Source organism: Lepisosteus platostomus, chromosome 3 (genome assembly GCF_059453375.1).
Source record: "Lepisosteus platostomus isolate fLepPlt1 chromosome 3, fLepPlt1.hap1, whole genome shotgun sequence".
Classification (NCBI taxonomy): domain Eukaryota; kingdom Metazoa; phylum Chordata; class Actinopteri; order Semionotiformes; family Lepisosteidae; genus Lepisosteus; species Lepisosteus platostomus.
Genome location: NC_142613.1, coordinates 6,590,306 through 6,662,394, shown reverse-complemented (window position 1 = coordinate 6,662,394; position 72,089 = coordinate 6,590,306). Strand labels below are relative to the sequence as shown.

At 38.8% G+C, this 72,089-nt stretch overlaps 3 protein-coding genes across 4 annotated transcripts; 2 read left to right on the top strand and 1 right to left on the bottom strand.

Moving 5' to 3' along the window:
- The first annotated feature begins 8,235 nt into the window (after positions 1–8,235).
- On the top strand, positions 8,236–10,937 carry nkx2.7 (NK2 transcription factor related 7). Its single transcript, XM_088624139.1, has 2 exons — positions 8,236–8,842; positions 9,747–10,937. Exons 1-2 carry the CDS (start codon positions 8,530–8,532, stop codon positions 10,346–10,348), a joined length of 915 nt encoding a protein of 304 aa, XP_088480265.1. The 5' UTR covers positions 8,236–8,529; the 3' UTR covers positions 10,349–10,937.
- A 16,411-nt stretch (positions 10,938–27,348) lies between these two features.
- nkx3-1 (NK3 homeobox 1) lies at positions 27,349–29,527 on the top strand. Its single transcript, XM_088624138.1, has 2 exons — positions 27,349–27,757; positions 28,350–29,527. The coding sequence occupies exons 1-2, from the start codon at positions 27,466–27,468 to the stop codon at positions 28,781–28,783; spliced, it is 726 nt and encodes a 241-aa protein (XP_088480264.1). The 5' UTR covers positions 27,349–27,465; the 3' UTR covers positions 28,784–29,527.
- Positions 29,528–48,187: 18,660 nt separating this feature from the next.
- slc25a37 (solute carrier family 25 member 37) lies at positions 48,188–70,065 on the bottom strand. Of its 2 annotated transcripts, XM_088624137.1 has the most exons (5): positions 69,616–69,756; positions 65,132–65,292; positions 57,483–57,711; positions 56,148–56,204; positions 48,188–54,748 (listed from the first exon to the last, which is right to left on the bottom strand). In XM_088624137.1, exons 3-5 carry the CDS (start codon positions 57,703–57,705, stop codon positions 54,216–54,218), a joined length of 813 nt encoding a protein of 270 aa, XP_088480263.1. In that variant the 5' UTR covers positions 57,706–57,711; positions 65,132–65,292; positions 69,616–69,756; the 3' UTR covers positions 48,188–54,215. The 2 variants fall into 2 exon arrangements, with proteins under 2 accessions (XP_088480263.1, XP_088480262.1); XM_088624136.1 differs by lacking the exon at positions 65,132–65,292 and having other exon boundaries at positions 69,616–70,065.
- Positions 70,066–72,089: the final 2,024 nt, after the last annotated feature.

The following is a 72,089-nucleotide window of genomic DNA, read 5'->3' as shown; positions in this document are numbered from 1 at the left end:
CGTACAAAATTAACGTTGACAGGTTTACTAGTGCCTTCTATAAAAACCAAGGCTAATTGTACAAATAAATCCAAGGTGATAGGGTCGTTTAGACTAATCCGACTTTATAACCGACAAACCGAGTAAACAATTCGCCTTATATTTAAAACAAGCGCAGCTGGACAATATTTTTTTTAATTAAAAAGCGAATTCGTTGTGGTACATTACGTATAAGACATATAGACAAAACTGTAATGAATAGGATCGTCTTGGAACTCTGAATATTTAAATAATACGCAGTCATTTGGAACCTATAATGAACAACAGACGTCTTACTATACATACGCACTGCATTATCAGACGGCTATTTAATATATTAAATATTTTATATATAACACATTGGAAGTTCGCCCCTTATGGCTGGTTATCATATTATTAAGTTTAGCCAGATCAGATACAAATTATTATATCAGTAAGCAAACCATACTTAAATAAATAGTTGCATAACTGTAAGATAATATTTTTAAAATAAATAATATAACCAAGGACTACAACGGTAACCTTTACTTATAATTACATATGGAAAATTAAAAACAAAACTCACCACTGATTTCTTCAAATAAATTAAACCTATAACAATGCAGGACCGATAAACTGATTTAAGTTCGTCTGATTTTTGAGGAATTTCACACTCAAAAAGTAAATATTGACATTATTCACTATAAGATGCTCGTATTTATTTTTATTCCCCGTAATTATATTTCATACATTATTAATTTTCGTAGTATGATACTTACAAAGTATTTGTTTGTTAACGCATATTCCCATATTGAACATAAGGTGGTTTGTTGGTTTACTCTTTTATAGTAGCTCTTCGGTATTATTCAATCTGTTTTGAGAAGTTCTTGTTTAAATTGCAAATTACATTTGCAGATGTCTCCAGTTAAAGCTATGATGTTTCAATAATTTCGAATATCTTTCTGTGCCCTGCACTTAGCCTGAGATTCCCTATTATTAATGTGCAACGCCACGAACTTGAAGACATGAACGAATGCGCGGGTGTATCATTTGTGTTGAGATGTCATTCAAATGTATTTTTTAAAATATACTTCACTGTTTGTATTGACGTAAATAAAAGATTCTCCAGGTTTACGTATAAACAAAATGTGTTAATAGATGATATTTTATATTGAAGTAGATTTTCGGTTTGTTTTACTAATGAAAATGCAAGTCATTGGCCACCATCAGAAAATATGTGAACAATTCAATTTTAAGAAAAACCGTACGTTTTTTTATTTATAAATTCAGGACCGAAAAGCGTTATTGCACTGCAAGCCCAAACCTCACTTAGGCCTTTCGTAGATCCGACTTACTTCATACGCCGTAGTTCAGGAGGAAATCTGAAAGCCTCAGAAGACCAGCATTAAGGACTGTATTAAAAACCTCAGACCATCAGTGAGTTAAAGCTCCGGTGTTACAGCCGTGTCTATAGCGTGCTGGAAACAACGCGTTTAACGAAGAACTCCTAAAAAAAAAAACGAAAAACAGAAATCGTCTGGGCGCGGTTCTCCATTTGTGGATGATTCATTCGTGCAAGTATGCCAATTACATTAATTTAGGCATTTTAACTACTAATAATTAAGCTTCAGCGGATTGTCGGCAGTGGTTAGGATAAAACGATTTTCTTCCTGTGGGTTATAACAAGAAACCCTCGACGTCTCGACAGTTGCTTGTACTATAAGCTCATATCTAGAAGTACAGCTTGTATTTTATGCATTACACCGGGCACCTTTTTTTTTTAGTTCAAACTGGAACATTTTTTTCTTCTAAGAGACGTTTATAGCAAGAGTTTTATTTAAGCAAAATCCGTCGTACCATGAATATTTGTTCCGGTCCAGCTGGTCACACGGCCTAAAATCTTCAGGCTTCACAGACCTTTATAGTAGGAAAACTGTATTGGAACCTCAGGCAGGAGGTGAACAGAAGGGGAGCAGTGCTCTCAGTTTATCGCACACTTCAGTCCACATCATTAAAGCATGTGATAAGGTAACCACCGAGCTGTGAATTCATATCAAATGAGACTCCACTGCTGTGAGCCAGTATTGAAAATCTGGTATTGACCATTCCCGATCATGATAGAATTGGGTCTACACTGTATATAAAAGAAAATGCAATAGTACTGTTTTATTTGTATTTTTTGTAGATATGTTGCAAATAAAAATGTTTAATTTGGTGTGTGATCATTGGTGTAATAAATTATTCTTAACTATGGGTCTGTTCTACTCGGATAAGCATAAAACAATATCACCAACAAAAAAAGGAATATTAAATGAGTTATCATAAAGCTTAATATATATGCAGAAAACAATGTAGCCAAAGTTTTCATTTAGGACTCTACTCCATCTCTGCCTGCCTTTCAGTATTTCCTTGGGATCCACCTGTTCAGTCTACAGATTGTATGAATTATTTTCCTTAAAATTGCTGTATCTTATCCAAATAATGGCCTAATGGTTTTGCATCAGTGTGCCACGAAGGGCTTTATAGATTTCTGTAGCAATTTATCACATTATTAATTGGTAATATGTAATCTTGTTGATATCTAGCTCTTTGTTTCACCAGTTTTAGCATAGTACTATTGCACTATGATCACTTTAACAGTTAAAAGTAATAATTCTGATTCAAGCCACATTAAATACTGCCATCAGTTACATTTATTATTATATGTATTTCTAACAATACTTCTAATTACTATGAGTGCTTTAAAACTCTATTCGCATTAATCAAAAATGGCAGGTATCACACAGACAGAGCTATCATGAATAATCTATATTATTGTAATCTACCAAATATGAGAAAAAACACTTACAATTGTTATAATTCTGACAATCTGATACAAGAATCCAAGAAAATTCCCAGTTGGCTGATACTGACTCATTTTTAATATGTAAAAATACATTGCAAGTACATGTACATAAGAAAGAATGACCCGTGCACAAGATTACATTCTAGTACGATTCACAGATCACATCAATGTAGTACGCAGAGGCTCTAGAGAGAAAATCTCTAGGTAACATATACAGTAGAAACACGGTTTTAATTTGACCAGTCCCACCCTGTTTCCACACTCTTACCGTACATTTAGTCAGGAGTCCAATCACTCCTGTATTAAAAATTAAAAATCCACCAACATATTTGATCTCGCTTTCAAATTTTTCCGGCTTCAGCACCCTCTGTTTGATTTCCTTCCTTTACCTGGAAGAACACCCGTTTCGTTTGTTGGAGTGCAGTTTTAAGCTTTTGAGTTTAAGATTCCCCTTACAGGAGATGTGAAGGGACAAGAGCTCTCACCGCCAAAGTACTCCTCTGCCCTCTCCACCCCCCCCCCCCAAAGACACAGGGGAGCCCTGGGCCAGCTGATCTGGCCGCAGCTAAAGGGACAGCAGGTTTGTCCACCCCAGAGGAGCCTTTCTAATCCTGCCGAGATAGAGCTCATTAGGAGAAGATAAAGACTCTTCCTGCTCGTCTCGGCCTCAGCCAAGCATTGCGGCCTGGCGCCGCTGCCTCTTGACTTCCACAGCGTCGGGTGTAATGTTACTGTTTGTTGTCAGTGTGTACACTAATAGTCCATTGAAATCAGCATCAGCCTTAACCTGCGCAACACACACCTTGCGTCTCGGGGTTAGCCAACCACAGGTATATTACACACAGTACACTCACGCACACACATTCTAAATGAGCATACAATCCAAACAAACAAGGGAGAGCAGCCTGCAACTATATTTCAATTACGTAACCTTGTTTTATGTTAAATCTTGTGGTTCATTGGTTCTAGGCCCTCTGTTTTCCCATTGTCATCTCATTTATTATCTTTAAACTTTTGATCACTGCAGGCATGCAGCCTGGCCTTTTTTTCTTTCTGCACGGCTAAGTTCCAGTCAGATTTTGGTCCTTCATCTGCTAAACAGATTGCAAAGGATACATGAATCCAAGACAATTTGATACAAGATATCCCATATAAAATGCTTCTATAAGCAGTATTTCTTTCATACTGCTTCAAAAAAGGAATATTATCCATAAGGTTGGACGACCAATGACTTCCCTCCTATACAGTTCAGCAGGTTGCCAGCACAAATACTGGAGGACCACAATGGCATTTGGCCATCATTCTGCGAGTCAAACAATGCCATTCCCTGGTTGCCTACAGAATATTTTTAATCCTACAAAATCCTGACCACATATTTTTAATAACCACGGTTAGGACAAGTTTCACAAAAAATCGCTTACTACCACGCAGACTGGAAAGACTTCACAAAGACCCCCCCCAGGGGCAATTTCAGAGGGAGGTAAGCCCTCAGAAGTCCTATATCTTAATCTGCTTACCTTGAAGACGTCACCTGCAGTAAGAAATCTCTGGTTCAGAAAGAGATCTAATAAAAAATGGAGACAATACAATAGCAGTGGTATGCCACACTCGTGCTCGCTTACATTTTTCAAAAGGGGAAAAGTGTGAGATTTTAAATGTAAAAATTCTGGATTTCTGAAACTGAATAGGTACAGTACCCTTCAAATATCATCTTCCATGAAACAACCTGTCTGCAATTGTATTTAACATTCGAGTTCTCATTCGTGTCACCTCTGCAACATTTAAATCTGTATGGGTCTACAGCCCATTCTAAATGTCCAATTGCAAATGTCAGACTGGCCAGCCCTGTTCTCCAGCCTTGTTTTGGTTCTGCCACGTACAACTGTTGTGGAGTGATACTGGTGTAGCTCTACAGCAGGAAGGGTCTTGTCTAATCTTCGTCTCATCCTCAGTTCTTTCTGCATCCGAACAGATTCCCTGAATGATTATTATCAAAAGAGATTGCAGTGAACGGTGAACAAAGGTAACATCAGGCAGAGCCTTCGGTGCTTAAAGCACCAGTTAATTGGGAATATGATGGCTCCATTGGCGCTGTCCTTGTTCCCAATTTATCTTTGAATGCTAATAATAAGAACCCCTGTTTTTACAATAGTTTATATACATTGCAATTGTGAATTGCTTACATGAATTGATCTTTGTTTTTGTTACTAATAGCCATCCATTTTGTGACCAATACGATGTCACGGTGGAACCGGAGCCTATCCCAGCAAGCAATGGGCCCAAGGCAGAACGCCAGTCCATCGCTGGGCAGGCACACACACACAGACACACCCGGGCCAGTTTTCCCAGAAGCTGATTACCCACCAGTATGTCTTTGGACTGTGGGAGGAAACAGGAGCACCCAGAGGAAACCCACTCAAACCTGGGAAGAACATACAAACTCCACACAGGTAACACCCTAAGAGCAGAACACCACCAATACAAAGCATCAGTTGCTAACCACTGTGCTGTCCATTTAATAATGTAGTTCAGGTGGGTAGCTGCGTCAGCATGCATAGGCTGCAAGGGATGATCCACACCAGGCACTTTCCCTTGCAACAGAGCTCACTGTATCACCTGCAAGTACACAGCCACCACCACACTCATTCAAGGCCCCTCAGGACAATTCCGGATCACCCAGACAGCATCTTGTACCTCCAGCAACCTTATTTACTGTATCTCTTGCAGTAAATGTCCAGCCATCTACATTGGGGAAACAGGAAGGAGACTCGGAGACCGCTTCAGAGAACACGTCAGGGCTGTGAAGATTAAAGATCTCTCCAAGCCCATTGTTTCTCATTTCACCTCTGACGGCCACAACCACTCTAATCTCTCCGTCTGTGTTCTCAAAGACGGTTTTCCGAATTTATACATCAGAAAGACCACCGAAACTAAAATTATTCTGCAGCTAGGATCACACATTCTCCCTTCCCTTAACGACAGACTACTGTTCTTTTAAATTTTCTCCATTTATTGGAAGTTTCATTTCACACCTCTCTGCACCCATTCTGACTTCACACCTCTTGATTGGCCTCTCTTTCTGTCCCCTGCTCCCGCCTCTCACTCCTCCTCCCTCCCAACCTTTGTTCTCCCGCTACTTTACCTTTGCCTACTGCCCTGTCTCACTCACACCTGAAGAAGGCTCCACGGCCGAAACGTTGTGTTCTCTTTCTTCTTTTTTTTCAGCATGGAATAAACCTATTACTTGTTCATTTAATAATGTTATTAATAATATAATAATATCACTAATATTATTACTACAGAACCTTGCCTTATTGTTCTTTAAGTACATTTCTGTCTTGTATTCTTACCATAATGACAAAAATAAACTCACAGCAAACAGTTGTTTTATACTGCTAAGGGACAAAGTTTCCATCCTAAGTGACGATAATAAAAGTGAGATGTAATTTACAATTCCTGTTAATAGATGTATAACAAGGAATATACAACCAATTAAATAACGATTGGATTTAGTAACAGAACATTACATTAAGGACAAATTCAAGTTAATTCTATTAAATTAAAATAATATTTCTACACAGCAATGTATAAGAGCAGAATGAATATAAAATTACAATTTCACAATCGTGAAATTACTGGTCAATGAGAGCATCAACAATATTAGATGTCAAAGTTAATTTGAACCTTTTTAGGGAAAAAAAACTCCACAGTGACACGACATTCTGTAGCTTGCTTTCTAACGTTAAAAGCAAAAGGGAACTCAGGCTTATAGGCCTGTAAGAATTACTATTAGTTGGCTAGGACATTTCTTTCCTTATGTGAAGTGGCATTTCCTTGTAGGAAATGATCTTATCAGACATTGCACCTAATCTCAACTAATAATTGTTTACACCTTTTGACGGGCAGTTGATGAAGTATCCCTCAATGCATCTTTTAAACTATTAACATTATTACATTTAAATTGGGTCATTTAAATCCATGCCACATTGGCTTATTATAAATGCATAGCTAATACAGTTATATGGTAATAAACCACTTAACAATAAATTAATATATTATTATGTTTAAAAGCGCCAATTCGGTAATCGGTGTCCCTGCGGGTCACGTCACCTCTCAGTAAGGGTTTGGTTAGTACCTGATCCCGATTACTCGACTTCATCGCGGAATTTTTACTTTATGGACGCCTCAGGAAAAAAAAAAGGACGGATACAGTTCCAGCGCTTAATTGCGGCAGCCTCTCTTTTTTGAACAACCAATTTCAAAAGAGTTGTACTTTTAAAACATGGGCTGTGCACCTTCGTAATGTATTTTACAGAGACTTGCCTTAGTAAAGTCAGCCTTTAACTCGCAGATAATATAACGCGGTATTTTTACACATATAGTCGACTGGAATTACAACCCCAGAAAGACAGAGCAAGACGAAAACAAAACGGATAATACAGCTTCTAATTAGTTTAATGGTAGGGCGTGAATCGAAATATGACATTTAAATTAATTATCTCAAAATGCTGTATTCTGACGCCCATGGTTGTGGGTCTGGATAAATTCATGCATTATGGGCTAGATGTTAAAAGACGCAATTAGGTGAAGGCACTTGGCTTCCACTTGGACTTATGGGGTGGTCTAAATCCTCTCAGCTCTGGGACTTATCAGCCTTATCAATAAGACCAAGTATGGACATTAATGTGATAATAATGGAGGTTACATCACCGAGTTGATGAGACGTGGTTTCTTTCTCCAAATCTGTCTGTTTCTGCTCTGTTGTTGTGCTCGACCAAAAACAGTCTGGCTCCTTCCCTATCTGACGGTGCTGTCAGATATAAGAGCCATCGATAAGCAAAACAAACATTGATCAAACGAGGCCTGAAGAAACTCTGTAGAGGCTAATACTGCCTAAGGAGATGGCCGTCGGAAGTAGCGCTCCAAGGTAATTGTTTGAAGCGCTTTGGATAATATCCAGAGGTTTGGGTGGGGGGAAGCCAACTTGACAAGAACAGAAGGGTTTGGACAACATTTTGTGTAACAAAACAAACGAAAATACAGCCTACTAAAAATGTGTGAGAAAAAAATAGTTTAGGCAAATTTAACTTTATTAATACTTCTGTGTTGTATCCTTTCTTGTAGTTTACATTAAGGAAACAGATTAATGTGCAGGAAATATTGAAAACGTGCATATGCCTAATAATTTGCAGATGCATTGAACCACCCCGGTAAATTCAGAAACCCTTTTGTGAGGGATGTACACGCAAAGGGACATGCTGCTATTGAATTTCATATTTGGACAAGAGCGATCACACAGATCTGATCTTGGACGCGACACAGCAGAAAGTCACAGATTTCAGTGGGTGTGGCCACGAGAGGAGGTTTTGTGTGGGTGTACAGTTCTTAGCTAATGACCGCTGGAGGAAGCGATTCCAGAGCGCTGAAAGGGAACTCCGCGATGCCATTAAGGAGCCATTATAGACAGGTTATCCAATGGTGTAGTCAGGCATCAGGGGCTCTTTCGGCACCCCCATCTTTTGTCTATTAGAGGGAACAAGCACTCCAGCAGGGCACTTGGCACATGCAGTCGAGTACAGGGGGATTTGAAATCTCTGTGGCGTCCGCGTTTTGCTCGTCGACACACACCCACCCAAGTCCCCGACTGCGTTTTCTCTTCTGTGTCGCGTTTTCAGTTTCCAGCGACAATGCTTTCGAGTCCCGTGACCTCGACCCCTTTCTCTGTCAAGGACATCCTTAAACTGGAGCAGCAGCAGCACATCCCCGGCGTTTTCCATCAGCAAGGCTTTGTAATGCCAGAACCGGACGTGTCTTCCACGCCGTCGCCACAGTACCTGCACGCCGTCCTGAAGAGCTCCGAAGTGTTGTACAGCGCGGAGAAGCCGTTCTGCGCCGGGGAAGGGCCACTGAAGTCTCACCTGAGCTCGGGGGACTTTGACATGCTGAGGGGCTGCTGCGGCTCTCACACAGAGGAGGAAATGGACGCCATCGAAGAGTCAGGTGAGCTTGGAGCTGGACCCGATTAACAGATCAAGGCGAATCTCTTCATGCTTATTGACAGCCAGTCTCATTCATAACCACAGCGTCGTGACAAATTGCCAATAACGAACAACAACAAACATAGAGAGATCCGTCCTCACAGCTATTTTTATTTATTATACTAAGAAGTAATGACAGTAAGAGTAATCGTCAGGTACCGCATATACTTTGCGGAGACGTGCCGTCTGATTTTCCCCACCAACAAAAACTTTTTAAAGAAGTCAGAAAGCCTATATGGAATCTCCTCCACAATTCATAAGATAACGCGAATAACCGACACCGTGTTGTAGCCATGATTGAGGTTGCAAATAAGTGCAATAATGATCGTCACAAGTTGCATTGTAATGTACCGTCGGAATGAATTAAAACCAAATCGTACTGTACCTCCCATTTAATCTGACCAACTAAATCAGCTTTATAGCCTAGCCTATCTAATTGTTGGGATTATTGACAGCATAAACGAAATAATAATAAACGTCCTACTGCATTAATAAATCATTTTAAGATCTGCATTTCGTCAATTAAATAGACGAACTGCACTTGCAAATCTTTGCAAGCAGAAACAATAGAAAGTGACTACTGTGCGCTTAATATTTCAAAGCAAAATAACCCCCATCAACACTGGTGTGTTTTTATAGTACCTTAAAAGAAAGTGTTTTCTACATTTATTTACATTATATTTGTATTCCTTTTAAAAAAAATAATCTGTTATGTGGAATTATGTTGAAAATGTTCAATGTTCCCTATTTTTTCCAAGTTGTGCAATAAGAGCAGAGTATCCCACATGCAAACGAACGTCGGTTCAGCTCCAAAGCTTCCTCGATTGCGTACGTCTAATTAAGAGGTTTTCGTCTTCACATTCTAGGCAGCTGTGGTGCCGAAGATTCCCCGGGCGGTAATGGAAAAAAGGAAGATTTTTACCCCGAGAGACCGAAGCAGAGGCAGAGGAGAAAGCCGCGGGTCCTGTTCTCTCAGGCGCAGGTGTTCGAACTGGAGAGGCGGTTCAAACAGCAGCGCTACCTGTCAGCGCCAGAACGCGAGCACCTGGCCAGCATGCTGAAGCTCACCTCCACCCAGGTGAAAATCTGGTTTCAGAATCGGAGGTACAAGTGCAAGCGACAGAGGCAGGACAAATCGCTGGAGTTAGCCGGCCACCCGCCGCCGCCGCGAAGGGTAGCGGTACCGGTACTGGTTCGAGACGGCAAGCCATGTCTTGGAGAATCCCAGACCTACACGGCCCCGTATAACGTAACTGTTAGCCCTTATCACTACAACACGTATTACGGCGGCTACAGCAGCAGCCCGTACAGTTGCAGTTACACGGGGATGCCCTCGATGCCAAGCGTAAACCAGCCTCCAAGTCAGATTGTGAACATGAATTTCAGCATGGGCAGTGCGGTACAGCCGAGCGCCTTGAATCAACAGGGCCCCCTGCAGGCCAAGCTCCAAGGAATCCGGGCCTGGTGAGACGAGCAAACACTCCATGTTACTGTAAATAATCGCCTTATTTCATATGTAAAATGGACTCTTAACGGAGAGAAACAGCAGATGTGATTTGGAGAAAAAAAAAACGTGAACATGTAAACGCCTTCCTACCACTGTGAAACGGTGCGTTCACAATCTGAAAATGTTCACGGAGAAGATTTTTACACCCATTTATTCGAACATATAATTTTGTAAAAGGTACTGATGTTGCTTTGTTTTGGCTTCACATGTGTGTGCTGTAATAGTATCTCGACCATTCCTTCAGAAATGAAAGCGGTGAAATAAAATGATGATGGGTCAGAAAAGAAAGTGCTTCGTTTAAATTCTTAAAAGGAGACGACAATTACAGTATTTACAGATTTTGAAAGATAAACGGGACGTATCTAGATTTTTTTGTCTGCCCCGTGGGTTTTTCGTGGAGTTTTCGGTCCTTTCAGATTCATGTCAAAACTGAATTTAACTTGAACTAAACAGTGCAGATGCGAACTTCGTTTAAATGGCTTAGATTAAAATAATCTTCTGTCAAGACAGAACAAAGACATACGCTGAAGAGAAATCACCGGTCATAAGAAAATAATACAGAATATAATAAAGTATAGGTTCAACATAAATATCGAAAAGTCATATTTAGGTTTTCAAATCTTTAATACCTGTGGTTGTCATATATTGATTGAAAATTGATTGGTTAATTCTGAGCACACTATGAAGGTCCACTCGCCATCGCCGTTACAGCACCTGTAAATAATTTAGATGGGACAGAATTTTAAATCCTCCTTAATTAAGATACACATAACAATAATCGCAAACAACAACACGTCGTTCTCGCTGTAAAGTCTTTACAAAAAGTGAAAACAATTTCAATATGATCGTTTTCACTCACATAAATACGTAAATTTAATTTAAGAGATTATACACTATGCGATAATCTGAGTATATATAGTAAATGCAAGCAAATTAGTGTTAATTCCACCATTTTGGTTACATCAGTTGGGAATGATAGAACGCAGGCCGTTGGAATCTGTTCGTTTAAACTGAAGGACATATCGCAATATTCTTCTCAATGAAAAACGTAAACGAAAAAGCTTTATAATAATCGGATTCATCGATTTAAATTAATAAATGACAAACAGGTCAACAGAAAAAAAAGGAGAATGAATTTATGGTTCTGCCAGCGATACTCCTGAATGAAGAGCTGAACGCAAAATTGGTTTTCTTTTCTCATTGAGGAGTTTATCGCTTTTTCGGATGCGATGAATTTCTCTCTTACAATGAATTCGCGATGACACCCAGAATAAAAAAAAACATTTCTTGATAATTTTCTTAAACCAACTTTTATAGCATTAAATATTAAATGTAATATTTAATGAATGAGCAAGCATTATTTGGCAGGCCTACTATGAAGACATCGGTAATGACTTTAAGATAATTTTGTGAGCAGAAAATACGAACACCTTTAATTGTATTAATTTGTGTGTCCATCATTGCTCAGACGGGTACTATTGGTTGACAGAGCCAAGCCACTACACCTGGGCAGTGTTGACGCGCTAGGCGGGTAAAATACAGTAATTCACCCGAATCTCACCCAGGATTCTCAAGACCTCACACTGTGCGCACAACTGTACCACACATTAGCATCGCAGTAATCAGAGAAGTTAATGGAAGTCATGAAGCCACAACAGTAATATGCAATATAAGATAACATGTAGTGTATCATTGGATGTATCGTATGTGTTATAAGCAAATGTTACGCTTACAAAACGTCAGAGCATTTTAATAATAAGGGAGGAGATTATCATAAATCCCGTAAATTTCATACTGACATAAATCCATTTGAATCTCTAAAAAAATCTCATCCGACCTTCGGATGAGACGTAAAACCGAGGTCCTGACTCCCTGTGGTCATTAAAAATCCCAGGGCGTTTCTCGTAAAGAGTAGGGGTGTAACCCCCGCGTCCTGGCCAATTTCCCCTCTATGAATTGGCTTCATTACTCTGCTCTCCTCCCCACTGATAGCTGATGTGTGGTGAGCGTTCTGGCGCACTATGGCTGCCGTCGCATCATCCAGGTGGGGCTGCACATTGGTGGTGGTGGAGGGGAGTCGCCATTACCTGTAAAAGCGCTTTTCTGGACACTCCACTCAAAGCGCATATAAGTGTAAGCAATTAGTATTATTAATAATTATTATTATTAAAAGAGTGATGTAAAACAAAACGAACAGGTGTAAAAATCTGCCTGGTTCTTCAGAGATTTTAGGTTCTAATCGAAGAATCGTGCTTGTGGTAGAAAGAGCTTCAGTGTGACTGTAACCTAAAGGATATTACAAAAGAATAAACTACAACCACATGCATTTAATCGAATTGGTTTATTCTAATGATCAAATATTTGTTTCTAAATTACAAATATATCTACACAAAAGTTATTTTTCTGGGTGCTCAAGCGGTCGTTTTACAGTTCATGTCACAGAAAGTAATACCTGAAATCAAAGAACCTCTGACCACAAAGGAGATTCAAATATTAAGCAACACACTCACGAATTACCTACAGAACGGGTGTTTTAAACAAATCAGTATTGTTTTATCATCTTTTATACTTTTTAAAATTATTTGTTTAATCAGTCTTCGTTGCTTCCCCGTGTTTTCGTAAAATCACAAATTATTTTGCTGGTCCATTCTTTTATAAACTGGGCGTATGTTATATCAGTTATTTTTGTATTTAAAATCGAATGGGGGGGGGGGGGACTTATGAATAGGCTTATGCGTATATTAAACATTAATTACAAAATAGGCTACGAAGACTGAAATATTTGAGAATGATAATCGCCAGTTAAAAAAAACTACTGGATTTATCTTAATTATGTTAGTCCCATTGTTATAGTCTAAATTCGTAATCTACCTTTTGTTTGTAATGACCAAACTAATTGGAAGGCGGTCGTTTTTGGATACATTTTTAGAAGGATCAATTTTGAAAACATCCACTTGATATTCACGTAGATTAGGGTGTTTCATGTTTTTTTTTAATTACTATTAAAGCATTGGCCATCCCGCCACTGGGATTTATTCAGTGTTATTAACGGGAGCCCACTGTCACTCAGAACAGCATTAGCCCGGAGTGTCCTCTCACACCAAGAACCTGTGCGTGGAGATAAACATCGCTGGCGACTACCTGGCTCGGCTCCGTCTTGTCCCTCTCGGTCAAGCCAGGAAACTCCAGCTCCGTCCATCTCCTCTCTATCGACAGACTTCAGGCTCGGTCGCTCAAAAAGGCCAGAAAAGATCACCGATGTAAACGAACGGTTTTTGCTCAATACGAATTTGTAGGGCAAATTTTAGAGTTTGTTACAAAAAGGGATACTGTACCGTATTTAAAAAAAAAAAGTTCAGCCTTGGCAAATAGCAAATGAAGAACAGTCGCAAAAAACACTACTCTGAACCCTGCAACCAGACCTATTGTTTCATTTACAACAAACCCTTTGAGACTGCATGACCAGCGTCTTTATACACGCATAATCACACGTTTATTACGAGGGATGTTACTTGAAAATAAAAAACCTGCAGTGATCAATTTATTCAGGGTTAAAATAAAAATCAAACCTTGCCGATTTCATTTAAACACCGGTAGCCTGGATGTAACATTCCAATTTATATTTAAGAAAATCTATTTTTTTATGTTTTTACTAAAACTGAAATCAATGATTACATTCCAGCGTCTTATTTCCCTTTACAAATGTTTTTTATAAAAAAAATACTTCTAAATTTACTGTATCGTGAAGCAATCGCTTTATTTAACTTTTTTATTTTAAAACAAATTAAATCGGAACGATATTTTCAATATGGCGATGCTCATACCTCACGTTAACACTTTCTGAAGCCTTTCACGCGAAATGCACCGATTTAAAATAGGCAAATGGTTGTAAGATAACCGTTTTCGATATTTCAGTATTAAAAAAAATTGTAGATCGGCAAATTCTTAAGGGAATTAAACGTTATTTGGCAAAATATGTAAAAGAGAAACCAGATAGTGTTCCTTTGATGGTCGGTAAGTGGTAGTTTTACTGAACAGCGTAAGTCTTTGAAGGGGTCTCTAAGATTTTACGTTAAAGGGAATCAAAAACACGTTTACATTTTATTAAATCGAACTGGAGCACATCGATCAGTCTAATATATAACTTTGACGTACTTTGAAAAAGCATTTGAATTGATTTCATATAAATCCATTCTTAATTTTTAAATAATTAATTAATCCACCACAATAACGGTGAAATGAAGTAAAAACTTAATTTCAGTTATGTAAGAAGAAATCTGGTTTCCTTAGCCAATGTGTAGCGATAACACACTCCTTCGGCCCTTAAGGAATTAAAGATTTAAAAGGTGTGTATATTAGGGATGAACATTAAGTGCTCCATGCACATTTCCTTTATTATTAAGTACAGAGAACTTTCTACTCAAACCGTCTGCCACTTATAGAAAGAGTTTTTAGGCTTTGAGAGTGATTAAAACATTAGGCTTAAGCCCTAATTAAAGACTTGCAGGAGCTGGAAGCACTGTTTCACCATTATGGAGTTGACACTACTAAGGGTAAAATATGAATGGACACTGGTCCAGATGGAATTACTTAATTATTTTTTAATTAACAACATTAATGATCCTATTGACCAGTTAAACCTAGAAATCCAGTCACATTATTAAATACTTACAGAAAACAAAATGTGTGGACAATTAAAAATAGATGTACTGTCCATGTTTATACATGATAAATAAAGATGTGTACAATTATTGGAGAAACTTATTTGAACACATCAAACACACTCATTATATAGGTAATATGGGTGCAGGAGGTCAGCTACTTAGGTGTGTCTCTCACTTTCTGCTGGTGAAAAATGGGCTCACCAGTTGCTGTTGCCTTCTTCTGATGTAAGCCAGGACAAAGCCTGTGACCAGCAGAGATGTCCACAGGGGGAACCACAACAGGATCAGGAGATAAGGGGATGGCATTTCTCCGAGCAGCTCTAGGAGCAGACACAGTGGAGACCCAGCCACTTGAGGAGATCAGATAAAGCCATCAGGCTGGCAAGCTCTCTCGCGCAAGATCGCTGTAACATGCCATGTCACCGCTGTGCAACACACTGAGTCACACTGGCACAAACTACTGTAATACAAGACTGAGGTGAACCCTGAAAGGAACCAGCTTTGTGAGGGCTTTTCCAAGCCTCTCAATGGGTGTGTATTGTATAACGAATACGCCCCTGCGTACAACAGGGATCTCAGCCGCCCGGGGTGAGGGAGGTCTCCTTTAGCTCAGCCGTTAAGTTCCCTGTTGCGTGAGGCCGGAGACCCGGGTTCGCACTCAGGTAGTGAGGGACGAACTGGCAGGGCAGGAGAGGCAAGGGCAGAAACTCAAAGAACTGTTACACTAGCAATTACCAACAGACGCCAACTGCTGTTACAGAAGCGTGGAAAGACGGCCCACACTGGCATCATCCAATATATATATATACACACACTGTATATGGTGTAGTCTAGACACAATGAGAGTTTGGTAGAGAAAATACGAAAGATAAAACCCATATCATAATGATTAATTAAATGCACATGAGCTTCAGAAGGCACAAAGAGGTATGATAAAAGTAATCCAAAATATTTTACAGAGGATCAGTTACAAATAAAAAAAAAAAGTTTAATAATTCCCAGTGTCCTATCAATATATGACGGTTTAGAAAAACAATGATTAACCTTAAATATAAGTTTGGAATAAACAATGACTACTGATGGTAAACACGATCTACTTTTAATTTCTGGGAAAAGAACAAGAGTACAGTATTTGCTGTTATCAGATGGTTGGCACACAGACCTAACACCAAACTCTTACAGTAGGTCTTATGGTTCCTTCAATCATTCCTGTAAAGTAAGTCTTTTCTGGTTTCTGTTTCAACTGAGCCCTGAAAGACTTAATTGGACCAAGTGACTGCTTAATTGGGAGGAATTAATTTCCATAACTCTGTATTATTAACTATTTCAGGCTACATAGAGAAACCTGCAGGACTGTTGGCATCCAGGACCACAGCTGTAGCTCCAGCTTGATTATAAAGACACTATCTTACTTTACTTCCACACAGCTAATGTAACACTCTGGGCTTTATATTTAAAAACGTAGACTTTGCATGAATGTTCTCGCAGATTTGTTCCCCAGACGAAAATACAGACACATAAGGTTAGAAAATAAGTTAAAACATTTAAATGTTGACGTATTGCTTTTTTATAAGGAGAAACCGGGTGTTAATTCAGCAAACAGCAAACAGCAAACAGCAAACATTTTAGGAATGCCATCATATTTGAATACATTCTAAACATTATTCTGCTAAAGTATAGTTATAGATGCAATTATAGCAGTTACATTAAAGTGAATATCTAGTTCATTCAATATAAATTCAAACTCAATATAAAGCGGATTGGCTGTAAATATTGAATGCTTCCAATAAACTATTGAATAGGATTGTTTATACCATTCAGATTGCTAGCTTTATCTAAATCTACACATTACTACTTTTTATTTCAAATATACATCACAAAAATATATAATAGTAAAATGCAATCCATATATTTTCCCATAATACTGATGACAGTGGCAGAGCTCTTAAAAGACTCACCTGCACTATGAAATCTCGCCTTAAATTATATAGATACCCAACTTTTCTGTGAAAAACATACTCTGACAATTCTCTTTAAAGAAAAAGATCTGCAATGATCCTTCACTTCTGCCAAAACAAGTACGCGAAACAGGGAAACATCAGATGTACCATGACCTGTCGTTCATTCGTGCTCAGAAACCTGTCAGAAGTTCCCTAAAGCTATAGCTTTGGAGTCTGTTTCAGTACTGTGTAAAAGCGCTCTCTTTGTGTTCAACCAACAGCAAGGAGTTTTGCCTAGAAAGACATTCTCTGACTTGTGAGATGACATCTTATATAATTCTGTGTTTGACATTTGGAAGATTATCAGCTATTCATCTTTACCGCCTGAATCTTTCACCTGGGAATTAAGTCAGAGTTTATGTTTTCTTTGTAAGACAATAAGTTAAGTCATTTAAAATCTCGAGGGTATTTTTCAATGATGTTTCTGTAAACACTAAAGCAATTCTAGTTCTTCCGAGAGGTAAAACTAGGCTTTGGGACACTTTCAGAAATGGAAAAAAAAAATCAGTTATTCTGAGCAACAGTGTGATGTGTATTCATACTGAATTAAGAGCAGACCTTTTGAACTATACGTATTTTTACACAGTGGATTTAGCTATCAATGATCTTTTTGCCAATCCACTGTTCCAAAAACTATATACCCTCATAACCTGCCTTTTTTCCCACCCATACACCGGTGTCATATCAACTATACTGTATGTATGGATGGGACATTCTTTGACCATAATGTAACGATTCCCAAACCGTAACATTTTTTCATGTTCTCACTAAACTGACACTTGACACTTCGGATATTTTATTAGATATTAATTGTGGTAACTGTAGTAGAGCCTGGCATGTGAAATGACCTGTTTTTTTGTACAAATTAACTCTCAGCTCCACAGTATTGAAAATGTCATTTTCATTTGTGAATGTCACTTCAATATTCATTGGAACATGTTTTCTGAGGAAAGTCTATTGAAAATACCTTCTCTCTTTTTTGATTATTTATTGTGAAAATATTGCAAGTTGGTTCCAAAACATATCTGGTCAGATCAACCTTCCGAATAGCCCAATTTACTGAAAATGCTCCTAAGAAGTAGTTATCTGTGAGATATCAATGCTGTATTTTCATTTGTATAACGGCGAGGGTTGTGGATTTACACACGAGAGCAGCTTTTTTACTCAATATTTTGTAGACTCATCTTTTCAAATTAAAGATCATTTCTTTTGATTCAGGAGCTTTGGTTCATTCAAAGACCTTTAGCGGTAAGCTGTGCGTGTCAGGAAAGAGAGACTATACAACATTTTACGCTTTTCTCCTACATTAAATCAAAATCAAAATAAAAAAGTGAATTAAAGCTCTGGATTTCTGACCTTTTGTATTTGTTTAGGTCATGTACTGCCTTTCACATGTCCTGTACCTGCTGAAAAATCAAATTTTCTCCAGAAAAGGGATCATTTAAATGATGTCTGAGATACAATAAGCAAAAGAAGACATTTTACACCTCATGCACTAAAACAAAAGTGATATCAATTGAACTCATGAGAGAAGAAGTTGACAGAGATCTGCAAAAATTATAGTCAATGCATGTTCTCTTATCTTGATGTACAGTTTTATGCATAAATATGCCGGGGTTAAAAGACAGATGAAAGACAGACGACAACCTGACTGATACTGGATTATATACTTTGAGTTTATTTCTCACTTCGTCTCTTTAAAGCCCCCTCAGACTGCTGCAGGCTCACTTAAGAAAGGTCCTCTTATATGTTTTTTACACAGATTTAGTAGGATATTCATACAGATCAAAATCAAGAGCCTTTATGCCGGTCACACCATTTTAAGACGTTCACATCTGTCTGCAGTTAAAGAGCATCACTCAGCTGGGAGATGGTTGAGCACTCTGTCTGCCGTCTATAAACAAGCCCTTGTCCTTTCGGCAAGAATGAATTATAGCTCAGTGGCATTCTGGGAAAACAGCATTTTTCTGTAACTTAAACACTGCATAGTCGTTTTTATGCTGTTGAACTTTTCTTCACATGACTTTGTGTGTGTTTATGAAAGGTTTATTATACAGTTATTCAACATAAAATATAGCTCGGCAAACAAAACTGAAATGAACACATTTTCCTTCCTTCAGCCCTCAGAAAGGGTACTTATGGGTATATTTTAAGATATAGCAACAACATTAAGCAAACAGCAAAATTCATTTCTGAAACCACTTTGTTTAAAAAAAAGCCAAAAAAATCCCCTCTTCCAAGACAGAGTGATAAACCTTTCATTTGAAACCTTCAGGACCAGTGAATGAGGAGTAGACCTTCAAAGTGTGGTTGTTCTATGTTGTTCTATGACATAAAGTACTACTCCTATGTCTTTGCATTATTTAACAGCAAGATACTCATTGTATGTTCACTCAATAATCAATGAGTGTGTGAAAGAATTGTTTATGACTAAAAAACGTGTAGGTGACACTGTTTAGGAACATATTTCTTATCTTACAGCAGGTCATAATTAAGAGGTTGAGAAAGGAATATGAAGAGTCAGATAAATAGATACGGATTATTTTAATAAATTGTATAAATTAGAAGAGGAAATACACTCCCTAAGGTGTCATTCATCTTTTCAGCACTCAAGGTTTCCACCACACAGCTTCTCAAGACTTCTTGAACCTCACAAATTCTGATCTCTACACCCCTTTCCCTTGGTCTTAATGCACCTTTTCAGGAAAAGTGAAGATGGAGTTAAACCGACTCCCACGAGTTTTAAATACAAATACAATAGCTGTAGATACCACCATTCAAGCACAGATGTTAGAGGACCAGTGAGAATTTTCTATGATCAGGTTACAAGAGATTTATTGCACTTCCGTGATTTTTAAGAACACCATCAAAGACTTTACATGATACAAGATCTGCGAGACTACTTGACATTCAATATACCACTTATACAGGACGTTTCAGCGTTTCAGTTGATTCTGATTGGTTTAACGCATATTCCTTGACCGACTTATGTTTACTTTAGAAAATGTAACATAATACCCGAGTTTTCTTAAAAATACTAAATATCAGAAATACACCTTGATTATCCTGATCGGTTCAATAAATATTGAAGACTAATCTATGACGCCCTCTCTGTTTCTGTTTTCACAAACTTATTCAAAGAAAATGTAAGAAAAGGCAAACGTTGATATTGATACTGAAACTCTTGGAGCCTCGAACTTGAGTAACACCTGGAAGAAATGAGAGGAGTTCCTTTTGTACCATACCCAGCAATGTACGACGAAGGCTTTAAAGATCACGTTATTCGCAACAAAAAAGGAAAACGTGTTTGTCGCCCTCTGGTGGATACACATAATATTGTACAGAACAAGAGCCACCCCTCGGTACGCAGCTCATGCAAACCGTAACAGATGAAGAAAACATTTAGTGATTGTGTGCACTTCATTAAAAAGATATTTGTCATTCAGAAATTTTTAATTAATAGCTCCTTCGATGCTAAGTTATGTTATGTTTTATGTGTTCGTGAGAATCGCATACCTAATATGAATTGGTACTGCAAATGGCCATTTTGACTTGACCGCAAAAGCACCAACCTTCACTAGATGGTGCTTCAATCGCCTTGGATTTTAAATAGCAGTAAGGATAACTAAGGACAAATAATTAAATAAGCAAACAATTCACAGTGCAAAACAAGAAAAATATGTAAATACATATGACGAGAACAGGTTGAACAAAGTGTTCACGAACACTTACAGAATCGTAATGTTCCCAATATTCGACCAACGCAAAAGCTTTTCGAGAAACATTGGTCTGCAGTGTCTGAGCCACAAGAGGGCGGTATTGCACCATCGTGACTATCCAACGCCATTCCTTCCTTTAACGTGATGTCAGTCCCATGTTAACACACGCCTGTACAAGGCAAGTTCAAGGAAATGAAAAGTTTTACTTGGAGACTCTTAAATGAACGCACCGTCGCAATTCTGCAGACAAGACAAAATGTTATCCTTTGGTGGAAGACGAACAATCCTGCATTTGATTTGCATTGAGGTATTTCTCCCAGTTGCGTGTATGTGTTCATTTTAATTGTTAACTTTGTCAGACATGCGGAGTATGCCCTGTGCCCATTTCAGATCAGTCATCTCCTGATCCCAAAATTGTTCTTTACCCGACATTTCAGTCCTTTGACTTTCATCAAGTTGTGTCTATTAACATAAATAGAGCATAACTGAAATACTAAATAAAGCTCATCCTACACACTACAGATTTTTATCATGCTGTGCACTGCATCACCAAAGAACAATACAAGTGACTTCAGAAAAAGAAGTATAAAACCCTTAGTGTCAAGAATCCAAACAGATGTTGAAAATTGGAATCTGTTAGGAAAATCACCAGATGTCCATGAAAAACAGGTCCAACAATATTCAATCACCTTTCTCTGAATTCATAGCTTTGCCTTTTACTTAAGTAAAACCATTGTAATTTTCACTCTGGTTTTAAAGTAAATGTTTAAAAGAATTCTAACCACTAAAAACTCCTGTAAATATATACACCTCTCATTACAGGCCTGAGAAAGAGCACTGCAGCAGCAATTGAGATCGAAATGGAACCCCAGAAATGATCGATTGAGGGGTCTCCATTGGACTGGCACTACACAGTTAGTAAAACACAGAGCAAGCCAGTTCAAGACATATGGTTTCCTGGACTAAGAGGTCAGAAACCTCACTGTCCCACATCTGGTGGTGGATTAGGCTAGGTCACTGGATATCAGGGCAACTGCGTTAGCTACAATAACAAAAAAAAGGCCAAATACATATTCCACAGGGACACAAGACTTGTGTGACACAACCAGTGTTCTTCCCATCACGTTCCTTGTGTTACGTTAACAAGGCCTCAGGATGACATAGCTGGTTGAACTTCCAAATCAATACTGTACCACTGCGCATTAGTTAAGACTGACATCAGCAAGAGACTTTACATAGGAAGTACACATTTAAGAACACACTCGCATATATGCTATTATCAACATGACACTGATATGCAAGAAATGGATTATGGTTTCTAACATTTTTAGATTGGTCAAGAGTCTTTCATTTTGTTAATTGTCTATCCAATGAGGAAGCAAAATAACAACCTGACACAACACCCAATTAAATGAAGCAGCACACTCGCACATACTATAAAGTGTGTAGGAGCATTTACAAAGGCCCCAGGACCATGTGGCTGGCTGGCTGGCTGTGATAGGAAAGTCCGAGCAGTGCAGATACTTAATTTGAAGTATAAAAATCAGAAGCAAACATTAGACAGTAGCTTGCTCTCCACCTGTCCTGTATAGCAACAGCAGGTAAAGAATTTCCATATTGATCATGATAACTGCTCTCACGACCTTCTGACCCTCCATATGATGAAGTGCCATTTTATTCTAACGACCTGGGAAGATACATGTGCTTGGATTTAATTAGGCATCTCAGCGCCTGTGTATGGTCTTTTTTTTTTGCAGCTGTTAATTTCTTAAAATTGCAAGAAATCAACAGAAAAAGCAAAGCAAAAAAAAAACAGACATCCCAGACATCACTGGGCCAGGTCAGCAGTGACAAGAGAGGCAGCAGTTCAGGAAGAGTGAAGCACAGCCCAAGCGGTCAGACTTTTTGTCTGTGCTGCCTGTTTAAACTTCTGGGGGCTTCTGTTATTGTAAAGGGGGACTGGAGACGAGGAAGCTCCAGACCTTTCCCTACCTAAACCTAAAGAGGTCAGTCCAGTACAGCGGGCCAGCAAACAAACAAATGGAGCAGAATGTGCGCGTCAGGTGAAGTACCACAGCTAATGATTTGGCCACATTGCTGAAGAAACTCCCACTGGGCCACCCAGACAGCTCCACCACTGCAAGACTCTCTGGGCCCTGCTCAACAGGAACTTAATTCACTCCCCAGAACCCAGGGTGAGGGTGCTCTGACACTCAGGGCACATCTGAAAATACTACAGCTATCCCGTTGCACAATAAATCTTTCACAGCTGTTTACCAGCCAAGCAGATAAGAGTCCCAGGAGCTGTATCCAGAGCTGTGTTGAGTTGTTATCTGGGAGATAGTCTTATCTTACAACTGTCCTGTACAAGCCAGCATTGAATACATTTCATTCATTCCTACTGAACACACAGGGTAGGAGGGAGGAGGGTTGCATAATTCCTTTTTCTTCATCCAAAAATATCAGTTCTTTTTACTTACATGGCATTCAGAATAAGTTAATTTTTAGAGCGATACACACTGCACTAAGAAGCATCTACACTGATTTTGTTAATATTCAATGTTGGTGTTGGGTGGTATCTTGTACAGAAAACAGCAAATCACTTGATTAAAAAAAAAATAATTGCATGACACATAGGACTGTTCTGTGAAACAAAACTTCCTGGGTGACCTAAAGGGTATGACTCTGTATTTATTAAGGTACCATAACCAGATACATAGACAGGACTTGTGGTTAATACATCATCAAGAAATACCCAAACAGATAAAAAATGAAATAGCAATGCCATAAGATTATGATGATGATGATGATGATGATGATAATTAAACTGGTTCAGGTTCGAACCAGACATTGTTAGTAGTTTGGAAATATTTAGAAACATCTTGAAAAACAAATAAACTACTCACTTTAACCCTGACCCAGAAAAATTCTTCATTCTCCGCCCTGTAAAAGAAAACAACAACTATGCTACACAAATAATGCCACAGATACAATATCAGGCTAGTAAAAACAAGAAATCCCAATCTGACACATTCTGAGTCTTACTTTGACTGAGTTGTACATTTTTACTTTGTGATGATGATGATAGCTGAGCTATTTATGAGGGATGTATAACAGATGGGGTGACATTAACACTCCACAGTTTCCTTCTCCGAGCCAGTTTCAACTGTTTTCAGAGGCCTTCTGTCGACGACACAAAGCTGTAGGTCACATCATTAAGTGGTAAAGATCTTTATGAATTAATATATCTGATGCCTTTAAGCAAAGCAGCTGGAAGAGGTTACAATCACCATATTTTCTCAAATGATGGTTCAGATTAAACCAGGTGGGTTTGCTTTAAATACCTTGCTAGGAGGCATAGCATCAGCTGGATTTGAACTCACAACCCTCTGGTCTGGAGTCCACTGGCTCACCCTCCAAAAAACATCCATGCCTATGTTTCTATATTATTATTGTTGTTCCATTGCCTTTTTTCCCCCCCACAAAGTGAAATTCTTGAATGATCTGCAAAACCATATGAAACCCTTACTGAAATGTCTCTTGACATTTTTTGAATTTTGGAGAAACTTCTCCCGCTGTAGCTGGGTAATCTGGTGTATGAGGACAGAACCAACACTGTAAAAACATATCAGAATGCAAAACCAGAAAAAAAAAACTGTGTGCTTCCCCAATATATGTACCATACACCACTGACCTCAGAGCAACTGGGGGACTCTGCACCAGAGACCACACAATGTAAATTAAAAGAGGATAAACTTTTATGAAAGATGTACTAGAAATAACTGCGGAAAGTAATTCTAGCTCAACATTAATGATATATGTTTTTAGGTTATGTTTGTATATATTTGAAATAGTAATGCTGGAAATCTTTTGGTAAAGCATTTTTCAGCATTTTGTAAAATAATGAAATAGATGGATGGTTCTGAAATGACTCTGGACTGGACCCAAATACAGTGTAGCAGTATTCAGAATCAAATAGCCCTTATATGCTGCTCCGCACAGAAGCTTGCACTTGAATGTTGCCAGTCGGCACCATACCAAAAATTATTTCAGCACATTTTGTTTTTTTATGAGCATCAATACTCTTTAATAACAGCATCCTCAGCTCCACTTGAAGTGAAAACTAAGGCTACAGAAATGCATCACAACTCTGGAACTGCTCATCGTGATGCAACTTGAAATGAGCACTACAGCTAAAAAAAATAAATAAAAAAAATGGCACTAACGAGAAAGAACGATGTTGTATCAGCCATAGGAACCAGTGTTTTTCAGTAATCTGTTTACTGGGATGCACAATGAATTAAACCCTCACCAGGACCTTGAGGCGTTATCTTATCTCATGTTTATAACCTCAGAAACTACTGTTATTTTACTAGTTACATCTAAGTGTAGGTTAATTAATGCTCAAAGACAAAACACACAACAGACTTACCCACCTTCCTGCAGTTCACTGCTTTGCTCTTGTTAAAAATGTCTTTGTTCTTATTAAATTAAATTGGTTGTGGTGTATCAGTCATTAACATCCAATTATACACAACCTATGGTCAACATGTAAACTGGAGACAATCTGTTATTTGGTATTAAATGATATTTCAAATGTAACAGAGTAAGCCTACAGTCCATTGTCTACAGAACGGCTTCCCAGCTCCAGTCCTGGAGAAACACTGTCTTCTGAATTCCATTCCAGCTGAGCTCTATATCTCCAGCGCTAATTGGTGATTTAATTGGGCTGTTCAGGTTAATTGGGCTTGTTTATACTTTTTTTCAACTTATTGCCTTGGTCAGTACTGAATGTCAAAAATAACCTACTTCGTGGATTTCGGTTTCTAAATATGTCAGTGCACAAACGTTCCTCATCCACTCCGTCACCACATCGGCCATTGCTTCTCATGAAAACCGCTCCTGCCTCCTGATCAGCGGAGGAAGAACAGCCGCAGGTGGGAATGACACAGTAGCAGACACACCCACGATTTCTGCCTCCTCCAGAGGGCTAATATCTTACATTTCAGGCACCGTGCTCAAACGAGGGTGGTTCTGAAAACGGAAGTCAGAACTGGATTGATAATAATTGATTTGCCAATTCAGTCGGTTTAAAAAACTTACAAATATTTTCAAAATAGAAAGCTGAAATCAATTAACGTGTGGTTAAGCATAAATCCAACACTGGTCCTGCAGTCCTACAGACTCTTCAATCTGTGTACCTGTGTGTAGGTATTTAATAGCCTAACATTTCCTTATGACTTGTAACAAGTTATATACAGTATATAGCATTATATTTTAGAAGTAATAAGAACAAATATGGCACATGGTCTGATCTACTCAATCCTTTGTCATTATGCAGTGAAGCTGTAGAAAGCCATAATTTTAGTTTAGAAATATTTTGAATAAAATGCTCCAACACAAGGCACCAAAGGTAATACCAATTGCATTTCTGTAGACAGAGTGAAAGAAAAAAGTTTTCCCACCAAAGCAAATTGATGCTTTTCAAGTAATGTAGTATTGTACTGTAGTCCTCACATAAAATTATTTTTCCAAATAATACTAATTGCCATTGATAAGCAAAAGTTTCGTATTGCTTTACTTTTCTGCTGCATTTAATCCGTCCTGTGCATGAAATTCCCGTTAATGTAAACGGTGATTTTTGTCAAATCTGAACATTTCAAACGCATATATTAACAGGCGTATTCACAATACTTTTATTTTCCCCAAGCCTACCTGCCAGCGCCAATGGAAACCTGATTTAGAAATAATAATATTACACATGGGGAAATTGTCTTCGTGTCGTTTAATTGTTCATGAACAAACTGTACAGGTGCAAGAATTATTAGTCGTTAAGTCGTTTAACGACTGATTGTGAGGCAGAACATGTCTAGTGCATACAATATGTTACAGTTTCACTACATAATTTTTTAAAAAATGCTGTCATTTTGAAATATTTCATGTTTCACGTATCCTAACATTTGCTACGGCTACGCGCATTCACTGTTAATCAGTGCAAATTTCTCTTTTTATTATTTGCGAAGTGCAGCTTAATATGGTTTAATTTCTGCGAGGATGCCCAGTTCGTTTTTTTAAATGCGGTGAGTGAAAAAGCGTAAAGATCACGATAAAACACTGAAATCCGTTAAAATATTTAAAAACGTAACGATTGCCCACAAACAATCATAAAAGTCCTATGTGTATTTTTTACTATAAAACTAAAATTCGTTCAAACATTTTAAAAACGTAACGATTGCCTACAATCATAAATATCCTATGCATATTTTACATACAGACCTAACATCCGTGAAAATCTTTTAAAAAACTTTATAGCAATTGTCTATAAATAATAATAAAGGTTCAATGCATATTTTCTACATATGAAACTCAATTAACATATGAAATTGAAAAGTACTGTAGATGTCATCACTGCGCAAGGATAGACTATCCGAAATAAAAACACCGTAGTGATTTATCAGGTAAAAAAAAAAAGTGTGAACTGAGCAGATCTGTTTCTGTCATTAGCTCCGGCCCAGCCAATGATATTCTCCCTATGAGTCACCTTCCAATGAGAAGGAACGACAACGTCTGCGATTAGTCCTGTATAAATCGAGGAGGCGCAAAGGAAAGAGCTGCAGAACGGTTTTAAGATCCTATTGATCATAGAACAAAATCTGTTTATTGCTGTGGGACCAAGCTGCTGCGTGGCTGACAGAATGTCTGCTTCTGTTAAACCGTTAACGTCGTTTCTTATTCAAGACATTTTGGCCTTTAAGGAAGAGTCACGCTTGAGCACCCCAAGGTACGCCTGTGCCAAAGAACCGAGGGAACGCGATAAAAGCCCCGACAGCATCTCGGCAGGTCGGGACACACGGTGCGCCACTGGCGAAAGGGCTTTTGCGTGTGCAGATTCCACAAACGAAGACATTCAGGAGTCTTTCAGCCATGCTCGTGAGACTGGCTCACACGACACAAACACCTCGACGGACTTGAAGGCTGTGGGAAACGGTGAGGAAACTCCACAGTCTTCTGCAAACTTCCGAACGGAAGATCTAAACGGGTTACAAATTCATCTTCGTGGGGAAGGAAGGGGAAATAAGTTTTAAATCTCGGGTGATGGGAGAAGGATTTGCGCAGAACCATTCTAGACAGTTTGCATTACATTTCTAAAGGCGCAATTTGACGTTTTTATTGTAAAAGTTGTTGTGAATGCCAGGGTGTAAAATAATCGATAAACTAGAATATCGGTCCGTTGGGCTACCTGAAATCTGCGCTCTTACAATGTAGCTAGTAAACGACAGGAAACATCTGTTAAATCTAGTCAGTCCTGATCAATGACAGACATTTTTAAAAAATAACAATTTAAGGACTGTCATTATCCCATTAATTTCACTGTATGTTGTAATAACCTAAATGAAAACAAAAAAACAATGCATTATCATTACCCTTAAGTTATAACCTTAAATGGCCTTGGGATGATATAGCCTTTCATAAAAATAAAGTCTGTAATCTGTGTTGCCTTTCTTATAGGAAATCGAACATTGTTGGCATGATTTGTTGTAACCGAAAAACAGCTGAACAAATGATTTTGTCCCCGCAGACCGCAACGAAAGACCGCCTTGTGGCAGTTCCCCGGAGTGTGGCCGCGGCCGGTCCGCGGACAGTCGGAGCTCAGGCGGTAAGCAGAAGCGCTCCCGGGCGGCGTTCACGCACTTGCAGGTGCTGGAGCTGGAAAAGAAATTCAGCCACCAGAAGTACCTGTCGGCCCCGGAGAGGGCGCACCTGGCCCACAGCCTGCGGCTCACGGAGACACAGGTCAAAATCTGGTTTCAAAACAGGAGATACAAAACCAAACGGAAACAGCTGGCTACCGAATATGGCAAAGACCCCTTTAAAAGAGCCACTGGACTGCCTTGCGTGGGCACGGAGGAGGACTTGATAAGAGCGTCACTGTTCGCGACCATGTACAAGACTTACCACGATCAACAGCCCTGCCTTTATGGGCTAAACGTATGGAACTCTGCTGTGTGGTGAAACCCCGAAACGGGCCCTCAATAATTTATATTTTTTCAGTTATGCTGTTTTCTATATTATATATGTGATACAAAATAAAAACATGTACATATTATTTCTTTTTTATAATAAACCTTTTTTCACCTATTGGTTCATTGCTTATAGCTTTTCTCTTTTTGGACTTGGGGGGGGCGAGGTTGGTTATGAAGTCGTTAAAGTAAATCTCATATAAATTAAGTATTCAAATTCTGCCCTGAAATACTAAATTTAGCACTCCTTTCCTCCTAACACGTATTCTGTTAAATCCAAGCACACTTCTGTTTGCATTTTGTTCTATTTAAATGACAATTACACATTTTCCTTTAGCCTTTATGCTTAATACCAGTAAATTAAATGAGTAATAACATTCACATATGCCTAATATGTACACAACACCAACGATCATAATGCACTATTAAGAAAACCATAATTAGAAAAATGCATAATTAAACTTCACGCTACTGTACATATGCAGTATAGCAATATGATTCTTGTATGTTTTACTGCTGTAAACACACATCAACTCTGATATGTGTTGAGAATATTGCTCAATATATATTATATAGTGACATTCATATAAGTCGTATTGCATTAATTTAAATCTTCTGACGTCAATCCTTTCATTCTGAAGACAGTATGTAACTATTCTACATCGATGTGTAATTGTATTAATTTTTATTTATTCAGTACATAACATTTAAATCAAATAAAATCTTTCCAACAGTAGCTGTTTTCTGTGTGACTTATGTGGGTCAGGCTTTTCATGTGGAGAAATCCTGCAACACATTTCAATGTGTCTCTCATGATGGAGACTCCTGCTGGATTAAATCTGAGATTGTGGCAATAGAAACAAGCTCTTCAGTTCGTGGGCTAACAATGATCGCAACTGTATTCAAATTCTGCTGAAATGCACAAACTGGCACCAGTACACTGGATACAGACAGGGAGTCAAGTAAAAACATGGGGGCCTTTTCAAATCCTGTAGTTTGAGTTATTAAGATAAAGATCAAGGTACCTGTATTGCAGGTTTATCATTTACTCTGGGTGAGGTGGTGGTGCCTTGTATCTCAAGAACCCCTACATACATCATAGTATTATCATTTTGTCGATAGCTTGAAAATATCAGAACAAACCAATCCACAAGAAACTATTGCAACCTGTTCAGGCTGTCAGGGGCAGGATGTTTCATTCAGTATGTACTGTATGTTAAATTTTGTGCATATAGATAGAAAGAAGACGAAGAGGAAAGTTTATACGACTCGTATTTTACATGATCTAGTTTCTCGCTGAATATTATAGCCAGAACAAGGTGCTTAGATGAACACATTTATGTACTTTGCATCCAATTTCATTAGTGATGTGATTTTAAACTTTCCTCAAATGCTGGTGTTGCCTCTTCATTTTGTGCTTTTCTGGACAATTCTGGGATCTCTAGGAAACTGATGCTTTTGAGCACTTGAGTTGTTTGGAAAGTAGTGCACAATAAAACTAGCAGGTTTGAACTGGTTCATTGAATATCACACCATATATTACTGTTGCTATCCAGTGGAATTCTTGTTTGCCATTCTAACTGCTGAGGCACAAAACTACCTCAATAAAAGTAGGGTGTTGGTAGAAGCAAGCTACTGTAGCTTAGCACTATTGTTACCCCAATCAACTATGACACCTTTTATTAATTCATATTGTGATTAAAAGGGTTATTAAAAAGGCACCTGAAGAGCACAGGGGTGTACAAAGTTCTCCCAAAGTCTGCAAAGAGCATCCACAAAAATCACATAACTCCCTTGCTTCTGTTACCACCACCATGAATTTAATAGAAAATGGCAATTTCCATACTACTGTCTGTAGTAGAGCATCATTTTAGTGACACAAACCCTGATCGATGCAACACAGAAACACTTCCCCACATCACATCCCTTCACTGCGCTTTGAGAGGCTTTCCGAAGGCCACTTGCACTGTGAGGCTCAAGGAAACAATCTCAAAGCACATGCTGTAACAATGAGTGATGGAGAGCACACTCAACAGGAGCAGTAAGAAACGAGATAAGAGAAAGGCTTGGACACAGCCCAGGAATGCAAAGCCTGAAAACAGACCCTTCTCACGTTACAGAAAAAGAAACATTCAAGTTTGCCCTTTTAGGTGATTATTCATCAATATCTATTTTTTATGTACTGGCTGATTTTATGTTTGGTTGGTTCTTTTAACCTCCACATGGGCAACAGAATATTTATGGACAAACGTACAAGTTTGGTTCAATACGTTAATACAAAGGGGCACTTAAAATGGTTCTAACCACAAGGTGTGGTATCACTTTCAATGTAATTAATCTTGACATCAAATCATCTAAACCTGTGAACACAGAACTCTACTGCCTTCCACTTCAGGACTTTAATCAAGTTGGTATGATCCTCCCCTGTAATAGTAGTCTGTGAGTTGCCAGGACTCCCTGTGGAAGTTTAGTTCAGTCTTGCCTGATAATGGTTCGAGGAACGAAGATCCTCCCGGGTGATGGAGACCCCTTGCACTTCTAGTGCTCGAATGTTTGTTCTCATGGTCCCAGTGATGAATCCAAGCCTCAGACTTGGAGGCTGGCTGGATCCTCACTGAAGATTTCCAGGAGATCATGGTTTCATTGCTTCCATTCATGACAATAGTGACCACAGAGATTCTGTCAACAATTTTAAAAGAGCTTGTAAATGATCCTCAAAACATTTCTAGGTAAGAGGCTATCATAATGCTGTTGTCTCATCCATCTCTAGTGCAATTATCTGTCTTAGCCTGGGCAATCCTGTCACCTGTGGTAACATCAGCAGGGAGTCTGAGTCTTGGATCATCTTCAAGAAACTCACGTCCATGCTTGAACCAAGCTGACTGATGTCTTCATTGTGTGTTTAGGGGTTTCATACATAAGCAGTGTTCATTATACTTCTGAGTAGGTCCACCACCTTTCGTCACTAAGCACCTGATGGGAGCTGATCAGATTTGCCAGGATGACCAGATTTGCCGAAATCTGATGCTTTAAGGGGGAGTAACTTCATATGAAGCGCTGTCCTTTGGCCTAAAAGACAAACAAGACCTTTTCTCCTTTGAGTGTGAAGTGAGACATTTTCAAGTGTGCCATGAGGCCATGAGCCACATTTCTATGATGAGGTCAAATACAGTACCTTCTTCCATTAATTTGTTGAACTACTCATACACTTTCATATTTTGTGAGGAAAAGCAAGTACATATTTCAAAACGAATTATTAAATATACATACAGTCATGAAGGTTGTATTTAATTAAGTATCTCTGACCATCACAGATCTGAGCATTTCTCATTTTCAGGGGTTGTTGATGTTTGCTATTGATATTTTTAGATTAATTCTAAAAGAGGGGATATTGTGCTGTTTTCAATTCATCATGTGGGAGGAAAAGTCAATATGATGTACTTTAGCATGAAATTGATGGCAAAGCAACTCTTTATAATTACTTCACAGTGATTCTCAACCTGAAATAAATCCCCAGCTTTCATCACCTGTTTTATAGTAACGTCTTCATGTGTGTCCAGAATTTGCTCTGTATATCATCTTAAACTAAACATGCAGTGAAGTGAAGCAAGGGTAGCTGTCAATTCTCATTAATCAATTTGACATGGCCAATTCAGTGTCTTTCACCAATCCAGATTATCAGGTTGACAAATTGTATTTCGAGTAGATGCTTGTACAGTATTAAACATTCCCTGCCCTACATTTATGGAAGTTATACAAAGTGAAACTCTAATGTTGACTCTTAAAATATTTTCATATACTTGCAATTTACCTTTATGTCTTTTAATGAGTGCTAGGCTTCAACAACAGCTATTGAAGCCACAATCAAATCCATTTGTAGTTGGACTTCATAAGCCGTATCATGAATGGCTTTCAACGGAACAAAAGAGGTTAAGGAGCTATTCCATTAATGACATTTTTCATATCAATTGGTTTGGGCTGCATCAGATTAAAGTTTAATTAGATTTCTAATTTCAACTGTCATAACAGAACAGTCACTTTTTTTAAAATGGATCAAAAGGACTCATGTATCTTAAAAACTGTTTAAAAGAAGCAAGAAACCCAACAAAAACATGGAATACAAGAACCTTAGATACACAATCTAAAACACACACATTGGAATCAATTTAGAAGACTGAGAGAGGGGCACATGATCTTATTAAAAAAGCAAGAGTAAGAGTAAGCCATTGATGATTCACCAGCCCTCTTCAAGAATTAGTTTGCTGTGGTCTTCAGAACAACCATCTACTAGCAGTTGGGAAAACAGTTTACAAAATATCTAACCCACCATTGTTTGGTTCTAACACATGTGTACTATGAAATGCAATTTATTATTTGAGATGTAACAATACAAGCAACACATGTTTTTAGCCACAAGCACACCTACTTTGAAACAGTGTAGTTTAGCAGTCAATTTAGATATAAAAGATGTAGGGGTTACTGACACTGCTTATAACACCAGGCACTGAGTTTGGAAGGCAGGTCACATAACCGCAGTAGCAGGGCAGCATCTTCAACACACTGCGTGCCACTTAGTACTAATCCCTAGCAAGATAATGGCTTTGTTTTATACACTCCGGTGATGAATGAAGACTGGATAGTGGAATGCTACCTTTCCACATTTTAACAGCTGTGGAATTTGTTTCATTCAGTAGCTGAGGTCACTGAACATTGCACACCTAATTAGGACTTGGTCGGTTTCTAAACAGAGGTAACGGATTATCATGTCTGCCTCCCATCTCAGATGTACAGACATGCGACCAGGAGAGCTATCTGACTTGTTTCAGTCAGTCCTGAAGCAGTGCTTGACCTAAGGATCCCCTTTAAATAGGGATAGGCCATCCTGCGGTGTTTCAAAGCACAGAGACGCAAAGTGCTATTGACAGCTTTTGGATAATTCATGAAATAACATAACTTTATTAGCCCTATACAATTTCTTGCATTAGGAATTCATCTTTTCGCATACCCCAGCTTGATGAGACACATAGACAGAGAAGCCTGGGGTCAGAGCACAGGGTCAGCTGTTGTACAGTGCCCCTAGAGCAGTTGGGGTTAAGGGCCTTACTCAGGGGCCTAATGGAGTAGGATTCCTCTGCTGGCTGTGGGATTTGAACCAGCAACCTTCCAGCCACAGGCACAGATCCTTAGCCACAAAACCACCACTCCGCTTCTTTAAAATGCTTTAAAGAAACCACACATCTCCCTTTCAACATTTGTCATGAAACTTAATTGTTTCTTGTATAGATTGTGCATCTTTCCATTATATTGTATGATGTTAATTGAAATCACTGTATGATCGCTGTACATCTTTCATATGGAAATCTTTTATAATTTTTTTCTTACATGTTTCTGAACATTTCCCTATGTCCCATTCTTTATTGCAGCTCCAGTATTTGTATATATCTCAGTTTTGTCATATAAAACACGTAGACCATCATGCTTCTTGTTATAGAATTAATTTTAAAGAGAACAACATACAGTTCAACACTCGAACGTTTCCATCAGTGTCGATATTTTTATCAAAAGCCACTCACAATTACACCTGGTCCAAGATGCGAAGGGTGCAGATGACAGTAACACTGTTCTCAAAGTGAAATGTAATTAAAACTCCACACAGTACCTTGCAAAGGTATTCAGACCACTGCACAGTTGTCACATTTTTTTTTGCTTTAAAGCTCACAGTCATGACACTTTGATGTTGAATGGAATTAATATTTGTCATACACACAATCTAAGCCACATATTTCTCAAAACAATGCAATGGTGGTAGCATTACATAAAGGCACAGATCAGAAAAAGAGAATAAAGCACTTCAAAGTGCCTTGATCTTTTGTTAAGCATGGTGAATGTAATCATTAAGAAGTGGAGGACACCCAGACACTGCCCAGATCAGTCTGTCCTTCCAAACTCCCAAATGGTGACTTTCAAAGATTTACAGAGTTTAGTGGCTGAGAGGGCAGAAAATGTCTGTGCGTCTACGACACCCCGGACACCTCACAAAGGAACAGACATAGTGTGGAACAGAAGAAACACCCTCTCAGATCCTGCATGGAATTGCAACAAAGCACCTGAGTGATACTGCAAACATGTGGCAAAAGGTTCTGTGGTCAGACAAGAGAAAATCGGAACTTTCTGGTCTGAATGGAAAGTCTTACAGTTGCCAAATAAATTGAGCAAGCTTGTGCAAATTTGCCAAGAATAATGGTCCATAGCTGGTCCCAGAGAGTGTATAAACCTGGTAGAGACACAAAAACACTAGTGGCTAGAATTGTTGTCGAAGTTGCTTCCCCAAATATTGAGTATACATGTCCAAATACTTTTGCAATCGACATATGTCTGTTTTTTTATTGACGTTTAATTAATTTATCCTTTAATGCCACATTGAACAATAAAATATTAAATTTAAAAAGTGTATGCATCATTTTGTGATTTCACAAAATGGAACACCATAGGAAGGGTCTAAGTACATGTGCAAAGGATTGTAGAATAGTTTCTAAAAGTACTTGAAATTTATGTGAAATAACTGTGAAAACACTGTAATAGTTCAGTCACCAATTTTTTTAGTTCTAGTAAAAGATAGTCAAACATAAATGCAGCACTGAATCCTGGTTTGAGTTTTTCTAAGAGAAGGAAAACAATGTGAAATATGATATCGTGGATCGGAACTTTACAGTGAAATCCCATCTATAGGAACAGTGTCTCAGTCGTATGATCCACTGGAGAGAACAAACGTATCTTCTTCAGTGCTTCAACTTCTAAGTTCATCAATGGACAAGAGGTTATTTTTTGAATAGCTAAAATTAACTCTTTTTCTCCCTTTAAACATCCTTTTAGTTGGAGGTTGTGAACAACAGTTGGCAACACTTGCATTAACTAACAGGAGATAGCTATTTTCTTATGAAGGTTTTAACAACTGTAGAACTGTATGGCGATGTCACTCTTTTTTCATGATAGAGCTATAATACGCTTTGCTATTTTTTCTCAGTATTGAATCTGTGAAAGCAACCAGAAAGTACAGTTACAGTTAAGTGTAGACAAAAAAGTCTTGATAACCATGTGATGTCACCATACAGAGGTACCGTTGTAAGTTTTCTTAGAGGTCAATCTTATAAAAATCCATTCAAGTGTCTTCCCACCAATGAGGAGAAACAGATTTTCTATCTAGGGCATTACCACTTGTAAATCAGAAGGACTTACTACAGTTTATCACTCAAAGCACTACCAATCAGTTTAGAGACTGTGCTGCAGCCATCCTGAAATCTGACTGCCCTGAGAAGCCTCTCATTCCTTTCTTTCACTAATCTCAGGTTCCACATGAAAATCCGTTTAGGCCACATGAAAGATTAGTCCAGGTTACGAGACCACTTGTTGGCTTGCAAGGATTGATTATGCCACAGTAATTTTTTAGATTTTAGTTTTTTTAGATTCTTTCTTTTTGTATTCATGAGCATGATGCTGGCTTGGTTGATCGGAGCTGCTACAATGCAAAATAAATGTTTTTTGTTTCCCTAAACACTTTCCACGCGTTTCTCAGTGGTAATTGAGAAGCTCTAAGCTCTCCAGCCGATACAATCTGAATTCTTAAAGAAGAATGGAAAGGCAGAGAAAAAACCGGGAACCAATAGCTCTAGCATTCATGGATAACTGCACTGGTCTCACAGAAAGAACCCAAAAGCTATTCAAACTCATTGACGTTTTAAGGGAAGCATGTCAGTACCACTTCCCACAGCTGAATCAGAACTGTTTTGAAACAGATGTTTTAACCACTTAAACTTGCAGATAAGGAGTTCAGCATCACTGGCAGTGAAACCTCTCTCTCCCTCTGCTCTCTCTCTCCTAATGGAGCATGGGCCTTCAGGAAAGGCAAGCAGAGAGCGAAGGAAAGCTGATGGGCTGTGACTTTTCATAGACCTCAAAACCATTGTACTGGTTGGAGGAGGGGTCAGGCTCTTATTTTGCACTGATATTTCCCACTTCTTGCAACCTGTTTAAATAAAAACCAAAGAAAAAAAAAACCACAAGCGCTTTCAGTGAAGGGCCAAGCCAGCTGAAAATGTGTCAGATTGTCTGGTTAAAGCCACAGGCTTAACTGGCCAATGTTCTGCTAAGGCAGAACAAGGAAAAGACAACAATAGACTGGAAATGCATTGAACACCTTAACTTTATCAGGCTCTGATTAAGTTAAAACCTTCAACAACTGTGGACAACAATCGCAGGACTTGATGGATGATTTCTGTGTGTTAGAGGCCTTTTCCGTTTATCCATCTGCAATCCATCTTTAAGAAATGAGTTCATAACTTGCAACTGGGAGATGAGATGGATGGAGTGAGGCTCTTATTTAAAGTTTAAAACACAGTCAAATGAACCAGTGTCCAATACTACTACTGAGTTGGGATGGATCCCATTGTTAATTTCTCCTGCCTCCACACTTTAAGAGATGATGACATTGTAACACAAGTGACCAGTGAAAAGCAGGGTCTGGCAAGAAGGCAAACACGGGTTATCATTGATTGGCAAAAGAGCAATTTGTCAGCTAAGTGGCTTAAGCTCAGTACTTTGAACAAAGGGCCCTACTTCTGAAGATAGCGGGTGATAAGAAAAAGGATTTAGCTGCTTCTTTTTCTGGAGCTTTTTTTTGTTCAGATTTACACACTATCCATTTCAAAGACAAAACAGGGCTTGGCTACTCTGTCCCTCAAGATAAAGAAAGCAGTTTGCAGAAAAAAAGGTTGACTTGACCTATTGCTTTTGAAGGAAGTGGTCGGTAAATGGCTTTCTGTCAAAGCCAAATCTGCTTGAATAGAGGATTCACTGAAAATCACCGAGATTGCTTGACTGGTTGATTGATTCACTGATTGATTGCTAGGACGTAAATAATATTACTGTACTCACTTTCCAATACAGAGGCTCACCTGAACATTATTCAAACGTTCCAAGGGTGAGTGATTACACACGCAGGATCGAAAGAACAGAGTGGAATGGCAAATGGCAAAGAAAACAATCAGCAATCATACATCATTGAGTCTTGTAAATGTACAACAATGTACAATAATAATCTATTTGAAGTTGATTATTGATTGTAATTTATTAAAAAAAAAACATGTGGTATCTCGGCGAAGCTGATGAGAAAATGGAGGACAAAAACATTCACAATTGATCGTGTTTCCAGAAGAATTGGCATGACAGCAATTGTGAGGAGAGTAGAAATTCTGAGATCGTAGGCAATGGGGAAGGCCAGGCAGACATTGTCATCATTGCCTCACTCATGGGCTCATTAACCTGTAAATGTGCATAGTAATTTCATATACTGCCAGACAGATTCAGCAGCTGAAATCAGAATCTAGGAAAACTTGAAGATCTGTAGCCATGTCCTACTCTTTATATCCCAAAAGGATGAGAGGGTCTGGATTGCCTGTGCTGTGGATTTAACCATGTGATCACCTGGAGTTATATCATCTTGCATATCACTGCTGACTGATATTCAAGCAATTTAACAGGAATTGATCCCAGTGTCTGAATCAGTAGAGAAATAAGAGTGGCCATATTCTTAAAGGATTCTGATTAGATTATGGAGGTCCAGGGCTGTACATCTTAAACTGGCACAGTTTATAGTATTTAGTTCCAATGTGAACAGGAGCACAATTCTGCTAATATCAGACCCTCCTTTTTCGACTGACAGCTTCTGGCCTCAGGAAAACCAAGCTTCCACGTTTTCTGGGCATGTTTCATAGAACTATTAAGCAAAACACTGGCTCATGGTAGTTCTATATCACGTGGGCCTCCTACATGCTTCACATTGACTTGCACTGAACCAAACACAAACCTCATCAGGGCTGCAATTTGAAAGCAATGATGTGTGCTTACTGATCGCAACTATTCACTTAAGTACACCTCTAGATTATTGCAAAAGTCAAAACAACGATCTGTTTCCTTGTTTGTCACTCAAATGTATTTTGAGCAAGAAGGTGCGGCTAGTGTCAGTTAATGCCTATTGTGATTTCTGCACAGGTTTGACTGTTGGCCTTTCTGCATCAGTCAACATTCCACACACAAAACGTCTTTACGCTTTTTTGCTGCACTGTATTTGCTTCAGATATGCACAGTTAACAAACTATTATCTAGAACATATGCTGTTTTCAAAATTTCAGAGTGAGCATATTTTGTTAAAAAATAATACTTACTACTTTATTCCAAATGGGAGATTTGCTTTGCAGGCAGGCAAAAGACAAAATGCAATACATACTGTAATACATTTAACACTACATGAATCCATTAACAATTAAGAAACTTACATGAGATGAAAAAGAAGTTAGCAGCTTTAAATGTCCTCACAATGTAGAAATAGTGAGTGAAGTCTACAGCCAGAAGAAACACTGCGTTACAGGTGTTATTTTAATTGTAGGACCACATGCGTTTATTAACAAATGTAGTAAAATTAGTTACAAAACACAGCCATATAAACATAAGTTTATACTATATACTGTATATTCTCCAATACTCAGCATGATGTACAAACTTTCAGACACAAACGTTTGTGCATGCTTCTCCTTGTGCTTAATGTTTTTCTACTTTTAAGTTGTTTTAACTATACCACAACACAAAATAAAGCGCTGCCCACACCACTACAAAACTGCATTTTCAGAGAGACAGCTTAGTGCTTAACTGATGATTTCAACATGCAATCTGCTATGCAAGTCATGATAGGGATCAACAGGAATTCTCAGCCTACGAGAGAGCTCAGATAAGAGGCCGTCCTCTGACAGTCTCTGTTTAATACAGTAGATGCGTGCACAGGCAACTTGTCTCTTTGCTTGACAAGAAGTTCAGATTTCAACTCCTTAACACAGGCAGTAAAACAGTTCCCTTCTAACCATTTCAACAGAACGATGAGATAACAGTAAACAGTTAAGCTACTGCACAACATCACCACAGCAATTGATACTGGAAGACACAAAGTTTGGGATAATATAGGCATTCAACAGACAATTGAAAAAAAATGTTTGTGTCTTGTCTCAGCCCACCCTTGCACCCCTGAAAACAAATGGCAGGGATTGATGTTGGCAGGGATCATCAAATAGCTCCTAACAGGCGTGATGAAGTTAATATTTATCAAAATATGGGCCTCTTAAACTGTCTATTGGTGTGTTTGCCATTTTTGCTCCACAGTGGATTGAAATGTTGTAGATAAACAAATGGAGCCATGCGAAAAACATTTCTATGGATAATGTTAACTCATACCAGAACACACTAACATCACTACTTTCCACCTGACAATCTACTGTGCATTCCTTGGACAGCAAATGACCAATGTGATTATCACTGTAACACCCTGTGGTGAATATTACTAATGCCCATGGGAATGTGTTCCCTAAGCTCTTGTGTGTACATGTACTCTTTCAATGCTTCAGGGTGAGCAGTTTTAAAAGTGTAGGTGTTTTTGACACCCTGAAAGTTTCAAAATTAAATGCAGATCATTTTAGCCATGCTGTAACCTTTTAAAAACGCACATTAAAGAGCAGATCTTTAGCCCCATTCAAAATCATTATGATATCTGCTGTAACTGTACTTATTGGGATCCCACCTGACAGCAGCAGTTTCAGGAAGAGAGTGGTAAATGAGAAAACCATGTGCTTTACGGGCATGGTTCGTCCTAAAGAAATCGATTGCTGTCAAGGGCAGAAAGTCAGGAATAACACAAATGTACTTTTAACCTTGGTGTGCTCACAACACTTGGTAGATGTAATCTTATTTAATACAACAATTACCAAGAATGAAAACCTAGACGATCATTTTCGAAATTCTTCAGCTTCAACCAGGTTTTACCAACTTATTATATTAAAAGTCGTTTTGAGAAGGGATGCATTGGCTGAAAAGCAACAGGTCAAAGTTAAGTTTTAAAAAGGTTAAAAAATACAATAATCAGCATTTTCTGTAACCCTCACATACTGTTCAACATTACTGTATATGGTGCTTGAAGTTGGTCCTTACAGTGTTTAAAATGCACATTATAGAATTAAAATTCTTAAGTTCTTAATAGAATGGGCAGAGCTACAGATCGTTCACTCTGGAGTTCTTCAACGGGTTCTTATTGATGGAGGCCCAGGACTGAGGTGTGAGCTGTCAGAGGTGACACAGCTAGAAGCAGAGACAGAGGCTGAACTGCACCAATATCTCTGCGGTAGCTTTTACTGGCAGCAGTACCATCCACTGAGGGATCAGAATACAGGAGGAAGACAATGCAAGGTAAAGACTCTTCCCATGAATGAAAAAACAAACATCCACATGCAGCTTCAATAGGAGTGGAAAAAGAGACTCACTAATTCTGCTCATTCAGGGTCAACCTGGCCCTGTAGATTTCAGCAGAAGGCTGTTTAAGAATCTATAGACGTAATGCACTCATACTCCACTTCCATTTACAGAACTTTTGTAAATTTCCATACATCATTTTCTATTTACCACTGGGATACGTCATAGCACATACAAAAGCACAATTAGATCTAAAGAGGGCAGAGATAAGGAATGGTTATGGCTGATCTGTGACTTTTACACTATCGCTACATGTGTCCCAGACAACAAGGCGAAAGAATGCGACCATCAGATAAATTGTGGGCGGACAGGCTTTGCTGAGGATTATTAACAGTACTGCCACTGGGGTGCGTGCACTGTTAGAACCTACAGGGGACACGGTACATTGATTGTCAATTGCAAAGAGCTTTTAAACCACCCTACCAGCTCATTTTTAACGTGACAATAGAATTAGCTTTATTCTGAAACATCTTAGCAAACATAAGGCAGAAAGACGAATGGGAAACCTAGCCAAATTGCAATATACAGTACATGAGACGTCTTACATGTAGGACTGCATCAGACTTTGATGTTGTTCATCTTGACAAAACAGATGAAATCATAAGATAATTTCTATAGCACCTTAGTCCATTATGTTCTTCCAGCTGGTTCTTCCAGAAACCTGGAGGGCAGATCACGGCCTCTAACAGCCTTCCAAGTAATGTCAAATCACATGCTGCTAGTTATTTAGCAATTTCGAGGAAACACTCAATGTTAAAATAAATAAGCTATAAGTTAATAAATCATAATTTCTACCACATATGATTTTCCTGCAGGTGCAGGACTCTATAAACAGCAAAAATGTGACTTTAACAGTGTCCAATAATGCAGTTGCAGAGCAGCAAGGAGTGGGTTTGGAGCCAGCTGGGACATCTCCAATTCGAGCTCACACCTCTGCTAATCCCTATCAATTACCACTCATTTCACACACTCAGGGAGTCCAAGAAAAACATTGAGGTAAACCTGACATTCAGTTAAGTGCAGCTACATCAGCAAGCATGGAGTCCAAAATGAAACAATAATTAAACAGTTGGCAGACCAGCAAAACACCTATAAATATGCCTCTCGTGTTTTGTTCTAAAACATGTTTCCGTGAGAAACCTATGGGAATTCCAGTCTGCTCTCTGCTGCGAGCATGTCTATAGTGATTGACATGAGACAACGCTGCCTTTAGAGGTAAATAGTTGACCCCAACTGCTGTGGCAGTTAGTACAGGAGACAAACGGTTTTTCAAATAAAAAGGGAAGAATCAGTTCTTGGGGCTTACCAGGGCCTCAGGCACAGCTCGCTGTTAAAAAGTATGTTTAGTGATAAATCTAAACAAACACAAAAGGTCTGAAAACGACTACTAGAAGACATGCCCTAGAGCTCTTGACTTTGCTATATTCAGTATTTTTATGTGGCTGATGCATCCATCCATATATTTGCTAACCTTCCTTCTCCAGTACAAGAAAGCTGGCGTCTAGCTCAGCAAGCAACAGGCACAGGATACACCAACGACAGACATGCACACACTTACACCAAGGCCAACTTTACAGAAGCCAATTAACCTACCAATACAGAATGTCTTTGGACTACAGGAGGAAACCAGAGCAGCAGGAGGAAACCCATGTGAACACAGGGAGAACATACAAACTCCACATAAATAGCACCCCAGGAATTGAACCCAGGGCCCTGGTGCTGCAAGGCAGCGATGCTAACCACTGCACTACTCTGCTGTCCTGTGCTTGATGCAATTGGCCCTGAATGTGGTTATTATATAGGTTAACCAAATTTATTTAGTATCAGTCCTGTATACTGTCAATACCCGTATTCATACCTAATCATCTGCACAAAAAAGTTGCATCTGGACAAGCCTCTACTTTGTCTCTCAAAACCACCTCCGTATCTGTTTACCCCCTAAGATTCTCCAGACAGTGCTGTCATAAAATCCTGCCATAAAAAACAAACAAACAGATTTTAAAATAAAATAAAAAATGAGCTTATCCTCAAAGGGAGGCTTTGTTACCGTTCCAATATGCCATGACTGGCTGACAAAGTTCATCATTACTGATAAGGCTATTTTAAACAGCCCGCTCTGCACAGAAGAAGGGAAGATTCATAAACTCCCAGGTCAGCCGATGAAAGACAATCCCTGATGTAGCAGGGCCAGCAGAGCTCCATTCTTTTCCTATCAGCTGATATAGTTTTGCATCCGACTGATGCTAGATATCCATTACAGCCAGTGCACCATTTCCAGAGTGTTTTGGCTCAGCTAAGCACACAGGCTCTGCACTGTTAAATTCTGTCAAAAGCTCTCTAATGATGGTCTTATCTTGAAAAAAGCCATAGAAATTGGTACAAAGTTTATTATAGATAAGCTGATTACAAAAGGATCATGATAACTAGAGACAGTTTGCAAAGGAGCTTTCTTCCTCTGTTCCTGATGAACAGCCACTGCATTTAAAAAAAAAACAGAAGCATAAACACATAACAAACTAGTCCATGTGCAAAGACACGTGCCAACGAAGTAAAGACTGCACTGCCATGAGCAGTTGTGCAAAGATTTTCTTCATTTCAGGCAACAGAGATAACTGCACATTTACAAGCTGCCGCTGTAGAGTCACTTACTGAATTCACTATTCGGTATGCATATAGATTTTTTGGCATGACAGATGAAGTACAGTGTTGCCGAAGTGGTAACACGTAACAAGATATTCATAGACATTTAGAGCAAGAACATATACAGTAGGTAAACTTCTACAGACACCACATGAAACATTATTTGAGGGGATCAGTCGCTGTCCCTCAGGCGTGAACAGCAGATCACTTACTGGGCTGCCAGCTCAGAGGAAGATACCTTCCCCTTCTCCCAGTAGATTTGGTAGCTAGTCCTTCTGGCAGGTGTGGGAAGTCTGGGATTAGATTTGTTATTTTAGGGAAGAATGTCTAATTCCAGAGTATTTCTGGGGCACAGTGCATCTCTGTCTCTGTTTCTCCCCACTGGCAGTGGGAGCACAGCCTGTCCTCTCTGGGCAGGCAGGTCTTCCTGTGTCACCCAGTTTCTATGGCTAAGCTGTGGTCACTGAGCCTGTACTTTGTCAGGGTCTGTTTCGCTGTGTCGTACCCTGGTCAGGTACTCAGCCAGTATTCAGTGTCATTTTAGAGCCCAATAGCATTCCAGGTTATGTTGTGTGTGTGTCCCAGTGTGTGAGACATTGCTGGTTGATCGGTGGTTGACACTGAATTGGACTGGTCTTGCAGTGCTGTCCTGTGGCTGGCTGGGTCGTTGTGGCTCAGGCCAGTGACTTTCAGGAACAGCTCACTCACAGAGCTCTCCTTTGGGCTCAGCACTTTGAGTTTTGGTCATTGCTTTTTAGATGTAACCAATACTTGATTGCTCTTTTCTGTATGTTGTTTAACAGTGGATATTGGCCAAATTCTACTCTGCATGTGTGGTTTAGAGTTTTTTTAACAGAATGTCATATACAGAGTTTCTATGGGGTGTTTATCCCATTTTATGTAACCCTGGCCTGTAAGCAGACCCCACACTTCACTGCCATATAAGGCAATGGGTTGGATCACACTTTCAAATATTTGCAGCCAGATTCTTGTGGGAGGATTGATGTTGAAAAGCCTCCTTCTTATTGTGTAGAAAGCCATCAGTGCCCTCACCGCCAGGTCAAAACTGCCCGACGAGCTGATAGTCAGACCAAGGTATGCATAGCTGGACGAGTGTTAGAGTGTGCTGTTGTTTAGTATGAAGTGGTGTCCATTTCCCTGAGATATGGCTGTCTTTTGGAAAATCATGGCTCCTCTCTTGTTCAGATTGACTGTCAGTGCCCAAATCTGACAGTACTGCTCCAGGTGCTCTGTGGGCAACAGCAGGGCCAAGTCATCAGCGCAGAGCAGGAACTCGATGTCTGTGTTGTGCAGTGTGAGGCCAGGGGCTGCAGAATGTTCCAGCTTTTCTGCTAACTCATTGATATTGATACTGAACAGTGTTGGACTCAGCTTGCAGCCCTGTCTCAGGCCGCGACCCTGAGTGCAGAATTTTGTTCTTTTGTTTCCAGTTTTTACTACACATTTGTTCTCCAAGTGCATTAAGCCCTATACAACTTTGGAGAAGTTTGTCAAGCAGTCCTTCATGTCAAACAGAATCGAATGCTTTTTTGAACTCAATAAAGCAGACTTTTTTTTAATAAACATGATAGGATGTGTGGTTTTCAAGTAGGAAGCCAATCTGACTTTCTACCAGATACCATAGGACCTCATTCAAAGGGTGTAGCACAAACTGGGATTTCCTCAGATTTACATATTGATGTAAAAGCTGAGGGACAAGCCAGGAATCAAGCCTTTACAAAACCTTAACTTCTGAGCTGCTCTCGTTGAAGCAGCTCTGGGTCCTGGATTCCACAGAATACTGAATTAACTTTGGAAAAACCAAAGCTTACCACAACAGCAATGAGGGCCAGACACTTCAAGAAAATACTTATCTTAAGAAAGAGGTGCGTGACTTACCTTCCTTTCAAACTAGATGAAACTTAATGGAATCCTTACTGCCACATATTAATAAAGGACACACTTGTCCATTACCTACCTCTGCTGTGTTCACATCACAATTACAGTACTGCAAGCTGAGGGCTAACTACTTCAATGTAATCAATTACAGTACATTACAAAAAAGGTATGTCAGTCGGTGGCAGGACGAGTGAACATCGATATTGCGCAGTAATAGATGTGCACTGTGTGTGTCATCTCTTAATGATCACAAGTGTAATTGTTCAGGTTCTCCAGGACACCTCAAATCCCAGATATACTGTATGAAATTGGAATATGTTGTGCAGAAAACATCATTATAGTTGTTAACTTATTCATACGCAAAAGATACATACAGTATATGGACCCTAAAATACATGACACACTGAGTTCAATACATATTTAAAAGATCAATGTAGCACTTTTAAATGAAGAAGAAGGTCAAAGTGCTTATTTTAAAATAATAAGCATGCATCAAACCTTAAGCTTACGTATATACATAGCATATTTGTTTTACCTATAAGCTTATGAGAAAGTGTGTTTCTTTTTTCAAGGCACTTGAAATGAACACTTTTTATTTATGAGTAGAGACACATTTAAGGCTCTACATTGGCTGCCTGTAAAGTCATGTACTGTAATCAATATAAGGTCTTGTTGCTGACCTGCAAGTCTCTAAACAATCTGGCTCCATCGTACACCTCTGAACTCCTCCAGGTTTGCACTCCCTCCTGTAAGCTCTGTTCAGTTGAGGCTGGTTCTCCACTCACTGTACCCAGGAGAATCACTGACTTATGGTGACTGTGCCTTCTCTGGCGGTGCTTGTGTTGTTGAATGACCTTCAGACTCGACAAGAGAAAACTTCTTTGACTCTCCTCACATCCAAACTGAAAACTTTCTTCTTTTTTTTTTTACCAAGGTCGAAGTCCGATTGACCTATAGACTTGTACGGTCTTGTTTATTTTTTTCTTCTTTTACTTTTAATTGTACTCTGTCTTTTTCTTTATTCACTACATACAGCGTCCCTGAGTTTGGAAAGGCACTTTATAAATAAAAGTTATGATGATGATTATTATTATGATGTAACCTGATATATTTTCTATTTTGTTAAACAAACATTTAAATCTGACCCAAAGGATAGAGCAGTGGGATGTCAGCCCGTCACAAATGGCTTGTGATTACAGTTAAATTAAAATTAAAATTAATTCCATCTTTGTTACAACAGCACCATCTACTTGGTGGTAAATATCACTACATTAGACATTATATCCTGCACTGACTGCTGTGCAAAAGTCTTAGACAATTTCATACACAACCATCAGAAGCTACAAGAGACCATGCTTACCATTTAGCAATCTCGAATTCATTTTCAACAGAATTTTCAAGAATGTCTTCAAACAGCTCAAGATAAACTTATTAAAGGGACAGCTGATATGAAGTGTGGTAGTTAATCCATCACATTGACCAATCAAGGTTAATACTGTAGATACACTGTCCTGAGTTCCTTGTTATTAACATCATTTACTTCACTTAACATATCCATAGAGTCAAAAAGGCTACTTTTAATACACTACAGATCTTCAGTATTAAATGTTATCCTCACAGAAAATGGCTAAAATTTCAGCCAACTACCACCAAGGAACTACTTTTGCACAAAAAAAGAGTAACAAATGCAAAATATCTAAGAATTCTGCATAGCAGTGTCTATATGTACAAATACCTTTAAACAAAATCCATATCTTTGGGTCCTTATTGACAAATTCCATCCGGCCCTTTATGGTTTTCAAGTAATATACTGTAGTTTGATAGTATTCTGACAGAAGCAAAACTTTTATTAGAATCACAAAATCCCACAATGTTGAGCGAATAATAATAAGCATGAAGTGAATGTAAAAATAAGTGATGTACTGGTACAAGAAGAGTTCTTTGCACAGCACATGGATAACTAATGTAGGTCTGGGCTTGGAGTGTGAAAAACGCACACAACTGCTACAGCACACATCTCAGTGTTCAGTGACACCTTAAGTTTACATATATGTTAATCGTGGTTATTAATCTGTAAGCAGTGCTCATAACAAATGATAAAATTAATTAACTAACTATATAATGACTTGTACAGTTTTGCATCTAAAATACAGGAAAGTGTGTATTACTCTACTTTCTATGATTGCTAATCATCACTTTCCATCTCAAACATTTTTAACTCTAAAGTGTAGTTGTTCTACAGTGACATCAAGAGGTACTTGATTGGATTAGAGTGATTAGAGTTCCCAAAATGTTCATAAGCCCAGTCCTAAAGTACATACTGTACCCCTGCTGAACTGTCAAAACACCTGTCCATCGTGGGAGGACAGGATGCCACTGGCTTCACATTAAGCATGACTAAGGGTTTTTAGATCATGGTGGAATTAATGTGGAATTATACAGCATTTCTGATGCATTTCAGACCCTTGCCCAAACGTAATCTCAAAAATGAAATAAAGACACGAGAGATTCATGAGATTCCTCATCTTATTTTTTTGTAAAGCTCCAGTGTTACATTTGTAGCAGCATTACACAATCATTAAATATCTGTATCCTTATTTAGTTTTTCTTCACCTAGATTCTGAATACAATCTTTTTCAGAATCTAGACGGCATTATTAAAAAAAACACTATTTCCCCCCTCCTTCGTGTGCGTTTCAGAAAGCAGCGAAAAACATGAGATCAAAATAGAACCAAATATTATATATATATTTAAATATCTCCCTGTACATGATGAATCTTAAATGTTCAGTCCAGATGCCTGTTTAAGAAAAATAGAACAATTTCAACCTGTAAAACACGGTTTCCCATCCACATGCATAAAAATGAAATGCATTAAAATTTCAAGTTAGAAGGAAGGCTTGATGTGTTATTTGATACTTGGATAGAAAATGCTGTCAAGAGGCAGCTTAACATTAAGAATGAAGGCACATATAACACACACACATATAAAAAGCTCCACCCTTTATATTACCGTGTTTAAACACAGGTAAAAAGAATGCAAGGTCTTTGACAATGTCAAATATCCAAGAGGATAATATTTCAGGATGAAAATGGGATGTTATACCTTTATTTCACAAAGTGTATTGCCCATTAGTGTATTTTTGTCACTCAAAAATGTTACAAATGTGATAGAAAGTAACAATACTAAATTTCCACATAGACAATATCAATTTAGAAGATGATGTCTGCCTAGTGATTTCTTAACTAGTGCCTAGACGACCACATGATCACAGGGCTTCTGAAAAAGAACAAAAACAGAACGACATTTTGTCTAATGTAGATCCCAAACACAAGCACAAACATAAAGCTTTTAAAGAGTTTTACAATTTTACAGAAGCACGTGCTGCTTAGCTAAGCTTCTTGGAACAAATCATTAGCCTTTGAATTCTCTGTTCCACTATGCTGCTATAAGTACACTTTTGAACTGAAATAAAAGACAGGAAAAAATATTTAATAAAGGAAAACAGAAATGGTTTAACAGGGCATAGGAAGAATCATTTGAAAAACTTGCTTTGTAAATGATTTCAAATGGGTAAAAAATGTTACCAGAACTAATTGGAGTGCTATACATCTTCAGATTGATTCGATAAACCAAGTATTGGTGCAATTCCAGTTCCTTTCTAAATCAGCATGTTCTCATTTTGTATGGGGAACAGCCCAACAGAGTTAAAGGTTATTTGATTTGGAAAGCTTAAAGACAAAACTACAATTTCAGAGGTAAAACTAACTACAGTTAGACGGTGGCATGGGGGCACAGCAGTTAGCACTGGTGCCTCAAAGCTCCTGAGTCCAGATGTGTCTTGGACTGGAGCTGGAGTGCTCCCTCTGAGTTCAGCTGCTTGTTCTCTCACCTCTCAGAGGTATACTGGCTAGGTTTGATCAGCAGTTCTACACTGTCATCTTGTCCAATGCTTTGACATAGACTGCTATCCTGCTCAAGTCGTACTCTGTGGAGAGACTTCTGAAGATGAATAAGTTAATAAATACAAATACTGTACTTAGACTAAAATGACAATCTTTTAGAATTTGTTCATTCTGTAAGTGAAATTTATGCTAGTCACTTTAATTTTTTTCATTTTTTGAAAGGTTTAGCTAGTATTTTGAAATGTCTTCATTAAACACTATTTTCTTTTCATAATTAAGTCGCCATTATTCACCTCAAGGCAGCTGTCCAATCTCTTTAACTTGGTAATAGATCTAAATATTTATATTACTTCAAAATATTGAAAATGATCAATATAAATGTTTATCAGTATAAATGAGATCCGTACAAGTCAATCACCTATTTCATTTCTCCCAGCCATAATTTCACAGATCAGTCTATATACTTTTATGGGGATTTCAGGGCTCTCACTCCCAAAAAAACGGCAGAAGCCAACATTATCCTAAACATGGATCACAATTTTCCCTTCTCTCAGTGACTGCTTTTGAGAACCTCTCCAATCAATTACAAATTTCAGCTGTTCACACCTCCCCTCCAGATCTGCCTTCATTGGACCCTTTTTCACCTGCTCTGTCCTGTGTTCTCCTGTGCTTTATATCTTTTCTATCTCCCTCTCTCTCCCTCACACCTGGAGAGGTTAAAAACATTAAAGAACAGATGCATGCTCAGTAATTGTTGTGCACATTATAAGCTTTTGTGCCCATTATCCACAGCTTCCCTACTGTCACATTTAATGTTCTTTTGCATGTAGGCAAAATACTGAAACAGCTTTCTTATATACTGCAAAATGAGTCAGAGATAAGTGAACACCATTACTGTTAGGCAGCGAGAAAGAAAAATGCTCAGCCTGGAGAACTGATTTATAAAAGGAAATTTACCACAGAGCTGGCTCAAATGCATCTGAGCAATGCCATGAGTATATACAAATTTCAAGTCCATCTGAAAAGAAATGTCTGTCTCAACTGCCAGGAAAGAAGCACAAATCAGATTCAAACTCTGGCTTGTAAACAACAGCGGCAAGCAACATTCTAGGGTTTGTAACTTGAACAGCCACTGGCATCCACCTCTTCTTGTTAAAAACACAGCGCTAAGGTCATTGAGCTTTTTAAGAGCATTGGTATTTTACGGGATGAACAATATAGTATTTGTATCGGTGTATTTATGTATATGTTATAAAGGATTTGTATGTTTTATGCAAGTCACATCGTCTGTCCTAAGCATCCCTTTAAAAACAAAGAGCAAAAATAAGTCACTGGGGAACATCTACACAACCTATAGACAAGTATAGAGACACACACCGCATCTCGTTATTAAAATTCCATGTACCAGAATATGGAGGGAATTGCTCATTTCTTAATGTTTTTTAGAAATTGTAACTGTCATATACTGTGACAGTTTTAAATAAGATAAAATGTTTAATTTCTTCCTTTTTGAAAGAACCCTTTTTGAAAGGTGAAAATCTAATAAGAAAATCAAGAAAGGATTCTGTTTATTAAAAAATATTCTTAATAAAAAAACAAAAACAAATGTGTATTACTTTCATACTATACAAGGTAATAAAGCATGTAAGAAGCAAAATAAAAGCAGATTGACGTAAGCAAGCTCTGTTTGCAGAGCCTGGTGAACCTATTTTTAATCTATTTTGTTCACAGAAAAAAATCTGTCCTTGTCTACTGTAAGCATACTGTATGCAGAATTCAAATAAAATCATAAGCATAGCACTGTAAAACAATGTACATCAAAGATACAAATTAACAGAAAAAAAAAGAAAAGAGAAGATGAGATCATGATTCAAATGCTGTGACAGACAATGACCAAGACATTTCACTCTACAGTACTACATCTTAAAGCATTATACAACAGTTCATGTTAACTTGGGGATTTGAAACAAAAATCAACAACATTATTGGGTATTAAGAAGCCAGAATATTAGAAAACATTACAATCTTCTATGAAAAAACTTCTAATCTCCTTACTAAATGAAAAGCCTGATTTTTGTGCAAAGCACAAGAAATGCTAGCTTTCTTTGGCTTACGCTTCTGTGACTTTCAGAACATGGAGTCACAGAAAGCGAAAGCCTTTTGAAACTAAATATCTTCATACAAAGTTAATTGATCAATTTTTTTTGCTACGCTTCAGAAGAAACTAGAAGGGTCTGTCGGATCGGACCCGAATCTTGATTTACTGTAACACCGAGCCACCGCCACTTAAGCACTGTCCAGAAACCATTTTATAATAAAAACATTTACATCAGCGAATGGGGTTTCCTTGAGGTTGCTTCTTTGTGCTTTACATATGACTATGAAGGGTGAGGTGACAGCAATATTCTAAAGCAGTTGTGCATGACTTGGATACTGCTGGCTGCACAGAAAAAATCAATGCAGCTACTCAAATACTCAAAATATATAGCTATATATTTTAGTATTTTAGTAGAACAATACCTTCAAGAATGTTAGAAATGAATAAAATGACCATTTTAAAAAATCAAGCATGAAGTCAATTACTCCTGTGGCACTAGGCACAGTACAAAGTCTAAATGTCTCTCTGGAGACCTGAGAGTGATCTGGAGAGAAGAGCTAGGGGAACCTGAGTGAAGCAGAGCATATGGGAAGAAAGAAAAAACAAAACAGTTCTGCCAACCATTCTGCCTCAGTTCTCTACCACCTGGTATTCACAGTCCCGTCATAAGGCAGTGGTTTACAACCTGATCTCCTTGCAAATTGTGAATATGTGCACACAAAAGCAACAAAGTTCAAGAATGGCAAGAGGCCGAGATTCAAGGCACGGTAACACTTGGTATGATACTTCAGCCTTTGAGAGCAGCAAATCGGAAAGCTGTGCTATTCTCTTGCTGTCAAACTCCACTTCTGCCTTTGGGATTGATGTGCGCTTGCTGCGTGCTGCTATCGTGAAAATAAACAATTAATAACACACGGCCCAGCTGGGACCTGCATTGCAACATGGTTAGTTCTATAAAAATTGAAGTTACTGAGCTACACCTCTGTGCTATACTTCTTGTACACATGATTTAGACAAGAAGGTCCTGTGCATGATTCCAATACATTTAAACAAACGTCAAAGAAACAAAGAGTCCTTGTCTAATCATCTATCCAAATGTTATGTAGGACGTTTCTGCAAAAACATGGCTGATTAAACAAGAAAGAAGTGCACTTCTCGAAAGACAATGAAATGGTTTCCGGATGTGTGCAGGCATAACAGGAATGCAACGTGGGAACTGCACTGACACACTGCAAAAGGTTAGGACACTTGGTCTTGGGAAGGTAAAGAGAAAGGAAGAATTCCTGCCAGGATTAGTGATCTATAAAACAAAACAGTGTCAGTGTCAACTGAATGTTTCAGTGCTGGACAAAGCATATTGTGATTTTAAGTTTGATTCATATTTTGATAGCTTTACAACATGCATGTTCAAAGATGGCATCTTCAGATAAGACAAAACAAAAAGTAACCACTTCACTTAACTGCTTACAAGGAAGCCAAAACATCAACAAAACCACCAGGAAAATGTGTGGGTCTGTTAAACCACCACATCATTCACATTCTGCTCTGCTACACTAATAAGAAATGTATACAAAACCCTGTCTGAAGTAGCCTTCATATCCCGTTAAAACAGAACAATAATTCAACTTTTAAAATTAAATAAATATAGTCAAATTTGACATTTGTTCAGTTTTGCCGTGTTGTTTGGCAGTGTTTTATATTGTATATACAACCTACATCTTATCCAATAAAATATTACAGAATAAGTAGTGCACTGATGGGCCACAGTAAAGATTGTGAAAATATGGATAGAAGCATCCTTTCTGAAGTCAAAGAAAGCTGCAAGTGGAATTGTAGGCACTTGATTGAAGACAGATTATGGTGCAAGGCTAAGGAATGTATGAAATTCAACGGACATTAAATAAATGGCCATTCAAAAATGTACAAATAGGCCAGTGTCTGATTGTAGAAGTTGAAACATTTGGCCCAAAGAAAAATATATTTCTTCCCACATTTTAAATCCAATAAAATAATCAACAAACCTCTATATTTACATAAATAACTATGTGACATTGCAACTCCGTTTGGAAGAGGGGTAGGGAGTAACGATGGGAGTATGCAGGCATGTGTGCCCGTGTAAAACCAGCCTTTACTGTGAAAGGTTTAAAGCCATTTTCTTACATTTTTTCACATATGAAATCCTAAGAGTTTTGTTACATTGCTGTGTTTTTCAGCGCTTTGTAATAGCACACCTTCTGACAAGAAGAATTAAATGGGAGGGAACAGGAGTGTTCTGCTGAAGGGTTCTGCCTTGAACACAAAGAAATGATCGCCCAGCTAGGCCTGCCTTTCCCATCAAAAAGCCCTCTCCTTGCTTTCACTCCCAAGTGGCTTCCCAACACTTTGTAACTCCATCTTTTTGCCCACACACGCAACAGCAACACAGACGGAACACAAATCAACAACAAAAACGACAAACTTGAAGCCACCTGCTAACCTTCCTCACAACAGGACCCAGTGTGGGCAAGGTGGGTGCCGCCGATGGGCCTGAGCCCGCATCAGGTGGGCGCTGGTCCCGCGCTGCCCCTCTCCTGCTGGTGCTTGGTGAGGAAGTATTTGAAGAACTCGTAGACCGACCAGGCAATGGCGGTGGAGGGCATCTGGTAGATGATGCGGGCCTGCACGCCCTTGAAGAAAGCGGGCACGCCGCCCAGTTGGTACACCGTTCTGAAGGCATTGGCTATGCCCGTGAGGTGCCCGCTGATGTTCAGCGAACTCAGCGCCACGTTCTCCTGCGTGTTCAGCAGGGTCTTGCAGACGTCCAGGGGGGTGGTGGCGGCTGCAGACACGGCCCCGGCCAAGGCGCCGGAAACGATGTGGGTCTGCGGCTGGTACTGTCTCTGCGGGTTGAGGCGCTCCTGCATGAACTCGTAGGTGATGAAATGAATGGCCTGGAAGGGGATGTTCATGGTGAGCTGCGTGCTGTAGCTGCGGTAGAAGGCAGCCAGGCCTTCGGTCCGGTGTACTGTGGTCACACAGTGCCACAGCCCTCGGTAGGGAGAGTTGTACATCTGCATCCGCTGCTTCACCACTGCAATGACCGGGGGGAGTGAGCAGTTGAGATCATGCCAGGCATCACATTCAGAACAAAGCAACAAGAAAAAAAAAACTTTCAAGTACCTCCAGTTCTGGAAAATATTATCATCCTTTACAGTGTCAGATCCCATCATTTCCTTTTGTCCATCCAGTTTGGGTATTATGTGACTCAAATATTATTCACAAGTAACTATTTACAAATAATATTATTTACATGTGACTATTTACAAATAATAAATAATCATGTTAGTAAAACATGTTTTGTACTTCCTAAGTACATCTAAATAGGTAATGTAATACAATAATGTACTGTACTATGTTTAAGTGCCATTAGGGTGCCACTTTAATTTTTCAGACTAGGTTTAGCTTTATCACTTATTTAAGCTTAAAATTTCCTATTTATATTATTTTTAGACCTAGGACATGCACGCTTACTCCAGTACGTCATGCAACAGGCAGTGTCAATCTGTACTGTTCATGCAAGAATTATGGCTAAGGCAGACATACTGTACATAAGTACATACACAAGCTATTCAGGTCAGTAGGTGGCAGTAGGAAACCATTCTGAGAAGGTTTCTCTGCGGATACAGTGCGGGTACAGAATACGAAGTTATTTTAATCCACATCAAAGCTATTTTATTTCACATCCACGGAACAGATTGTCTTCTGTCACTTTGCCACACTGAATTTTCAATAAAGGTAAATGCAAACTGAAGTTGGAACTTTGAAAGTTTCAGTTATAAAAACTAAAGTTGTGTAACTTTTTTGCTGTTTTTAGCTCCTAAAATCATGCAGGCTTAATTTTATGATTAAATGGATGGATGGATGGATGGATGGATGGATGGATGTTTTCCCATTATGCCTTCCAGAATATAGGGGTACAGTAGCAACATCCTGTTGCCGTTCTGTAACATTAGTTTTTGTACGGGATCTCAGGTGCCAGGTCCTCCATGTTGGAGGTTGGGCATGAACCCACTACCCTGGGATTATGAGTCTCATGCTCTACCAACAGAGCTAGTCGGGGCCTCTTACGATTAAATGAGGCTTGGGAAATTCTAATTCCCAAAGGTCGTGGACCCTCTGGGCTTTATTCCACCTCTCATCTTAATTATGTAATTGATCTGATTGTCTGGACACTAAACTTTTTACAGTATGTTCTCTCCATCATTGAAAAACACACGTAAAACCTGACCCATGTGAAAACTGTTCTTGCCCATCATTGCTTTAAAAAGCTCCTCAATGGATGTGGAGCTCAGAACAATTCAATTCAAGGCACAAAGACGAACCTCTGTCTGCTCCATTCAACTTCCACTACAACACAAAGCAACAGCGCTAACTGCAGAGCTGAAGGAGACCAGCCTGGAAGTACTGTAATGAACCTTTCTTTACAATACCTTCTGCTGGGTTCATCACTGCATCGTGGAGCACTGTGGCGACACTACCAGCAATTCCTGCCAGGAACACAAGAAACAACAATAACCAGGTGGACCAGGCACACGCTAGAGCATTTCCTGCACTGTCCTTCAGATTCACTCCTCAAGACACTTGACACTTGGCGAGTCCAGAACAAATCTTAACCTGGACCAGATATGAGCTAATTAATAGCTCAAGTGAAATGACAACCAGAAGATTAGCGAGACTCTTACTGGTGGATCAGCACTGAAAAATACAAACCTACATCTAGAAAACAGTAACTGATCCAAACAAATAAATAAAAATAATCTGAACTTGCAAATTCTGAAAAGGATATAAATTATGTAGGATTGATTCTACAGTACTTTAAACTACAGCATAGCAATTTTTTCTTACAAAATGTTAGAATCTCTAAATATTGGCATTGTCAGTCTTTCTAATAAAGACATCATCAGAAGATGTTTTCTTAGTTCTCTGAGCAGGTATAGGGAGACAAAGAATTTCATGAAAACTGCTTTGTGATCTCAAGAGCGGCTCAAGCTGCTTGCTTGTGGGAGCAGATGAATAGTGATATAACAGTGTGATTGCATTCTGAACGACCATCTCATAGACAATACAGAGTCAGCTGTGACTGAGACCTGGCTGACCACTTCACGTCTTTACACAGATATCACTGACTATCCTGAGGGAAATACGTTTTGGAGTGAAGTGTATAAGATGTTTCGATCAAAAGGAGTCAGGGCAGTTGGTGACGGACTCCTTTTGACCTAACGGTGACCACAATAGTACCATTACAGTCCAAGAAACCAAGTAAATTACTTTTGATATTCTCAACACCAGCAGCTAGCAAACCGATCTTTCTGTTAAGGAGGGAACCTCTGTTTTCATGATTGTGTAGGTACTACTGTTTAGATTGGCTCGACTCTTTTTTTCCTTTTACTTGCATTTGCACTATTCTACAGCACTTGCATTTTTAGAAATAGCAGGTGTTAAATGTTCTAATATAATTGACATAAGTAGTCTAAATAACCACCATTTCAAGGTCCTGCAGGCCTGTGACTCTTGCACTCTTGACAAGAGGGCAGGGAGGAAATGCATAGTGAATCACAGGCAAATTTGTCTCTCCTATACCTTAAGCACAAGGCACAAAATTGCCTCTAACTTTCACCATGGGTCAGAAGGCTTTCCTGCCATGTATCATATCATTGACCGCACTACAGAGAGATAACACAGCATTCAACATTTATTGGAGCTATAGTAGAAGACCGTGTGACAAAAGTCAAATATCCAGAGTGCACACTCTGCGAAGGACATACCGTTAGCCACATGGCTGTTGCCGCCATTCTGGATGATGGTACTCAGCGAGCATTTCACTCTCTCGTAGCAGGCAAAGTAGAGGGCGTGGGCCGGGCCGGCACCCAGCATGGTGACATTGAGGCCTCTTAGGGGCCTCAGGAGTCCCTCCGCGTGCATCATCCTGCGCAGGGCCTCGAGCACGCTGCGGTACTGGGCCTTTGGGTCTGGCTGCAGACTCTGCATCCGTGTCTGCACGAAGATGGAGGGATGGGAGGAAAGAGAGAGAGAGAACAGGGGAGGGTGGCAGAGAAGAGTATGAGCGGGGAGAGAGGGACAGGCGAGGGGTAAATGTTTTCGAAGATTAAAAAATTAAATAAAAAAACATTAGTTGCTAATTAGTTTGCTGTAGCTCAGGGCTGGCACCAATGTACTGTAAATAGGCTTTGACTGAAATATTACAGAGAGTAGCAAAAGAAAGTTCTTGGCGTTTGGTAACTGTGGAGGCTTAATACACCTCATTATCTCATCTTATTTCTTGGGTAGTAATGTGTAGAAGACATCATGCATTAATAAATGTAAGAAAAAGTAGTAATCACAAAACTGACTTTTCAAATTAGGATATGAATAAATACTAAATACTACAGACACACTGCATGACAGTTTAAATTGCAAAATTATAACACTTGACCTCAACGTACTTTAAAGAACAAGAAGGATGCTGCTATCGTTCACCAGTGGAACCTGGATATTTTAGATACTAGTCCTGCGCAAGTCAGAAACGCTTGGTGTTAGCAGATACCGGGCTAATCAGTAACAAGAACACATGACAGTTTACCAAGGGCTGGGTTAAAGCCTTTCTTGTCCTTATCACACCCTTTCAGCAATGGCTGAGGTACAGTTTGTGATAAAGTAAACAGTTGTTTGCAAATTAATCCATATAACTCCATAACTGTAATTTCATAACAAACTACAGAAAATAAATAATTTCAAAATTAGTTATTAATGAAGAGTAATGATGAAACAATAAGAATATAATGAATAAAAGAATAATAGCAGGAAGATAATTCCAAGTGCTCAAATAAATTAAAGATATTCGTACCTATAGTTTGTCAGTACATGACATGGGCTCCTTTAGCAAAACACATTTTTGTTAGGATTTATACAACAATTAAATAGCCCCAGATAAAATGGCTATTTGTGCTTCATTTTGATTCCTAATGTAAATCAACATCATGTAAAGGATTATTAAGATCTAGTATTTTTTGATTTGTCTGTTTTGACCATTTCCCAGGTTTTTACGTAGCAAAGGATTCGTTACAAATGCACAGTGATAAAGTACAAAGGCAAAGGGCTGTTCCAATACACTGGCACAGACTCTGACTAGCAGTGTTGCATCACCTTTTCCATTCAGTCATATGGTTAAGCAATTCTTGAATGAATCTTAGAAACGAGTTCCTCTCCATTCTCAACTGTGTGGCTGAAACTTCGCAACAGGACTGAAAGCCCATCCATATCCTCAGTTCCCAGATGAACTAGATATGATACTGCTGTGCACCCTGGAAGAAGGCCATGTGTGTAGTACTCAAAGCTTTGCTCTAGAAAGAAAAAATCTATTACTGTAAATACTGTAGCTGCCAATGGCCAACGTCGAAGCTGTCCTAGGTTTACAGCTTTACAAATACAAACTAAGGGCTTCCAAAGGCTAGGCGGATGCATTTAAACAGCCCTTGTTTTTAGGCAACATCACATGAAACCCTCCTGACAGCTGTGCAGAGAAAGTATTAAAGGTAATCGGCCACCAAGACTAAAAGCGTTTACATGTCTTCTTCAGTTTTTCTATCCTTTTCTTGTACAGGGAACACATTTCTGTGAACCTCCATGACCACAAAACGATTTAGAAATGAAAATCAGTTTAAAGGCATAATTTAGAAAATGATTAATCAACTTAAAAGTTGTGTGACTAAAATAAAAAGACAGGGATTTCACAAATTGAGAAGAGTAAAAAGCCCCGCCACACTTTTGAACAAAGCTTAACATTATGGTCACAGAGCAAACCTTGCCAGTGTGAGACATGAGGTATAGGCAGACTCTAATGGGGAAAATATTAGCTAATTAAACTAGTGTATAACTCAGGGTGAAATGCCAAGTATAACAATACATCCAAGTAAGCAGAGAGAACCAGTGGAACATATTGTACCATGATGCTTTTATATCAGATGTTAGCAAAATGGAAGAATAAACTTTTACTGAATCCTCTGCATAGCTGATGAGTAACTTTTCCAGTTGTTTTCTAACTAAACTGCCTAGAAAATCTGCATCAGGAGTTTTACCTCCAGAGCTCCTGAAGTGACTAACAAGATATAATTTTGAGTGTCATTGTTTTGACGATAATCTAGATTTTTTTTTAAAGATTGAACCCAAACAGCTGTGAGCTAAATGTGGCAACAAAAGAGGAAGCAAAGTTTCCTTATGCTTCTTTGCCAATACTCCAAATATTTTACACTGAAAAGATGTAAAAACAACTGCATAAAAATCAGAAAATACTTTTTTCTGTCAGTACTACATCACTGTATTGTTGATGGAGTTCAGCAACACATATGTACAAACATATTCTAACTATTGTGCACAACTGATGGGGAGGTATACACTTGAGGGTCTGGGCAATCTCAACAAAACTTACGTGCAATGATTAATGTTAACCTACCTGTCTGGAGCTCTACTAATCAAGTTCCAGGACCTTACCTGCAACTCTTCCTGCATCTCATACTCACAAGACAACAGTCTAGTAGATCAACTCATTTCATGATGCTGCTTGTACAACAGCGACTTTCTAGCAAGATGAAAAGTGGCAATTATGCTGTGGAAGCCCTACTTGTCACACCTGAGCCCTATCATCTGTGGGAGATTCAGGGACAAATTTAGCAACTAGGGCTTAAAAACAAGTCAACAGGCATATGCTTATCCAAACTCTACGAGAGGACAGGGACAGAAATCCACAAGACAGTATTTTCATCCTGATGCAAAGCATACAGTATGTGAAAGATGTACAGCTGGTATTAATTCCAATGGTGCCTACAAAAGCTACTATCAAGAAACTTTCACTAGACAGCAAATGTTATTGAACAAAATTAATTTATTTATGGCATGTTCAATAATAAGGCAATGCACCTGCTACAAAAAGTAATTTTATACTAAATTGAATTATTATTTTGCGGTTTTATGTGATAATTGATGCTCAGTATATTTTCCATAAAACATGGCTATAATATTAAGACTATAGTATCTTTATTCTAGTATACAACAAAGATATTTTCTTGATTGTTGTAAAGCATCCTTCATTTAATAAAAAGTCAGAGGGCAGTGAAAATCAGACCTATGTCATTTTAAAAACCAAAAGGAACAACCAGCCAAGAGTAGTTCCACTTGGCAGGGTACAGAATGTCTCTCGCTAAGGTCTGCTTAGGGTGAAACCAAATCCGTAGGTGCTGTCTGTCCTATACTGTTACTGCAAGAAAATGAAAGAAACTGTAACTCAGAGTACTAACACCAGAATCAAAATTGGTCTGGTGTTCCTGAGTATATAAGACAACTAGAACGATCTACTAAGAATGTTTTTTATCAGACGTTTAAAGGTGACGTTTGTGAAAAATCTGTATTTACAAACACCGATTGTTTAAAATCGAATTCCACCCAACTTTGTGTAAAAGTGAAAATGTATTTTGCTGAGTCATGCACAAAGAACATTTTGTCTACAGTTTAGATCATTTCCAGGAAATGCATTCTTGACGGGCTTATGACGCAAGTTGCACTAGTTAATAAAAGTTATAAAACCTTTTGCATGTGCACATTAAGAAGCATATTAATTCACAGTCAAAGTGATGGAGCTCATGAACAACACTATACTTAAACACAATTATGATACAAACAATAATGTTAAGCTATAAATATTAATAATTATCATTTAAAAGAAAATGCAACAGAGTGCTTTCTGAACAATTCCACAAAAAACTCTTCTCATCAGTATTTGCCCAGGATTTGTGCAGCTGTGAACTATTCAAAGAGTGAAATTAAAATGAATCCCTGCTGTTTAAATATGAACAAAATATGCGTGCTGTTAGCCACATTATAGTCTAACATATTTAAGTATGGCAAAGATTGGTAAATTTCTACTAAACAAACAATGGCATTCTGAAGGTCATGGAATCCAAAACTGCTTTGGGTCATGTGCTGCATCTATGGCTGTCATCACGAATACATGAATATTCACTACCACTGGTAGTGCTGGCCACCTTCACACCAAGTTCCAAACCGCCAGTGCTTGAGGTTTTCAGTGACTTTAGTGACTTAATTGAACCAGTTAAATGGTCAATATCAAGATCAGTGTATTTTCTAGGTTTCATTCAGGGGCTGATTCAAGATGCCACTAAACCCTGCAGAAACCCTACATTTGAGAATCAGGGTTGCCAACACATAGTCCATTCTTCCTAATAAAGCATATTAACATTATAGCAGCTTAGTTGTTGTTGCAAAACCCAATAATGTAGTGGTGCAACAGGTTCAAGATTTCAGTTACATTTAGCAACCAAAAATTTGCATTCTTGAAAATGTGTGGTGCTGTGGGACACAAAATTAGATCATAAAAATATGAAAATAAACACATAAATCTAATCTCAGGCAAGTTGAACATTTATTGCGGGTAGTGATTTTTTATTTTACTTAAAAGTAGAGTTAAATCAAGAATACATTTTACTTGTGATTAAAAATACATTTTTAATTTCAAAATTTGCTCCTTATTAATGCATCAGTTCCTATTGTAAATAAACTCAATTGCACAGTCAAGCTCCAACAAGCCTCAAATAAAAACAGAGACCTCAGTATAGTAACTGTACTACACCTAAACTGTCACACTAGCAAGACAAATACAATATGTATTAATTTAACTTGTGATTTTTCAGCTCCTCGCTCATACAGTATATATTGTTGAATGACTATGTTTTCACTTGTTCTCTAACTACAAAGAGATGAGAGAAAATTTCACTTTTCATAACACATAGCTCCTTTTCAAGCATGAAACAAAAAGCCTGTTTTGCAGTGGAGTGAAAAATTGTTCATCAGGGTTGGTAGAAAAAGCAGGAATGAAAGTAGGAGTCTGGAATAGGGATTGTCTGTCCAAATCCAACAAGCAACGTGACAGCTGACAGCAGTCAGTCCTGGCTCTTCCATTCAGAGCATAGCAGAGAAACTTTGTTCTTGGCACAGCCACATAAACAGTGGTACATGTCTGAGCTATGCTCATTTTAGCTCTTGATAATTCATAGGGTTTATATTATTATACTTCAAGGAGCGATTTACTGTATAATATTGGGACAGGCCAATAAACACAGCTAACTGTCAGAGTCCACGCCTTCAAAAAGCCAACCCAAAAGGCAATGAACTGGCCCGACAGACCAAAAAAAAGACACTGGACTTATGCAAGACTATTAAACAAACCCATTCACCTACTCTGAATTACCTTATCATGTTTCATGCAATTTAGGGCCTTATATTCATAAAGCTATAAAGTCTTTATGGACACCAACAAGAGCTAAGGCTGCCTGCCTTGGGCATAGAGATGGCAGTGGCCTAATGTGTAGCTGGTTGCTGCCTTTGAGATTTTGCTAATCAGCTCTGATGCAGTGAGACAGTGAGCCCACAATACATGTGTACAGCGTTCCTAACTACATACCAAAGAACAAGGCGGGAAACACAGAGGAAGTTAACTTAACGAAGAAACAAAGAAATGCATACTCATAACCAAGTCTGGTTGCAATGTCTGTACCTGAAAGTAACACATGATACCACTAGATTGGGCCTTCAGTGCAAAAGATCTCTGTAGTGGCAGTCTTAATTTGAGATCCAGGTCTACCTGCAGATATGCTGTGACATCCACAGCTGATTTACTGTCATATTGTTACATCAGAAAGAAACAGTGTCCTGTCCTCGTGATGTTACCATTTTGTCTCACAATGCAATGAATCGAAGCATTTAACCGAGGAGTAAGCAAAGATATACAGAATACACATTTTAAATGCATATGAAAAAACTTGGCAGCTTTAAAAGTATGGGTCACTATCCATAAGCCAGAAGTGAAAATCAAGTTTCAATGTAAAATGTATTTGTGTGCAACATGGATGATTCTGATTTAGAGGTGGAAACTACAAACTATGAAAAGCAGGAACAACTGACAATATTACTGAAGCTTACAAGTCTTAGCATATGCAAAAATGCAAATACAGAGAGAGTGCATGAATATGTAAACATAATGACTTCTTAACATCTGCCATTCATTTTGAAATCATATTACTAGCCTATAAAACTTAAGAGAGATTGAAATAAATGATTTTATAACCTTTTCTTATGTATATACCACAAGCACTGACAAAAAAGGCAATAGATACTCAGTTATTCAGAAACTTTATACAATATTTAATTTATTTCTGGAGTGACTGATGTCTTTTAATTGGCAAACCACAGGGATCTCCAGTGCAGTAAGTCAAACCTTGCTAAAACATAATGGTTCTATTAAGAGAAACTCAGACTATTCTAAAATGACCTAAGCCCCCCAAATAAGTACTTGACAAGGAAATGGTAGGACAGAATGCAATTATTTTGTCTGGCTGTCAATTTCTCACATCAAAGAAAGAAGACTCTAGCAAGCCATGGTTAATTCATTGCTATAAAGAAGCTTAAGATGGTCATACTTCACATTCATCTGTTGAACTGCAGTGACATCCACTGTATCAGGCAACAGGAATTTGGGACGTCATCACAAACACTCTTTAAATACAGCTCTGTTAAAGGTTTCTGCCTTTGTTCTGGTTCGTTTTACCAGAAGGACTAAAAACCTCTAAATGATTAGAGCTTATACGGAGAACCTTCTCTTTATTTTCAATAATGTTTACCCAGTTATGCAATCAAGGGACAAATTATGAAACACAGAAACAGGTGTGACAAATTCCTGTCCCCTTCTGCCCAGGAATACACCTGGTGCTTGCTTTTCACTAAGTGCTGACTGAATAATTGGAGCAGTCCTTCCGTTTTAGCTGTCAAAGCCATTAATCTGCATCATAACCTCCTCCTCCATATCATCCTTCTCTTCTTTTAAGGTTCAGGACTGTTTAAGTCTTTTGAATATCATCAGTATCATAAGACAAATGCCAATGCCACTCCTGTCTGAAAGAAAACTGTTTGCTGAAATCCTATCCTGTTGCCTCATTCTGGCTTTTCCATAATTATGCAATAGCCCTTGATTCATTGTGCTTTCTTTTAAGAGAATTCTGCTTTCTTTTCCCCACTTTAAGCTTGGAAAATACACATTATGACCTGGGAGGGGAAAATACAACATTCAGTAAACCACTCCTTCAGAGTTCCACTACGCAATCAAGCTTTAATCATATACAATATCTGTACACTATCAAAACATTGTGTAGACTGCATTGAGGGCTCAAATCAGAGCACTTTATTTCAATTTTTCAATTCCCTTTTACATTTTACTTTTATTTTTTAAAACAGAAAAACAATTATAGCTTTCTTGACTGTACTGTGCTCCCATTCCCATTACAAGAGGTGCTATAAAAACTTGGAATAAAAAGCTCAGAGGATGTGGATGAATGTGCCATTAATAACAAACCTCTATTGTGTGTCACATTCCTCAGTCTTAGCTGTGTGGTCATCATCTGGAGAGCATTCCATAACATTTGTCCCGGAAAAGAAATACGCCACTGAAGAATATCCCGTTCGGTGACGATGTCGCGTTGTAAACGTCTGTGCTTTCCGCATTTAAAGGTCTATCTGTGATGAGAACCATAATCTTGCAATAGAGGAGTGCCAGGCAAATAAGACACGGCAGATAAATTTAAATCTTCTACTTCCTTATCATAATGCTTCCTGTAACACAGAATTTCCAGTACAAAACATAACTGCAAAATCTTTTCCATCAGTGAAGTCCTCCAGGGATTGTAATCTAGTTTTTGTGTTGTTCACTCTGACTACAGTATATACTGTATATGCAGTATATATTCTAATCCATACAGTATTTTACCTGAATATAAGTCATATTACAGTAAGAATAAACAAGCCATTACATCCATGTCTTATGTTTTGCTTTCCTGTTCGAGCTATGCTTTTATTTCATTCAGCTTTTAAACAAACTAATAACTTGTAACTCTTTTCACTTTTTTGTTATTTTCATTTCTTACAATACTGACAAATTAAAGTTAACTATACAAAATCCCCAACAGTTCATAGCAGAATTCAAAAAGGTTCAACTGGGCAAATAAGTTGCTGAATTATGCTGCTGGGAGCTCATACAGACAATTGGCCAATACTAAAGTCACGGGAACCAGACTGGCAAGGTCTGCTTTCCATCTCCCTGACACTTAAAGTGTGGTTAAATTGGTTTTATTTTTAGTACAAACTTAAGCATCCCTGTAAATGACACTCATCCCTGACTTCACAGCATCACATCCACAGCTAGATTTTTAGGAATAAGTCTCTATACCCACTGAATCTCTAGGCACCGGCCTTCTCCAGAATGCCTTTCAAACTACAATCATGCAACAGTCTCAATGTGCTTCTGGAGAGCATGTGATTGGATCTCAGCTGATTGGAAAGCTTGAAAAGCATTGCAAAAAGAAGCTGAATTTGATTTTAGGTATTATACATCCTACTACTACTACCTGGCTGTGTGCTGCTGTTTTTGCACACATCTAGTTTTTGAGCAATGGTCCTAAGCTAACAACAATTTCACTTATGTAACCAGATGATGATGTGAGCTTTCCTAAGCAGAGCTGGACACTGTCTGAAGATTATTCCCCATACTAACTGATTCATTAAAACAACATTGTTGTTGTTGTTGTTTTTAAGGCTGATGCATCAGTGATACTTCATCTCCACATTTCCTGGCATGTAATTAGTATTACAGTAAAATAACTAGACAAAACAAAACAGAACCTTAAGCAGGAAAAAAATGTCACCTGTAGTTTCCATCCCAGTGAAGGAAACTAAGAAGTCCATAAAACTTTAATTTCCAGACAATGCCAACTTCCTTTTACCTTTCTTCAGTACATGACCTTGGGTTCCTCTTTGTGTTGTGCATGTTTAAGAACTGATCAAGACAAACGAGTTCTGTGCTACACTGTAAACATTTCTACTTCTGAGGACTTGGAGATGAGGGAATGCTGAAACAGCAGAAGGCACAACCAGCAAGCAGACTGACTGACCCGATATGGCGCTGAACCCTAAAAGAACAGGTGGCATGAATACTATACTGCTCAACGCAACAAGGCTATAAAGACATAGCTATCCAAGATCACTGTTGTCTTGCCAAACCTAATAAAACCTAATTCGTGCATTCACAGTCACTTAGTCTGCTCCTGTAGGTCCACACTCACAACATTACTAGACTTCTTCTCCTAATGGCAACAGCATTATTCAAGGAAACAGTCTTGATTTTTAATATTTTAAGTTCTCCAGCCAGTGAGAGTTTTGGCCCTTTTTATCCTTTTGAATTGGCATTAAAACACAAAAGATGAAAACCAATGCTCATCACTCTCAGTCTCAGAGTTAGAACATGACGAATCCTTTCAACCACCCTGTATTTGTAAATCACATTGCAAAGCACAAACCACAGCAAAAAAATAAAGACTAACAATTGTGGAGGCTGACTGAGGGGTATTATTTTAGATCATGCATGAAAATGAAATGCAAACCCTTGTTAATGCAGTACCTTTTGCTGCATGGGGATATAAAATGTAAATGTTTTAACTGTGCAGGAAGGTTTCTTTTTGTAGTAGAAGACTGGAAAAAGGAAAAAGTACCCTTCAACAGACATATATTAGGTATATGGAATTCTATAAAAACACGTCTACAATAACCACCAGGTTACAATAAAATAATGGGAGGCAGCACCAGTCTTTACACAGGCAGCTGTGGGTGTCTGGATGAACTACCTCTTATGCTGTGGCAGGAGATTCACTGTAATCTTTCAAGAACGGCTTTGCAGACATGGTCAGATCAAGAAGATAAAAGATGTGTAATGCACAGAATGACCCAAACAGCCACCTTTAGTTATCAACCTCTCTCATCTTCTTCTGGAAAGAAAGAAGGTGAATAAATGAAGGGAATACCACCCCCATAAGCAAAATTCAGTCTGGGTCACTAGCCATGCCCAATCATTTAATTTATAGATGCAATTATCAGAAAATGCCAAGCCTGATAACTATTAATGGCAAAACTGCTTATCCCAGATGTTCTGCTTCTCTGCATACTGGCAGAGAGACTAAGGCCTGATCGTACTGCATTTGTATTTCAGTTTCATCGTCTGGTCCTGCTCTGGTCCCTCCGCTCCCTCTCCCATGACTTGCATAAGGTTAACTTTTGCAAAGTCATTTAGCAAAGATTTGCAGTTTATTTAATGCACTGCACTGCTGCTTATATTTCAAGAGACTCCTAGTGTTTTTCTTGCAGGTTTATACTAGTAACTGTCACCAATGATTACCCTCTTGCAAAAAACCTCATCCAACCATCCACTAACAGAGCATCTGATAACTTCAGCCAGCAGAGCGCTGAACTGGTAAACCCAGACGTTAAGTATGGAAAAGGCTAAGTCAATGTCTGAAAGAATCCCACTGAGTCAAAAACCAACCCTGTTCTTGCATTATGACGATTGTTTTAATTGCTAACTAGGAGATTTTAACCTAAATTAAATTCCTACAACCCTAGATTACTTTGTTTTATGATGTACTAATTCTTCATTGCCAATGTACAGTACAGCATCCTGTCAACTGCAGTCTGAACACTGAAGCTATGGACCTGATATAACTACACAGGAAAGTTGTTGCTGCAGTGAATGGCCAGAGGCATGTTTTCTCTGTAAGTGTGAACAGGTGCACCGTATTCCTGACAAATTGTTTATTATCATGGAAAAGCGTGAATTTTTCCCCCTCTTTCCCCTCTGAACAAAGATTCAGATTTTCATCATTAGGGCTTTCCTTCAGTGTCATGCAGAGCTCTGATCTGCAAATATTGTTTCTGTAAGAGCTGCACAGAGCAGCCATGAGTTTAGCACTTTCAAGAGAGCCTCCTTACATAATTGGAGCAAAACAGCTTTCAGGAAAGCAAAATAAATAACGTTTTGTAATCATCCCCACTTGAGGAAATGTGTCAAGTCTGTTAAGACTGTTAGATGGGCGTTAGTAGTAATGTCAGTATGGAGGAAGCCACAAGTAAAGACAAACGAATATCCAGAGAGTAGAACTGGAACAACTGAAAGGGTTTATTACTCAGATCGACTACATTGCAGTTCGGACACCTCACTGGCTCCAGGTGCCAAACCTGTTCTACAGAAGAAGGAGTCATGAATAAACCATTAATGGGTTTAACACCAAGAAAAGCTCTGAAATTCTTAAAAGATCAAGTAGGTTATCCCATCTTTTATTTTAATTACCTTTGTTTTTGGAAAACATCACTGTCGCCTGCCACATGATCGTTCACTCTGGATTCAGAGTGTATTATTTCTTCAGCGTTCATCGGCAGTGTGCTGTGCTGCCCCAGACACAAGCAGGAATCACCTTGCACGCTAATGTCAGCTTAGCCTGGACTACTCATTTTTAAAATAATGATCTCCGTTTGCGGGTGGCCGTCGCAGGGATATGATCTGAACGCCTGCAGCGTGCATGTGTGGATTGTATAATCCCTGGATACTTTGAGAACAAGTCTGGCTTCCCCGTTTGGTCTTTTACCGGCACTAGAGTTGCAACCCGTCATGACTAAGCGAAGTCTGGTGCCTCACCTGTCGCGGCAGCCAATTAAGCATCAGGTTTACAGAGAGGGCAAAGGTAAAGCACTTTTAGAGGAGAGCAGATGTTTAATTCTACCACGCTGTTCTGTTAAAAAAAAACTTTAAAAAAAATTTAAGTATAGTGGCTTCAAGTCGCACTTTAGCTTGGCAATTTATTAAAGCGGAAAAGAAATCAGGAAAATCGTTTAACACTGTCGCGTACAACTTGCGCTTAATATTCGATTTTGTGCTTGTGAGGTGGGAGGGGCGGTGGGCTGAGGTACACGGCAACTAGACAGCTAGTGAGCATGCAAGCATAACGCACACTTCCTCACCTTGACAGAGTCCACGGGGTACATCACGCTGTGCTCCAGTATCCCTGCCACAGCTCCCGCTGTCATGTGCGTCGCCAAGGAGGCGGTGGGCGGAAGGCTCTCGTAGCCGTCGGCTTCCGAGGGCTCCCCGTCCCTGCCCTCGCTGCTCTCCGACATCTCCAAGGCTGCGGCCACCGGGTCGCTGCGCCACTCCATGCGTGAGAGAAGCAGGCACACGGTAGTAAACACTAGCGGAACGGCGGCAGACACAGCCAACCCATCGCCACTTTCCAGCGCCTCCTTGACGTCATTCCACTCCGTGACAGGGTGCCTCGAGTGGACCAATGAAAGCGAAGACAACGCAAGCTAAGGCGGGACGCTTTTCGGAAAGGGGCGGGGCTGGCCCGGGAAGTAGCCAATTGAAACAACGCGCAATCAGAGAGGCCGCCGTGCTATAGCAGCGGTACGGGAATACTTTTGATTAACTGAACTCCGAACCAATGGCAAAGTCCGAAACTTCGGACAGACCACTAGGCGGCTAGTTTGGAGCCTAAGACTCTGGGTGACTTGAAGGATGTTTTCAAGAGACGTGTAACGCAATTCACGTGTAGCTGTGCATTCAAAACGAGCATTTATTGCCATGGAAAAGTCACCTTTTTCGTCATTTGCAGTCTGAGATGAATGTCATTCTGCTTGTATTTAATACGTTGACCCGAACTAATCACCAAATAGGAACAGAGTTTGGAAAAAAAGTAAAAATTTCCGCGTTTAAACTAAGCTGAAATCCAGACAGCTTCATATATTAATTTACAATCCAGTCTATACGGTTCCGGAAAAAATGCTCGAGTATTTTTCAGAAATGTTATATGTTTAACAAACGTACAATATCTGAGGTTAAAACGAATGTCAACGAACGTATATGCTCTGACAAACCCTTAGTTTCGCCTTTCTAAGTCTACATTGTGGTCCAAGAAAATGTCAGATATAGCAAAACCGCTCTAAATAGCCACTACACCTTCGCTTAAAGTCCATTGACTGTTTTTTGACATTTGTTCCTAAAAATATAAAGTTGAAACAAATTCGGCCGTGACCTGCAAAACGTTGCTGTTATTATACTGCCGTTGATTTATCTAAAAAAATAAAAATACTTATGCAGAACCAGTTTTCAGGTTGGTGCTTGTGTGAATTCTGACGTTTCTCTGATATGCGGTTTCTGACAGATTAAATCACATCAAAAAACACAAGAGCGATTTTTTTTTGGTGCAGAGTTGCATGTGAACGAAACCAAGAGCAGGAAGGTAGGCTAAGAGTTTAGCTCTGAGCGGCGACAGTGCGGTGAAGTCAATTAAATGGTTTCAGGAATGTGATTCATTAATTTCCTTCATTCTATGCAACACTTCAAGTCAGTTTTGAAATACGCAAATTAAAAATGTGGAAAATATCCTTCATTTCAAAATAAATAAATAAAAATAAAGACAACACACTTGTTAAAACACTACTTTGTGCTTCGCGAGATTAGCTTTTCGGATTTTAAAATGTAGTATCGGCTTCTTATTTTGCATTTAACGCGGTAGACTAAACACAGCAGACGCAAAAGAAAGCACTCATCAGGTATTTCTGTGTTGCTTTTCCAAAATAAAATAAGTTAAAAAAAGATTTTAACTACATGCCCTGTTTTATATCAGTCCAGCACCTTATGAACATCGGCTTCTTGTTGCATTTACCATGATTATTTTAGGGAACAAAATCAAATTTGTATCCGTTAAATCTTACCCAAACATGTAAATATTTCCATGTATTATGCTATAATTAGATTTGCTTTCAACAGTTTATGTAATGCTTTTGTTCTGTACTTTTGTCATTTCATAAATCGATGTTTTAGAACCTGTAAATGGAAAGTTAATTACTAAGAAATAATATTGGATATTAACTAGCTGATCGATACTGGGGTGCGTTTCTGCTGGTTTACACTCCGTACAGCTGAAATAGGGGTCTTGGATTCACCTGTCACATTGTGAAGGCATGAGACTAAGTATCAATTCAAGTGTCTTTAAACCGTTATTTACTAAAAAACGAAACTCTACCCATTGGTGTACTCGGGAAATCACCAAACAGATGTCCACAGGACAGGCACGCCGGAACCAAATCTTCCGAAATTGCATAAATTCATTTAATTAACTTGGATGTCATCAAACTATTGTAACGCATACAGGTTGTGCGAGCCAACTTGCAGCGCGGTGACGTCACTGCCCTTCCCTGTGAATAGCAGGGACCTCTGCGGCCCGGCAGAGGAGAGATCAACTTGTAGCTCAGCTAGCTGGTTACCTGCTGAGCGACGCCGGAGACCCGGGTTCGGGTGGAGGGCCGACCGGAGGTGGGAGCGGCGAGGTCTCATACCCATGGGAACCCGAAAACCCTCCACTATTAAGATTACATTCACGTTTTTTCGGTAAAAAACCCCAGAGAGTCTCCTTTGCCTTCCAGAATACCATTTC

Bases quoted from the DNA above. Each gene is read 5' to 3' on its own strand.
- nkx2.7 (XM_088624139.1), top strand. From the start codon at position 8,530: ATGCTTTCGAGTCCCGTGACCTCGACCCCTTTCTCTGTCAAGGACATC. The intron at 8,843-9,746 runs GTGAGCTTGGAG...TTCACATTCTAG, and splicing joins GGACGCCATCGAAGAGTCAG to GCAGCTGTGGTGCCGAAGAT.
- nkx3-1 (XM_088624138.1), top strand. From the start codon at position 27,466: ATGTCTGCTTCTGTTAAACCGTTAACGTCGTTTCTTATTCAAGACATT. The intron at 27,758-28,349 runs GTGAGGAAACTC...TTGTCCCCGCAG, and splicing joins CTTGAAGGCTGTGGGAAACG to ACCGCAACGAAAGACCGCCT.
- slc25a37 (XM_088624136.1), bottom strand. From the start codon at position 69,810: ATGGAGTGGCGCAGCGACCCGGTGGCCGCAGCCTTGGAGATGTCGGAG. The intron at 57,712-69,615 runs GTGAGGAAGTGT...ATCTTCGTGCAG, and splicing joins ACCCCGTGGACTCTGTCAAG to ACACGGATGCAGAGTCTGCA. The intron at 56,205-57,482 runs GTATGTCCTTCG...TGTTCCTGGCAG, and splicing joins CAACAGCCATGTGGCTAACG to GAATTGCTGGTAGTGTCGCC.